General features: G+C 44.3%; 5 long non-coding RNA genes across 6 annotated transcripts; all 5 read left to right on the top strand.

Moving 5' to 3' along the window:
- Positions 1-1,739: 1,739 nt before the first annotated feature.
- Positions 1,740-6,812, top strand: LOC135388541 (uncharacterized). The gene is made up of 3 exons (XR_010421456.1): positions 1,740-1,885; positions 4,829-5,153; positions 5,643-6,812. It is a non-coding gene; the product is annotated as an uncharacterized LOC135388541 (long non-coding RNA).
- A 3,057-nt stretch (positions 6,813-9,869) lies between these two features.
- Positions 9,870-15,309, top strand: LOC135388540 (uncharacterized). Of its 2 annotated transcripts, none has more exons than XR_010421455.1 (3): positions 9,870-11,921; positions 11,997-12,211; positions 12,465-15,309. It is a non-coding gene; the product is annotated as an uncharacterized LOC135388540 (long non-coding RNA). The 2 variants fall into 2 exon arrangements; XR_010421454.1 differs by having other exon boundaries at positions 9,881-11,921; positions 12,550-15,309.
- Positions 15,310-31,454: 16,145 nt separating this feature from the next.
- Positions 31,455-32,114, top strand: LOC135387212 (uncharacterized). Its single transcript, XR_010420943.1, has 3 exons — positions 31,455-31,553; positions 31,613-31,749; positions 31,830-32,114. It is a non-coding gene; the product is annotated as an uncharacterized LOC135387212 (long non-coding RNA).
- A 7,170-nt stretch (positions 32,115-39,284) lies between these two features.
- LOC135387211 (uncharacterized) lies at positions 39,285-46,594 on the top strand. Its single transcript, XR_010420942.1, has 4 exons — positions 39,285-40,202; positions 40,996-41,194; positions 42,358-42,565; positions 45,969-46,594. It is a non-coding gene; the product is annotated as an uncharacterized LOC135387211 (long non-coding RNA).
- Positions 46,595-57,517: 10,923 nt separating this feature from the next.
- On the top strand, positions 57,518-58,088 carry LOC135387210 (uncharacterized). The gene is made up of 3 exons (XR_010420941.1): positions 57,518-57,536; positions 57,594-57,684; positions 57,745-58,088. It is a non-coding gene; the product is annotated as an uncharacterized LOC135387210 (long non-coding RNA).
- The last annotated feature ends 14,001 nt before the right edge of the window (positions 58,089-72,089 follow it).

Here is a 72,089-nt window from a genome sequence, read left to right as displayed (position 1 = left end):
GAGGCTTTCTTCTACATAAAAAGTAGAGAAAATAAGAAAAGAGCAGCGAAAAATTACACGCAGTTTTGCTCGCATAGCTATAAGAGAAAAAATAAATAAAATAACGACGCACACGCTAATAAACTGTGACAAAGACACCCATTTCTGCTATCAGATAATTATTGCATAATGCTAAATACTCATTTGCATTGGCCCTGCGTGAAGAAAGCACAGGACAGGGATACACAATTTATCTTAAGCGTGCAGGGAAAGTCACTTCTACTCGAACAGCTTAATACCATAAAGTCTGAATTTTTGCAAAGAAAATAAAGCTTGAACAGCGCTACGAAGGTGACAGACACATACTAACAAACAAACAAACACTTCTATTCATTTTTATTGATAAAGGCGTAAACCACACTACAAGGACAAAGCACACTGCTTCAGGAGAGCGCATCAAATGCAACGCAACAGGGCCGGCTCTCATAAAATAGCCTACCCAAAACAAAGACTTCACCAGGTTCGCGAGGCAATTCCATTAAAAACACTCTCGATCTATCCTACAGATAGCAATGCAAGCGCTGCTGCCCTTATTTTTTAAACCACTATTCCACGCAATAGTACATAAAATGTATCACCCGTGTCACATGAAAAGGCACACACAAAGAACTTACTTGTCAAGTGGGATCCCTGGTTCAGAAAAGCGTCCGCGCGCACACACAGATGCACACTCACATTTTCACACTCACAAACACAAAGTCTATTCTCACAACCACATAAATCCACATTATTTCTCAGGTCAATAATTATCCTACCATCGTCAAAAGATGGCTCACTCTTGTATGCGATCGCAAAGCGATAGGTCCTCGTTCCGGATGTAATAGGATATTTCCACTCTACCGACGCGAACCAAAAAAGAAAGAAAGAAAGGAATGCACGTTCGCTATACCTCCACGAAGAAAACGCTGCCGTGCTTCTACGCAGCGATCATCATACAGGAGTGAATTGTCTTCTTCGTTTTCCTTTTATTTTCTTGCACCCATATATTTTGCAAAAATACTATAGAGACCCAATAGAGCAGTAGTGCGCTCCCATCGACACACCTTGGGCTGACCTTACACACCCGAAGCCTTCTCTGAATACATTCTGCTGGCGCTGGAATAAAAAGATTTATTGGCAGGGTACAACAATGTCAGCTCTGCTTCCGTTTAAGTGATAAAACAGTGCGCCTGCTCGGGGAAATGGATCACGCGCGTCCAAACCGCGAGGCCCGCGTTGCGCTCGCACGGGGAATCGCGCGCGTCGCGTCCTGAGAACGGGCCCGCGTGCGGCTCGCGTGGGGCGCGCTTCGGGCGCACTGTTTTATCACTTAAACGGAAGCAGAGCTGACATTTTGTACCCTGGCGATAAATCTTGTTATTCCAGCGCCAGCAGAATGTATTCAGAGAAGGATTCGGGTGTGTAAGGTCAGCCCAAGGTGTGTTGATGGGAGCGCACTACTGCTCTGTTGGGTCTCTATAGTATTCTTGCAAAATATATGGGTGCCAGAAAATAAAAGGAAAACGAAGAAGACAATTCACTCCTGTATGATGATCGCTGCGTAGAAGCACGGCAGCGTTTTCTTCGTGGAGGTATAGCGAACGTGCATTCCTTTCTTTCTTTCTTTTTTGGTTCGCGTCGGTCGAGTGGCGATATCCTATTACATCCAGAACGAGGACCTATCGCTTTGCGATCGCATACAAGAGTGAGCCATCTTTTGACGATGGTAGGATAATTATTGACCTGAGGAATAATGTGGATTTATGTGGTTGTGAGAATAGACTTTGTGTTTGTGAATGTGAAAATGTGAGTGTGCATCTGTGTGTGCGCGCGGACGCTTTTCTGAACCAGGGATCCCACTTGACAAGTAAGTTCTTTGTGAGTGCCTTTTCATGTGACACGGGTGATACATTTTATGTACTATTGCGTGGAATAGTGGTTTAAAAAATAAGGGCAGCAGCGCTTGCATTGCTATCTGTAGGATAGATCGAGAGTGTTTTTAATGGAATTGCCTCGCGAACCTGGTGAAGTCTTTGTTTTGGGTAGGCTATTTTATGAGAGCCGGTCCTGTTGCGTTGCATTTGATGCGCTCTCCTGAAGCAGTGTGCTTTGTCCTTGTAGTGTGGTTTACGCCTTTATCAATAGAAATGAATAGAAGTGTTTGTTTGTTTGTTAGTATGTGTCTGTCACCTTCGTAGCGCTGTTCAAGCTTTATTTTCTTTGCAAAAATTCAGACTTTATGGTATTAAGCTGTTCGAGTAGAAGTGACTTTCCCTACTCGCTTAAGATAAGTTGTGTATCCCTGTCCTGTGCTTTCTTCACGCACGGCCAATGCAAATGAGTATTTAGCATTATGCAATAATTATCTGATAGCAGAAATGGGTGTCTTTGTCATAGTTTATTAGCGTGTGCGTCGTTATTTTATTTATTTTTTCTCTTATAGCTATGCGAGCAAAAGTGCGTGTAATTTTTCGCTGCTCTTTTCTTATTTTCTGTACTTTTTATGTAGAAGAAAGCCTCCTGCGTAAAAGCTAAATAGTGTTCTACCAGTGGAAGTGGGGTTGTTTGTTTGATTTTGTTGGGTGTTCGATATCTTGACGAAGTAAGCAGTGCTTAATTTTGCAGGTTTTTGAGCAGAAATGCTGGTATCTGAGCACGGAGTAGAAATTTCTATATTTCTCTGCTCCTTAAGAAAATTTGTACGTCGTTTTCCAAGCAGACCGCGTTTAGTTTACGCAAAATAGAAAAATGAAGTTGTGTATGCTCTATGATGATCCGCCGCAGGCTTAGGCCTTTTCCTCGATGAGCAGTGTTTTGTATGCGATGTCGCATGTCTGGACTTGTTCAGTAGTGTTGCAATTTTTACCCTTCGCTAATATCTTGTTGCTGCCGTCTTGTGTTAGACGTTGAGCTTCGTAGCGATGTGCGGTTACGCTACGATTATTCCTGAGCGCTCCGTGTGTTTAATGCGTTGTCCTCTGTGCGTGCATGTGTGTGCTTTTTTTTCCTGAGTTGTGACGTCATCGTGGCATGTCTGGACTTGTTTAGCAGTGTTGCAGTTCTTCCCGCTGCTAGTATGTTGTTGGTGTCATGTTGTGCTAGCCACGTGGCGATGTGTGGTGACCTGAGGTCTTAAGCCTTTTCCCTGCTCACCTAAGGAAATTTGTGTATCCCTGTCCTGTGCTTTCTTTATGCAAGGGTAATGCGTCTGTGTATGTGGCACTATCAGATACCAGACATGAGTGTCTTTTTCTTGGTTTATTGGCATATGCTTCAGGTTTTTAAGTCAAGCAAAAGTGCGTGTAATTTTTCACTGTTCTTTTCTTATTTTCTCTACTTTTTATGTAGAAGAAAGTCTCCTGCGTAAAAGCTAAATAGTGTTCTACCAGTCGAAGTGGGGTTGTTTGTTTGATTTTGTTGGGTGTTGTTAGGACCTTGGTATGTTGAAGAAGTACGCTGTTATAGGTATTCGCGCAGAAACGCTTGCATCTGAGCGCAGGATAGGAATTCCTGAAGCACGGCACCCTCAGTGTAAATTAATTATTTTGGATGTGAGTCTGCTTCACTGCATGACAAGGCTGAAATTGAAAGAGAGAAAAATTGGAGCGCTTCATTAATAGCGATCCATGTAATAGGGCAATTATAGTTTCCGTAGAAAATAGAATTTTAATGGGCTCCTAAAATTACAGTTTTGTAGAAGCTTTTCTAAACTGCAATGCGATAATCATTAATATAGTATAGGAATGCCATCATGTTCCCATAAATGCGTTCTGTCTAGTCCTCCGTCGAGCGCGAATAGAACTTTGCCCCCCCCCCGGCGTTCGCGCCTTTTTGCTCTCAGGTGTAGCCTCAGACAACGAATGTATGAGCATAGAAAGGGTCATGTATTACATAAACCTGGTGATGATGTGGAATGGTCTCACTTATTATTTTAAAAGAGCAGTGGCAGTTTACTGTAATTCTAATGACCATGATATGAGCCTTTGGGGTGAAAATCATTAATATGCGGGGTGCTTTTTTGTTGAATTTTAATGAGAGAATCAATGTCATTAAGAGTAGGACAAAGGAAATAATCTTGCGATTCAATGAATGATAGGAGTCTTTGCCGCTGTCTTCTTCTTCAGACAGGACGTGATGACGTCACGCAGTCTGTAGCAATGCATTGACCGTTACTGGAAAAAAAGTGTAGCAAAATGGTGTGTATTGCCGTGGACGGATTTATGATGAGCACTGTTTTTGAATAAGAGGAGTGCGTGTGCTTAGAAATAGCTTGATACTGGTTTTCTTCTTTGTTTCTTTTCGCTTTTTCCCCCCTTGCTGTCTGACAAACATGCGCTGACATGCCTGGGCTTGTTCTGACATGCTTTCCTTCTACATTTAGCTTTTTTCTTTTTGTACAACGAATATTCTTGACGATAGTGCTGCCTTGAAAGGGAGTAGAGCTATTCTTAATAATTTTGCAATTCATTTAGTTCAGAGAGTAACCACGAGGAGGACGGGTGTGTGACTTTATTCAGGAGGAACAAAGCGTCATTATTCACTTAGCTGCATGGCTCTCGGTTGGGATGGACATGTCTTGCTGAACCATTATTTTTTCCCTCTACAGTAAGACTTTGGGAATGAAATGCTACAATCTCCTCTTGTCTATGGTGCTCTTCTGCAATAGTTCCCTATGCAATCATTATAGTAGAATAAAGGAAATAATCTTGGGATAGTGATTCAATAAATAACAGGACCCATGTCTAGAGCGTACACGTCCTTGAGCCACGCACCTGCATGATGACGTCATACCGTGAGACCATTGTTTCAGGTTGACCTTGTCTAGAGGAGCATTAGTGGAAAAAAACAGTGCAGCCCTGAGACAATAGGATGACGTCACGACCAATGACAACGGCCTGCAGGGGGCACAAGGATTCACTTCTCTCTTGGACACTGAGGGGTCCGGGCACGCAAATTCTGCTCCTGGTAATTGCGTTGGCCGTCGGTGGAAGAGCGTAGCTTCGGTGGGGTTCTGTCTGACTCTGATGGGGTGCGGATGTGTGGTCTGTCACTGGTGAATGGTGTTCGACGATGCAGGTGGATTTTGTGACGTGCGGATTTACAATGAGGGAATGCTGTGAACGGGAAAAATGATGGTGAGTGTCTTTTTCACTCTGTTCAAGTGTTTGTTTTCCTCTGTTGCCCAGCAGTCGTACGATTTATCCTGACGTGTCCTGACATGACCCGATATGCATGCTTTCCTTTGTTGACACTTTGTATTTTTTCTCTTTTGACAAGGAACATTGTTGTCTTGACGATAGTGCTGCCCTGAGTTCTGCGCTCCTGGTTACCCGTACTCTGTGTTGATTTGTTGAGTGCCTAGTCCTCTTATTTGCCGTTGATGGAGTTAGGTGTTAGGATATTTTGTTCTTTTGCAAGTCTCATTTAGTAAGACTTTGGAATTCCTACGATCAACTTTCATGCATAGTGCTCTTCTGCAATAGTTTCCTATTCAATCGCTATAGAAGAATAAAGGAAATAATCTTGGGATAGTGATTCAATAAATAATAGGTCCCCTGTCTAGAGCGTACGCGTCCTTGAGCCACGCAGGTGCATGATGACATCATCCTGTGGCTTCATTGCAGATTGACCAAAGGAGCATTAGTGGAAAAAAACAGGGTAGCCCTGAGACAATAGGATGACGTCACGACCAATGAGAACGGCCAGCAGGGGGCGCAGGAATGCTCTTCGCTCTTAGCCTCACGACCAATGAGAACGGCCAGCAGGAGGCGCAGGAATGCTCTTCACTCTTAGCCTCTCGGAGGTGGTCGCCCCAGAGGGCGCTAGGAGCGCGTATGCGTAGCGCCGCCCCAGTCAGTTTCTCTCTGGCTGTCGCGGAAAGCAGACGTGCGCTCCCCGCGCTCGCTCAGTTTCTGGCTGGCTGTCACGGAGAGCAGTCGCATCGGTCTGTGCTCCTGCTGTGGTGAGGTGATTTGTTGTGTAACTAATGCTTTCGCCAACTTTGTTCCCGCTTTGTTTGCGATTTTCGTGCCAGTGCACGTCGGGTGCTGGTTGCTGTTGTCCGGGCATCCCCGCCATTTTCTATCTTCTTCTGCCTTGGGAACGGCAGTAGCGCTGGCGTGATTCCTAATAATTTTATTGTGAGATTAGTGGAGAAAGTAACCGCTAGGGGGTGGAGCTGCGTGGCTTTATACAGGACAAAAAAGCATTACGAGTCAGTTTCTGCCTACCTCTCGGATGGAGCAGTCGCATGGTTCTGCGCTCCTGTTCTGGTGGGCTCATTTGTTGTGTAACTAATTCTTTTTGTTGTTAGCTATTGATGGTTTGCATACTCTTGCTTTCCCAGCCTCTGCATTATGAGTGTTTTTCTCCTTGCATGTCCAGAGCTGTCCTAACTTGCCCAGACATGCCATGATGACGTCACAGCTGACGTCACAGGATGTCCGGAACTGGTGGTCATAGCTGCGATGCTTTGCAACCTGCCTCTGTGCTCCGTCGCAGAGCGACGGTCAGCGGCCGTTCCGGACCGCTTTCTTCAAGATGGCGTCGTTGATCTTCAACTAAACTCCTTCGCTCCACTCTATCTCTATCTTTTTATTTTATTTTCTACCTATTTTTTTATTTTTATCAGCTCAAGTAGCCGGCAACTCACACAGTGGTCTGGACACTAGTTAGACGCTCCCCAATTAGTGTGATGACTCATTGAATGATGCTGATTAATGTGGGGGGTCCCAATTAGCTCTAATTGCTAATTAATGGCGTCCAGATGACTGTGTGACTTGCCGGCTTCTTGAGCTGACTATATACTACTACAGTGTGTCTCAGCGAGACATAAGTGTTCCACGGTCACGGCGCCACCCGTGGAGGCCGCAGGGCAAGCCAGCAAATACATATACAAAGGAAAATTGGCCGAAGCTCTGTGGCTGCACGCTGAGCAGATGTTTATATGTCGTGCACTCCCAGCCGAGGACAACTGTTTTGTTCTACTTGGAACTCGTGAGCCCGGCGCAGGGAAGTGACACGATCTTAGGTTGGCGCTAACAGTGTGTCTCAGCGAGACATTACTGTACAACGATGACGGCGCCACCTGTGGAGGCCGCAGTGCAAGTCAGCAAGTACACATACAAAGGAAAATAGCCGAAACATATAATAAGCGAAAATAATAAGCGAAGAATAATAAGCGAAGAATATATCTTTAAAAGTTGACTGTGCACTCCCAGCCGATGACAGCTCTTTCGTTGTAATTGGAACTCGCCAGCCCGGCGCACGGATGTGACACGTTCTTAGGTCTGCGCTAACAGTGTGTGTCAGCGAGATATCAGTGCTCCACGGTGACGGCGCCACCTGTGGAGGCCGCAGTGCAAGCCAGCAAACACATATACAAAGGAAAAATAGCCGAAGCTCTGTGGCTGCACGCCATATGTGCACATATGTTTATAAGTTGATCATGCACTCCCAGCAGAGGACAGCTGTTTCGTTCTACTTGGAACTCGTCAACCCGGCGCAGGGAAGTGACAAGATCTTGGGTCGGCGCTAACAGTGTGTCTTAGCGAGACATCAGTGTTCCACGGTCACGGCGCCACCCGTCGAGGCCGCAGCGCAAGCCAGCAAGTACATATACAAAGGAAAAATAGCCGAAGCTCTGTGTCTGCACGCTGAGCTTATGTTTATAAGTTGATCGTGCACTCCCAGCTGAAGACAACTGTTTCGTTGTACTTGGAACTCGTCATCCCGGCGCAGGGAAGTGACACGATCTTGGGTCGGCGCTAACAGTGTGTCTCAGCGAGACATCGGTGTTGCACGGTGACGGCGCCACATGTGGAGGCCGCAGTGCAAGGGTGCAAGTACGTATACATAGGAAAAATAGCCGAAGCTCTGTGGCTACACGTTCAGCATATGTTTATAAGTTGACCGTGCTCTCCCAGCCGAGGACAGCTGTTTCGTTCTACTTGGAACTTGTCAGCCCGGCGCGGGGAAGTGACACGATCGTCCACAGCCACAGAGCTTCAGTATTTTTCCTTCGTATATGTACTTGCTGGACTGGGACGTTTGGGACTTGTAAACACATGTTCTACGCGAAGCCAAAGAGCTCCGGCAACTTTTTTCCTTGTATATGTATTTCACTGGCTTTGCGCTGGGCTTTCATTGGTGAGTCTGTCACCCTAACCAGTGCCTTCTATATAAAGGGTTCAATGCCTGTCAGCTCGCGCCGCGTGCAGCGGAAGGAGGCCGTAGCGAAAAATGCAAAGTGCTGCCGCGGGAAGCGCAGCCCACGTAGGGGACATTGGTCGCTTCAAGCTTATGCGCGTCGCATTTGCGCTGCTCGAGAGCTGTGAAATTCAGAATTCTGCTGTATATATTAATTTTTCTTTTCTTTATTTGTCCTCGGAACGCCCTTCCACCCTTTCTTTGCGAGGACAGAGCTCAGCCTTGTCCTCCAACAATTTCGTAATTTGTGATCTGCGTAACAATGTTTCGGCTGGTTTATTCGCACAAGGTTAAAACAAAATTTACAACCAAAATCTCTGTAAGAGACATTGCTACTGAACTGTGCTGTGTCTATTGAGAATTAAAACAATCCATGAACACGGGACCTGAAAGAAGTTACTGTAGGTACAGACAGCGTCACCAAATTAAGGCGTGCAACTGTAATAATCTGTCCAGCTTCACGTACTTCCTAGAAAGAGGTTTCTTTCTGAAGCTTTTGTAGGCGTCATTCTTGTCCGTGATGTGGAAAGCATAGTTCACCAGCATAGGCAGAAAAAAAAACTGAACATATCAGGTACACAAGTTCGCCCCTGTGTTCGGCTTTTTTTTTTCTTTTTTTGCGAGCACTACAGCAGGGGACAGTCACGCACTGCTGGCACTCCAAAGTGAAGGAGCGTGTCCAGCGGCTTCCAGTCTGGGTCTTTCTCACATGAAAACAGCCTCAGTAAGCTGCCTTAATACGTACATGTAGAGAAGTTCGTCTGAGGAATACCTACCCGAACAACTCATCCATCCAAATCATCACCGGCTGCCATCAACGGGATCATCGCCATCATCACTCGTCAATCAGATAAGACATTTTCTTCACACTCCCCATCGCACCCGAACTGTTGTGAAATTTGTCGTTGTAGTTACGTTTGAAATAACTGTTCGCACTGTTGATCGTTAGTGTGGTTAGAAACCTTATATTAAACATTAGTTGTTCTATACTGGTACCTGGACTTTGTTTCGATGCGTGTCCCATTGAGTGTATGTCGGTCCACATAGGACAGCCCGTCCCCATATTTTACTCTTATTGTCCGGATCGGTGATTGACGTACCTCGCGCAACGAACCTCTGGCGTTTGCACACCTGGTTTCCGTGACAAAGGTCCAAGGTCGCGGCAGGAAAGGGAAAAAGGTGTCGCTACTTTTCCCAGTCCAGGGACTTTAGCTTTCAGTGGTGAGTCTCTTACCCTGACGGAAGGACATCACGTTCCATGTGACATTCTGACGCCACCCACTCAAACGTTGCCCACACGCGCACTGCTGAAGAGGCCCAAGAACGTCGAAACAGCTGTCCAGAGCTGGTGTGGCGACGTTTGGGACTTGTAAACACAAGTTGTACATGCAGCCAAACAGCTCTGGCTACTCCTCTATATGCATTTCACTGGCTTTGCACTGAGCTTTCAGTGGTGAGTCTCTCACCCTGACGGAAGGACATCACGTTTCAGGTGACCTTCTGACGGCACCCACTCAAACGTTGCCCACACGCGCACAGCTGAAGAGGCCCAAGAAGACCGAAACAGCTGTCCAGTGCTGGTGTGGCGACGTTTGGGACTTGTAAACGTGTGTTCTACATGCAGCAAAAGAGCTTCGGCTACCTTTTCCCGCTGCATATGTACTTCACTGGCTTTCCACTGGTCTTTCAGTTGTGAGTCTCTAACCCTAACGGGACTTTGTTATGCTGTGCAGAAAGAAGAGGAAGCCTGAGAGCACGTCTTACCTGAATGTGGCGCGCTGCGATAGGTTCGTAAAATCGCAGCTGGACTGGATACTGATGTCCATTTCTTCGCTGTTCCGCGGCAATGGGTTCGTTATAAAAGGCGCTCGTCGCATATGCCAATCTCATCCTCTTATTCGGATTCCGACTCACAACCATCAGTTAAGTAATATATTTATTCTACCTTGCTTTCGGATTGCGCTGTCCGCAGAGCGAATGCGCGATTGCAAATCCCGCCGGCAAAGCCAACTACGTCACCGGAAGCCAAGAACGCGGGGGCAGCTCGAGAGGGTCCCTTCGACCGGAAGTTAACAGTTGTTTTAGGAACCGACGTTTTTTGTGTTTTATGGGAAAACCTCAACGAATTTTGGAAAAACTACTAGCGTTATTTACATGGAGGGCATTGTGAGGCAGATGTTAGGTTTAGTTCAGAAACATTGAATCTTCGCGGACACCACCTTTAAATCTCCAGAGGGGGCCACTGCCCCCATTGCCCTGCTCTCGGTACACCCATGTTTTGGGGGCTAAACGAATCGGCACAGCGAAAGTGAAACCGTCCGTCTCTGGCACACATGTACGAGGGGTGTTCGAGTCAAACCGGGACTTTCTGCCTCCTGAGTGTACAAATGGCTCGCGCTATTTCTTTTTCGTCATTTTCACATGCGAGTGTTTTTTTTTTTACACACATTTCCCAGACAACACGCAAAGTCCCTCGGATGTCCTGGCGTTCCCATCACGTCCCAAAAATAAGAATGTCCCGCTGAAACTTTGTGGGGATATCCCACGCATGTTTCAGCAGGACAAGACTCGGAATATCCCATAGGCGTCTGGCCGGGATAATTTTTGTCCTTCTTCATTTGGCTTCCTGAGCAGGTGAAATTTCGGAACTGTGGTTACCAATAATATCGCATAAGTGTGTATCTGATCGTCTGAAATAACGCTGTGCCTGAAGCAGAAAAAAAAAACGACATATATCTGCAGTTAGACACGCTTACTGAAAAATTCCACTGTACGTACAGGGCAGTCCCAAAACGTTGTACTGTACTTTATTATCCTTTGATTATACCATTCAATAAATATATATCCCCCCCCCCTTTGATTATACTGCACAACAACTTGCCCCATCAATGTGAATGACCCCATGACGAGCGCTGCCTGGCAATGCGGCCAGGACCTACGCGCTAAGCGCGATCTAGATCCTGGTTTATTAAATTTTTGACATGCAATATTTTCTGTATCCCTCGCAATGGGACCTGCGACATAAATTTGAAACGGCGCCTAAATCGCTACGTTTTACAATGAAAACGCAACTCCGCGACCCCATTTCTTCGAGGAGATTTGCAAATCAACACGATGTGTGAGGATGTGTGTGCATCTGCGTGGTCACAAAGTGGTGTTCACTTGTGTCGCTGACGCCGCTTCCACCACTAAAAAACAAACGCGCGATGCGCGCACACGCATCCGTCCAGCAATACACTGCCGCGCTCGCTGGCTCCGTCATAAAAGAAGTAGAAAGTCAGCAACCATGGTCGGTACCCCGAGCGGTCAACGCAGGGCACTAAAGGCCGATCCAATCCAATCCGTTATTTGTTTTGTGGCGTTCGTTGCGGTGACCGTTTATGGTGTTCATGCGTGTACGTAAATGCACAAAATTTTCGGCATCAAGGTATTTAACTGTACTTACAATGCCATTAATTTCGTTATCTCCCAGCGCTGATGTTACCGAGGTTTGCTTCTAGGGTAATTTCGTTTAATAGGCAGGCTGATTCGTGCGTAGCCTGTTCTATTGCCTAAAGAAGTGACTAGTCTGTTCAGCTTCTCTATACTTATTTGTTGTCGATAAAAGTGTGAGATGGCTGATGGGTTTCTTCACTTTCACCGTAGAATTTTCTGGTGAAGAACCAAAGCTTTTAACATTTGAGGATACCAGAAAGGCAAGTTGGTGTTCCAACTTCGTGATAATAGACTTGAGCGAGGAGCAAATTTGACTTTGAACATTTCTCTAACAGAAGTTCATTTCTCCGGGCAGCAGCGACTGGTGCGAAAAAAATTGCTCTTCGAGGTCCCATATTTACGTGAAAAGATGAGTGACGTGGCCTGCTAATCAGTTTCACCTGAGAAACTGAGAATTTTACGAGCGCTCATGAAGGACAAAGTAGCAACCTCCTCCAGCTCGCAGTGAGGCAAGGGGACGATGAAGTTCTGCGACCTGTTATGCTGTGATGTAAGTTCTTGTAAGATTCCATAAGTTCTTATGCAGTCCTATTCATTTTTGTGAACTCCCTGATCATGGTTTACTGCGATGTGTCTAAGTTGGACTCGAATAGTGATATGGTAAGTTTTAACTACAGTGCTGGCTACAAGAACAGTACTTAGTCCGTCCCACTTTGCTATAAGGAATGCATGTGCAGCTATAGTGCTGAACAATTTGTTGTCAGTAATAAGCATTTTCCCACACCCTTGCATTCATGCTGCAGTAAGTATTAAAATATGTGTTTGCATATTCTGTATATCTGACTTGTCACCTGTGTTTCTGAAGCCAAGTCACGTTTTTAATTATAGGCACTGTAATGCCAAACCGGCTGCTCAAGGACGTGACCCGCAGTAAAGGAGAGCAGCACATAAAGTCCTGGCTGAGGCACGCCAAAGAACCTCATGACAGGACGTCGACAAAAGATAAGGGCTCGGAGTACTACACAGAACAGCAGCGACAGCTGGGCCAATCCGTGCGAAACTCTTCAGGCCTAGCTTTGAGCCTAGATTTCACGAGAGAAAAAAATGTGCATTCTCTGAGAGTGTGGTAGATACACATTTCTTTCCTCTGTATATTTGGCTCCAGACTGAGGGCTATGCAGGTGTTGCCTTCAAAATGAAAAGTGTTATGCCATTGTCATCTCCATGCAATACACATCGACAATATTAATGGGTTTTCGTTAATGTATAATGTTGGACAAAAAAAAATTCAGCTCATGAAACAGAAGGTGGGATTATCTTAAAGTTTATTCCGTGTAGAGAGCTCGGGAGCAGACCATAATTGTGACAAATAGTTAATAACTTTTTGGTGAGGATAATAAGCTTGATTGTGAATAATAATAATACGTAAAGACAACTCGAATATTGTTCGAGTTGTCTGCGTGTTCATGTGTATTGGAAGGTGACGACAATAGAGCTAGATATAACTTTGCAACGTAGAAGGCCGCACATATAGGGTGTTTCACCTATCGTGATAAATTCTAACCGTAGACGTACACGCCGTATCGGATTGTGGGATTTTTGGCAATTACCCTCTGGCAACTTTTGCAGACACTTTGGCTTTGCTGACGGCTTTGGACAATTTTTAATTGACGGAAATTTATGTTTTCAATCAAATTAAGAAAATTGCCAAGCACACCCCTATTTTTTAACAGAAATATGAAGTGCCCTCCGGATGACCGCAGACCCAACAAAACCTATGCGCAGTATTAACAGAAACGGTCGAAAAAAGTAAAAGTGATGCTTTAGTCCTGCCGACTTGATTGTTGCAAAAAGCCAGCAGATTAGTTGCAGGGAAGAAGTATCCCCGCCTCTTGCTTTACCTTTCTTTTCCCTGGTTTGACCTTGATGCACAAAGAAACGAAAAAAAATCAAGGTGGGAACACTTCTTCCTCTTCCTGCACATTTTGCGCACGGATTTTTGCAACAATAAAGCAGGTGGGGCTATAGCAGCACTTTTGCTAAGACTTTTCAACTATTTCAGTCACTATACTGTGCATAGTTTTCGTTACGTCTGCGGTTATTCGTAGGATCGCTTGGCAATTTTCAAAGTTTTTCATTGAAAAGATCCCTGAATTAAAAATTGTCCAAAGCTTTCCAGAATGGCAGCAAAAGATTCCAGAAGGTAATTGCAGAAAGTGCCACAATCCTCTTGCAGGTACGTTGCCAATACAATCGTTTATTACTTTAGGTGAAGCGCCCTCTATGTATACGTTCATAAAAAAAGCAAAAAAAGAAACACCAGGAATTTTCCTTGCATATGTCACCCTTCGGAGACTGCACTTGTTTCAAGCAAACTCCAAAGAGGCCAAATTACACCTCTGCTTATTTTCCGCAACCTGATTACTAGTCATGATGGTGCGTTTATTTCATTCATGAGCATGTTGTGTAATCCGGAACTGCTCAGAATGTTTGAAATTCCATGCTATATTTTACAGCTGCTATTGCAGCTCTTGTAGTGTTATCTTGAACGCCCAAACTGGGCTCCTTACATTTCATCTTGGCCGAGGCCAACTGTAGACTACAGAAGAATGAAGTGTGAAGTGCCCTATAGATGACGTTATTCATTTTATTCATTTATGTATTTTGTAAAGACTGCACTTGGCTCGCATTGTCATATCGGACTCCTGATACATGTTTCTTGTTCGGGTTGTTTGTTAGCGACCACGCTGTCCAGAAGGGAGTAAATAAGGTTCTCTTTGAAGTGATTGGTATTTTTGTGCATATTATTGTAGCCAAATAATGTTCATCGGCGCAGTTAAAGACTCAAGTATCTGTATCAGGAATTGTGAAAAATGGTTTTGCTCAGATGACAAAGGTGGAAGGCACTTTTGAAGGCTCGTAGTACAACTTACCTCGACTGAAATGACGAATTTCTACATGAATCTGATGTGTACTGCACGGAAGTGGCTTTGTGGTGTTTGCTCATTTTTGCTAGGAGGTGCTTCGAACCAATTATGTGATGACGGCGTTTGCTAGGTGCTACAGCGCATTAATGCGATGACATTATTTACTCATTTATGCTGAATGGTGCTTCAGCCCATTGATGTAGTGACGTTAAATAACAGCACCAAGGTGATGATCCTTTAGTTCCATACGCCATGTGTACATTTACAGAGCCTTTTCTAGATAGAGGGATGCCATTTTCGGTCCAAATAAGCATATCGACTATTTGTTTAGCGTTATGAATATTTCTAACTGCTGGCGCAAGAATCGTTCGGCTTTTCCCTGCATACAAGGCAAAGTGTGGTCTGACCCTGTAAGCCATCCAGCCACCATTAATTCCGAAGCACCCCTTGTGGGCTTAATGACTGAGAACACAGTTTCTGCTCGTCACTGCTATATGCAGACTACAAATTGATTTCACCTCTCAGCAGCTTCAGATGTTGGTGTGATGTAGAGCTTTTCTAGAGCTTTTATGCGTTCATGCATTGAGCACTTATCTGCTTTGTTATCATCCAAGTCAAATGTCATTTTCTTTTTATGCATATTGTGTAGTATTTAACATTGTGTAGCTATACATCACTTGAAGTTCCTTGAAATAAAGAAGCCATGAAAGCTTTGAAACTGCTCTGATCACGTGAAAATTATTTGCTGCAGCTAGTGTTAAAGCATATTGGATACCGTGAAGGCACGGTATGGCATATCCGATGAAAGCCTGACCATATCCCAGACTTGTCCCACGGGATGTCCCCAGGAAAGGTCATAGGACGTCTTTTTGCACACAAGGGGATGTCCCATGGATGTCCGCCGGATATGTTTGAACATCCCATGGATATCCTGTATTCCCAAACAGATATCCATAGGACGTCCTATGGACGTCATTGTGTCGTCTGGGCAAGTTTGTGCAAAACAGAAGACACGTACTGGGCGAGATTTCCGACAACGAGGTAAGCGCGCAGATCGAACAGCGAATTGTCATGAAGTTTCTCGTGAAGGAAGGCGTAAAGTCATCTGAACTTCACAAAAGACTTCAGGTTCAGTATGGCCACGATACACTTAGCCGCAGCAAAGCGTTTGAGTGGTGCTAACGGTTCGGAGACGGCCGTACATCAGTGCAGGACGATCCCGGCCGGGGCGGCTCAGAGCCCAGTGTCAGAGTTGATTGATTGATTTTATTTAAAGTGCAAACAAACAGCCGTGACCTTTAGTGTGGTGCACGAAACACAGTACATACTCTATATACAACAGGGAACTACACATGCATAATGCTGGCTAATTAAAGATTCTGGGATAACTAAATTAAGAGAAAGATATACTATCGAAATGTCGCACGATCAGAACCATAGTCATTATACACTTTCAGTAACCGAGACAAAGGAGAAGCAACGTCTGAATGACTAACGTAGAACAAATTTCGTGCCCTTGTCCTTGTTGTACACAGAAAATTAACGGATGATAACAACATGGGACAGTCGATTTCACCGTTAATTACTTTCTCCAAAAATCGCAAATCAATACATCGTCTTCGACACGACAATAACGGAAGTCCTATATAATCAAGAATGCGTTCATAGTCATAGTATAACCTCCTACCAATATATCTGTCATAAACAGTAGTAACCAACTTACGTTGTACACGTTCAATTTGGTCTGACTGCGTTTTAGTCAAAGGGTTCCAAACAATACTGCAATGTTCGAGTCTGCTCCTGACATGGCTCATATACAGCACTAACAAGCACCGAGGTCCAGTGAAGCCACGAGTAAATCGCGTTATAGCACCCAGAGACCTGACAGCATTGTTCACAATGGTGTTCACATGTGGGCCGAAGGAAAGGGCGCTGTCCACTATGACGCCAAGGTCACGAACAGAGGGCACACGCTCGATATCAATGTTTTCGACAACATAAGAAAAATGCGTGGGCTTTCTCTTTTTGCTTATCGTCAACACCTTCGTCTTGGCAGGGTTAAGTAACAAAAAATTATCTTCACACCAGTTATTTACTGAATCAACATCCCGTTGGAGTAGCTCACAGTCGCTGCTCACAGCTCACGAGTTGCTGAGAACACCCAACTTGTGGAGCGCCTGATCCTCAAGGACCCACGGACAACATGTCTCGAACTGACTCGAAAGACGGACCTTTCTGTGGGAACGTTGAACATTATCATTCATGAACACCTCCAGTTTCGGAAAGGTAGTGCCCTTTGGGTCCCGAGGCAGCTCTTCGTGTTCGACCGGCAGAGAAGACTGGAAATCTCCCAAGAGCTAAGGTACCGTTTCGACACTGAAGGACAGCCGTTCCTTGATCGGATCATCATGTGCGGTGAAACGTGGGTGTACCATAGCACTCCTGAGTCTAAACATGCTTCAAAACAGTGGAAGCATCCGAGCTCGCCAGCTCCCAAGAAGTTCCAAATCACCCCGTCTGCGGGTAAGGTCATGGCCACGGTTTTCTGGGCCAAGCAAGCGTTGTTCATGTTGATTATCTGCCCAGTGGTACCACCACCAATAGTGCATATTACTGCCAGGTTCTCAGGGATGTGCATAAGGCGCTCAAGCAAAGGCAGTCGGGCCTCATCACGAAAGGAGTCCTCCTCCTACAGGACAATGCACGCCCGCATACCGCACATCTCTAGACACGCACCTTACAGGAACTTGACTGGGAGTTGCTGCCACGTCCCCCTTACAGTCCAGACCTCGCCCCCAGCGATTTCCGTCTCTTCGTGACACTTAAAGTGTTCCTTGGGGACAGTGATGGGCAGTACTTGAAGTACCAAGTACTCAAGTAGTAATTTAAGTACATTTCTGTGTACTTGTACTTTACTATAAGTACATTTTAAGTCGTGTACTTTGTACTGTACTTAAAGTACTTTTTCCCGAGTACTTTCCCATCAAGTACTCAAGTACTCAAACTTGGGGTCCAGACAAAAAAAATCACAAAAGAGTATCAAAAATTCACCCTACTAAAAGCGCTAAAATGACAACAAGAAAATGAAAACACAGATAGCAGACAGCGCTATCTGTGTGTTTTCGCCTTCTTTCCGTCATTTTAGCGCTTTTAACGGGATGCACTACCAAGAGTCCCAGTGTGACATTTTACCAAAAAGGATTTTTGTGCTTTTAAGGAGCATATTTGTTGAAGCAAATATTTTGCTGAGAGGCTTGAGGTGTTGAAAAAGTATCAACGCTTCTATGATGATATAAAACGAATGGAATGCAAAGACACGCACACATTATGGCACTGTAACCGGCAGCACAATGACTTGGTCAATTGGTATTTCAGTTCTCCCAATGTAGGGCGAGATGACCCAAGACTTGCCAGTAGGAAGAGTGATAAAAGATCTAATGCAACATAGGAACAAAAGAGAGATGACCCGAAACAGCCGCTTCGGAGGAACCAGAAGCAAAAACAGAACTACGTGCACTCACGCACCTCTTCTTCTTTGCGGCTACTACACAGGGTTCTATGCTTTTTTTTATATTGTTTTCTTCGTTGGCAATTAATAATCATGTGATATCACAATGTGTGATTATTGTGCAGGCATTACATCACAGAACACTCTGAGAAACACACATGCTTTAATTTTTACATTGTACTTTTTTTTAATTGGTCACATGGATTACGTTGCTGCAGATCGTATAAAAATGATGGCTTACATTGTGCTTCATCTTTTTTACATTCTTCATATTCTTTGTTTAAACATGTTGTATTTCAAAAGCAGCATGGAATGGAGTGAAATATATAATCTCCGTTGGCTTGTACTTTTTTCCTCCTTGAAATTTCCTAGCCTGGTCCAGCAGATTAGTACCGGAACACCACACTATGCGGGAGATCTTGGATCAGTCAGGGTATAAAACTTAATCACAGCACAGCTGACGGATTACCTCTCTACATGTAACTGCAAAATTATGCCATCTGATTAAGTTCATATTCACGGGTTAGCACTTAAAGGGACTCTGACCAGAAGTTCGACAAATCTTTCGTTTGCATCTATTACGAAGGTATAATATGCCTCCAAGCCACACGCGAAATATTTTCGCTGTGCGCGGCGGCAAAGTTCGCCAAACGAGGAGCTGAAAACCGGCTTCACTTTTCCTCCTCAACTCGCGCAATGACGCCGAAATCTAGCCACTTTGTAGTGGACATCCTCCAATTTCCGTGTGCGTGACGAAAGCACGAGGTCCATGTTTCATTGGGCGCCCGGACCGGAAGTTCTGTTGTTAGTGAGTTTGTGAGAGCGGCGGCATCCGTCCGGAAAGCGATCTTCAATATGGGCGTCGAAGCAAGAAATGCGGAGACTTCGAGCCCGGAACTTTTTTCTGACCTTTCTGCGATCGAGAAGGAAATTCTGCGTGCTGAACAGCTTGGTAGCCTTGCTTTCGAAACGTCGCCGATGCCGCGAATGCGAGACGAAGTTAGAGCTCTACGAACATCGTTCACAGATGAAGCAAAGAGCATCACTCGCCTGTCTTCGACAGACAGGTAAGCGATCAGCTTTTTAGCGCACACTGTGATCGAACATGTAAACGTTCTCTGCAATTTCGTGTCCTGATATTTAATGCGCACTAGCTGTTTATGGTGCCGGTGCGGCTGGTGTGTCATAATGCCGAAGGAGATCGAATGCTTGTGCTGCAAGGAGCTCGAAACACTGCCGAGTGACTGCAGTATGAGTGCATTACAACCCACGAAGAGTTCCAACTTCTATCCTGAAGGTGGCATATTTTGAACTTCGTGAGCAGCGCGAACCTATGAGCGACTATATTCACAAGTAAGTCACATGTGTCGTCGAACGATGTTAAAATTTGGGAGCTTAAAACTGGTTTGGTCCTGCATTAAAGTCGCTGAAAACTCCAGTACAGGGCGCAGCACATAAAAAGACTATAGAATACGCAACTCTGAACTGGAGAAAAGCAATATAGGCAATTTTGTAATTGTCAGTGTGCTGTGTCCTGAGTCACCTTTTTATGTATTGCCCTGTGCATAGGGTTTTAGCCTAGGTTTTTAGCGATATTGAGTGTTCTTGATTGTCGATTCAGTGAAAAGTAAAAAAATGTTGGTTTCTAAAAGAACACAGCATGTGTAGTAATGTACAGGGTGTGGACAGGTAAACTGCAGTTGCTCTCAGGTACATGCAGAAATGACACTACACACACACTGTACTGTAACCAGTTACCTATTTGCCTAAACTATATTTTATGTACATCTGTGTAGACGATGCAGATACACTGCGTATCGCCAGTTTGCAAGGTGAGTATGGCACAAGCTTCGGAAACACAAAAGCATGGCCATCCCAGCCTGTGCAGTGAAGAGGGTCTGGCAAGCCTTCCCCACAGAAACTGCCACAGGCTTCAAGTACCCAAGATCCTAACTGGAGGTACCTCTTCGCACAGCTCGTCTATCGCATTTAAAATAATTCAGCATCTGTATTTAGGATGATTTATAGCTCTCAGGATGATGCATGGTTCATGAGTTCAATATGTTGTGTTGAAACACAACACTAGTCCTTTTTAATGAGGCTTACGGAACGATAGATGAGCACTCCTTTCGTGACATTGTGTACTGTTGCTACAGTGAACAATTTCTTGAGCAAGACTGATGAACAAACGAAAAACAGAGTCTGTCTTCCAAATATGTATGTTGCTTCCGTATTTGTTAAGTAACTTAAGTTAAGTTAAGTTTTCCGTAACTTCCGTATTTGTTAAGTGACCTATGTTGATGTTCCCCCTCATGTAATGCCCGCAAGGGCCTTTGAGGTATACTCATAAATAAATAAATATCAAAACCAGAAAAAGATGTAACATCTATTGTAACACCTATCCTCTCTTTGTTTGAATGATACATAAACATTCTCTGAAGATATGTAGTCACACTTTGCCTCATTGTGCCTAAAGCCTAGTTCCACCTCTTACATCATCTCCACATCTTCAATCTCCAAAGCAGTACAAGGCTAAAGTAATCAGCTACTACATCAAAAAAAGGAGGGGAGGAAAATAAAAGCTGGCACATCTAAAATTCGAAGAAACCCTGGTGCTTTCACGGGGCTACTCACGGCTCAGTCCTGGATCAGATACCGATGGGAAACAGCTTTTCTGAGCCTCAGTAATAGATTCCCTTGATTGCCCTGACTGTGAGGCACAACTCATTGGTTGGTGGCAAGTGGGCTTGCGTCTGATAGTGCGGTTTGGAATAAAGGGAGCAAGGAACATCACTCTACGGTCTTAAGAAGGATATCAACATTACCTGTCAAGGCACAGCATTCCATATCGCTTTCAGTAAGTACAACACTCCTCATAGCAGTTACCATTCGTGTTGGGAATGCATGCTGAAGTTAGCTCAGGCAGTGCATACAGAACTGTGAGTCAGGTTCATAGAGAGCACTTGGTGAGAGGGACAGCAACAGTGTCCAGTGAAGACTCTCCAGGAATTTTGTGCAGATTTGGGGGTCACACCTTTTAATAGTTTTGATGGAAAGCAGGGTGTGTGAAACACTAACCTCTGGTGGATGAATTCTTGTTATTTATAACCAGGTACCCATGTTCAAGTAATCTAGAAAAGCCTTAGCTGTCTTGCAGGACATTGCTAATGAATCTGAGTGTCTTTTGTGGAAACAGGTTGTAACTGCCTTTCTATCCACCCGTCTTAGTTGCCCTAGCAAAAGCAAATATGTAATGCTGTACACCATATCTGATGCTACTGAGCACACTAATTGCTTTGAGTGTTCTCAGGCTTCTGAAATGGAGCTACCTTGTACATACGCTGTGCCATGTCGGCACGAACATAAATCAGACTGCCTTTATTTTTTTAAATTGGCCCTTCAGTGCTTCATGTGACTGCGAGAATGGCATCCCCTAAACAATAGGCAATGAGAATGATTTCTGCAATGTATTGAGCTTTGTAAAACAACAACCTTATTTAAAAATATATTCCAAAAGCCGGGTGACGACCTCATAATGTAGCGTCCTTTGCTGCAAACATCGCTCAACACAACCATTAAAAACAGAGCGTAAACGTTTTGCCGCCTATCCAGGCATGATCAGTACAACAGAGGCCACGGTTAGGGACCCACGGCCATAGGGAGCCACAGTTTGTACTACAGGCTGAATTATCACGCCTGATTTTTTTATATTTTTTTTATTGCGTGTTAGCGCCGCGAAGCAACTGTGGCTATGAGCGGCGTACAGATGTGGACAGATGGAGAGAGGACAGCAGGAAGGAGTGGGGGACAGGGGGGTTAGTATGCGTCCTGGGCCGACTTCAGGGGGAACTGTGCCGACATTCGTCTGGAAAGTCTTCGGAAAACCCAGGGAAAACCTCAGACAGCACAGCCGGCGGTAGGATTCGAACCCACCACCTCCCAGTCTACAGCACGACCTTGGTTACCACCAACGAGCGGACGCCTTAGCCCACTCGGCCATGCCGCTGGTTTATCACGCCTGATAAAGCAGGACTCTTCTTCAGGCAAGAACTTTCTAGGCTTTCTAGGCTGACTTTCATCGCTAGTTATGTGAAAAGGTTACTGCACCATCAAAATTAAAGATATGTCTCTTAGGCCAGCAATGGTAGACTAATTCGGTCCTGGTTAGTTAAGCTAAGTATTAGTAGCCCTGGCAACGTCCCTTGTGTGCTCTTTTAGTCTTGTCCCACGTCTTTTGTCTATCTCGCCAATGTAGGTTGCATCACATTCTATGCACTCAACTTGATATGCATAGTCAAAATGCCTGATGGGCACAGTGCCCTCCAAATGGCGTATGAAACACGTTGGATGAAAGGAATGCGCACCACCGATTTGACTCCTTTGATGTTGTTTTTGATTGTTCTCTGTTGTAGGGATGATGCCACCTGGATAGGCAACGAAACGTTTACTCTCTTTGTTCTTAATTATTGTGTTAAGCCGGTGTTCTCAGTAAAGGATTTTACATTATGAGCTTTGTTTGAATGATGATTAGTGGCGAGCTTCATACCCTCGGCCACTACTCTAACAACTGCTTGTGCTCTAACAATTGGTAGTGTGGCGAAATGGAATAACGAGCTTTGTAAACAATTTACTTGGCAATATATTTATTTATCTCTCATAGGTTGAAGAACCCAGTGTGGCGAAATGGAATAACGAGCTTTGTAAACAATTTACTTGGCAATATATTTATTTATCTCTCATAGGTTGAAGAACCCAGTGTGGTGTTACATAACAGAGGGGCATGTAATCATACAAGACCTATCACCAAAAGGCCTTGCTTTTGACTAGATTAAAATGTGAAGCGATTGTAACATAACAAATGCTGCATGGTGGCGAAATGATAGGTTCTTCTCACGAGTTGTCGCCACGGTTACGGTTAGTTGAGAAACTGCATCTCCAGGTAGCAGGATCAAATTTTAATTAGGCTACTTTGGCCAACACGCGAGCATAGAGCACAGTGTCAAAAGCCCTTACAAAAATACTACATCTACGTGGACCCAGAAATCAAGACAGTTCAAAATGCTGTGAACGAATTCCACTACGTTAGTTTTGCCTGAATACCCTTTTCTACAACCATGCTAGAATTTAAAAAAAGAAACTGATAGACTCAACATGGTTGACAACATGCTAGTATATGATGTGCTCCATTAGTTTACAGGGAACCCTAAAAGGTGGAGCTGGTTGGTAGATAGAAGGAGCATAGTTGTCACCTTTTCTGAAGACAGGAATTAGCTTGAGACCTATGTCCTCGACTCAGACACATACAAAGCACCTTTCACACAGATTAACGCATCTTCGTTCCTGCTCTTTCACCTTCAAATCTTCATCGCTGTTGAGTGGTCTGCCATTCTTGTAATGCGGATTGGAATTGAAATGCAGGTGCATAAGGGATGCTCTGAAAGAAAAGTGTGTGGTTTGAGTCCTCTTAATGTTTCCGAAAACGAAAACAAACTTCACGGTGACTATTCTTCTGAAATGAGCAATTCCAGGATGACAGCAAAAAATATATCTCGCCATATTATTGTATCCAACTGAGACCTGGCACTTGAAGATGATGATGATGATTCAATATAATGGTGCATAAGCAACTCGGGCTATAGTGCGCCAAAACCATGGTAAAACTGACTAGTTAAAAATCAGATTAATATACTAAAATATTATACTTGGTTGGTTGGTAAATTCAGATATAGACAAAAACATGATATGATAAAAATAAGCAGTTGAAGAAAAGGCAGAAACAATTGTTGGCATTGTGTGACTGATGTCGAGTTTGCCACACCAGGTGTTGTATAATACCGTACGCTAATATGCTGTAGCATATAAAGTACAATGATACACACACTCAATATGTGGTGGATATGTGAAACAAACATACACATACTTACATTTCAAACTTTCTTGAAAAAGGCAGTCCAAGTCTGTCGGATTTGTCAGACTCGATACAAAGCCAGTAAGCACTGCAGTGTGGAACGACTGTTTCATCTTTCGAAAGCAGAGGTGCAGCCACCACGACGCTTCGTCATCTCAATGCTTCAGAGAGGCATAGCCTAGTAAGAAGCCATCAGAAGGATCACATAAGGATAACTGGGTTGAAAAAGCGGAGGGTTCTGTGGGATGCGTAAGAAAGCATACGCGTTACACAACAGCTACGAGAATGATCGGCTGCACTTGCATGGTTTTCAGTGCGTAGACTTGGAACTGAAAAATCAATGTGCTAACCTTGTTGAAACTACTTTTCCGTCAGGACCACACGAGAACACACTTGGTTTCTTTAGATGAAGGTTTAGGTGACGGTATCATGAGGTCCTATGCTCCTTTGAGATGCAGCAGACAGAATTTCGCTGAGGCGAGTGACTGCCGTTGCGGTTCGTTGCTTCGCAGCAGATCAAGAACAGTACACCGCAATGATAGGTGAAATGTTCAGATTATGGCGAACAACTCCAACACCAACCCAATGACCCGAAAAAAGCAGGATGAGCCGGGAGTCACACAAGTTCGCAGTTCGCAAGCTCGTCGTCATACGGCATCCATTACAGCTGACCGGATACGGAAGCATATGGAACGCCGTGCACAGATTGAAAAGAAAATCGTAGAACCTATTGCAGGTGATAAATGTAGGGTATATTTTCTTTTTGAGGCTCTGTATCAAAAACATTAACATATAAATTCCATTTCATGAAGGAAACTGACAGGTATTGCGTGACTACGTGACGCGTTTGAGCCAATTATGGGAGTTGGCAGTGGCCCTCGTGTTGACGTCATCTTGATGGTGGGCCGGGGTGGATATTCTATATAAACGTATGTTTTCTCGTTTTGACGCTAGGCGTGCTGCACACGGATGAAGTCGAATGTTTAATATTCGAGTTTAGAGAAACCGTGGGGTTTTAATGCATGAATTTTCGCATGGAGAGTCCTTGTTGGGCGCTTTATCGACTGCAAGTACGAAAGAGCTCCCACAGTTTCTGGTCAGAGTCTTTTAACCTGGGACTTCATGGCTTTACAGGATTTGTCAAGAATGCTCGCTAAAGTTTTGCCAAAAAAAGCAAGACACAGATATAACAGATAAACAGTGAAATGAAAAGTGATACAAATTAAATTCGCAATGTACTTGATGAGTACTTGAAGTACTTTGCCTAGTACTTTGTATTTTACCTAAAGTACATTTGGAACCGGTTACTTTGTACTGTACTTGAAGTACTAATGACCCCAGGTACTTGGTACTTTACTTGAAGTATAATTTTGAGATACTTTGCCCATCACTGCTTGGGGGCCGCCACTTCAGCTGCGACGACGAGGCCAAGAATGCGGTCCGATCATGGCTGCTACGCGCCTGTAAGGATTTCTATGCTGTTGGCATCCCAGCCCTCGTGAAACGCTGGGACAAGTGCATTAGTGCAGCTGGAGATTACGTTGAAAAAAAACAAAACTAATTTCTCGCCTGTAAGTTCATTTTACTTTTGCTAAAATTGAAAAGTCCCGGTTTGACTTGAACACCCGTCGTATATGCAATCTTTCAAGTGGTTTAGCTTACCTTAGCCTACGGAGTGATCATTCAGATCCCATAAAAGCTCAAGTGGGTTTCATGTCAATTATTATTATACATATTGCTTGTTTTAGTCTTGAACAGAGGCAAGTTTCACAAGACACATATCGTTGTTATATAACATTGTTCTTCAACCAAAGTACTTTATTTTCTCAAAACGCCGTCTCTGTATTTATTACACTCAAGAAAATGTTGTCAATGTGTCTTATTAGGAAATATAACTTTTTAGATGGCACCAGAATTTTATTGGTGTCTAAAACCTTCCAGACATTTTTTGCCTGACAGCATTGACATTTGTGTGATTTTCTCTTGCTATTGATACGACAGACACATTGAAAGTGCCATGGCCGTCTGCGCAGGAGATGTCACCCTCATATGTTTTGTTTTTCCACTCTCACTTTTTCCAGTGTGTTTGTGAAGACACTTTGCAAAGGTCGCTGATCATTCATTGTGTGAGCAATCTGTACGGCTTCACCACTGACAACATTAACTACACTGACCACTGAGTCACATTACTGCAGACCAGCAGCTGAAACTAGTTTGCTATATGGTCGCACACATCATTATTACCACCGAAAAAAAAAGTCACTGCACGATGCCATTTTTATTTTCTTCCTGTAGAATTTCTAAAATGCCGGAAGGAAAAGTTAAAGCATAGTTAAAACTTCGTTCCCTAACAACAACGCGCCGACGGGTCAACTGAAGCCAGCAGGCGGCAGCACTCAGCAAAAGGTTATGGTTGTGCCTACTAAGACAGCGAGAGCGCCGGTAGGGGGCACTGCTAACGGCAGCAGCTACTTGTCTCTTCGCTGAGAAAAATGGCTTCGCGCGATCGCCGGACGTTGTTTCCGAAACGATTGAAGAGGCTCCTAATTTCAGAAACTGCTAAGATGGACGAAGAGATTTGTTTGGATGGCATGTGCCAGTTGTGAGCACCGTAGTCACAGTGGATTCGTAACGGGATAATTGAATTTTATTTGATAGGTTACATACTAGATATAGCATAAAATTAAACGAGCCGTGCGGCCACGCGTCCGCTTCCGTTCGTGTCTCGTGGTTCTCTCCCTCGCGCGTCGGCCGGTGCGCCTCCGTTGTCATCTGATGCCTGTATTTCGATAAGCAGCGATGCCCGGCGATGGATTCTTACTTCGTTAACACATGATATCTGCATTAATTGTAAAAACCGAAATAGAAAAGGAGTCTGAAGATCTTTACCCTGATCGTGTACAGGTCAGCTTTGCCGAAAGTATTCCACGCCTTAATGCTCACCAATTTTGAAGTGACTTTAGGATGTCTTAATTTATCGCTTGAAACATACATACCATTTTACAGTTGTTTCGCCTCTTCTGCAGATACTAATCTATTTATTATACTGTTCGACGTCCTTATGGAAACGGCGATCAGCGGTGTGGTCGAAGTGGACGCCATGCTTAAACTGCTTAAACTACGCAGGTTTGTTGTCTGTCGTCTGCTACGGTACACGAAGCAGCAGTGTGCTCAGCGGTTGCGTCTATTACAGCAGCGCGCTTGTTTGGTGGACAACCTGCTGCGACAGCGCCATTGCTCCCGCTGAGCAGCGCGGGCACGAGGTTGGGAGATGACGCGCGCTTCTGCTGTGCTGCGTGACGTCACACTAGCAGACGACGGAGAAGCTTCACCCGCGTCGTTTGAAAATGGCGTCCACTTCGACCGCCGGGCTGGTTACAGTTTGCATACGAGCACCAAACGGTATCGCAAGATGAAGCGAGAAGGCTACAGACCGGTATGTATAAAACGAACTTTTTCTTACTTTTCGTAGATTCTGTTTGCTTTGCTGGGGTGTCAAGACAGCGCCCGTTTCAGCAGTGCAAGGTGCAACAAAGCAATGTAGTTCAGTACATTACACGATATGTGGGCAGAGAAAGGTAGACAGCAGTATGTTCATGTTAATGTATACTATAAGAGGCTACCAGGATCGTCGGACAGGAAGGGGGTTTGTCAGGAACGAGCAAACTGACTCACGCTACGTTTCGAAACCAAAGTGATGTTCATTATCTTTGTGTTCCTGCTGCGAGCCCCATTGCACGTGAGCTCCCGCAAAAACTAATTTCGTTGCACTTACTCGGATTTACTGGTGCAGAAAACAAAGAAAATGAAGTTTTCTCGACTCAAGACCGTCAAGACTTGGTGGATATAGATAAAATATTTATGGGGTGCGACAGGCCGGCACCATTCATAACACATGAACATAATGTGAAACAATATGATTGTGCTATGTTGTGTGTTCCAGACGCCCATTCAAGGACCCCAGCAAGCACAGCTTCATTGAAGGAAGGTTAATTTATGCTAATAGAAGCAATGTAAACAAGGGGCCCTCATATATTGTGTTACATAATGACCTGTATATTTCACAGAATTCCAGTTGACAACAAAGAACTTTACCTGCTCAGAGAACACAGAGAAAAACAGAGATTGATTGAGCAGATTGAGCAGAACACACTACTGCTTTTGGAGATTTAGAGGCTTCATCATCACCAGTACATAAATGCACCGCCGAGGCAGAAGAAGGAAATATGGGAAGCAATTAGCCGAGAAATGAAGAAACGTGGAGTCTATAAAGGTTAATAGTGTAAATGAGAGTTACTCTATATATTTTGGTCAATCACGTTTGAGACGGACCTGTGTCAATGTTTCTATTTATTCATAGTGTAAGGTGATGCTTACAATGACCGCGGAAGCCGCGCCGTCAAGGCACAGTTTCTCGTCAGTCTCGGCGGCTTCACATATCAAAAGCAGCATCGTAATAACCGCTGACGCGTCACCTGCAGCGTACCCTCCATCTTAGCGTCTAACAAACCAGCAGGTGCTGCCGCGCCTTCTGCCAGCGCTTTTTTAGTAGACGCGACCAGCATCTCCTGACCTGCTGCCGGTGCTGCTCAGTGGGAGCAGCGGCGCTGCTGCAGCAGGTTGTCTACCAAACCAACACGCCGCCCTAGTACACGGAAATTAGCCATGCGCTGCCAGTGCTGCTAGCGAATGGCTAATTTCCGTCTACTAGGTCAGCGTGCTGGTTTGGTAGACAACGTGCTGCCGCAGCGCCACAGCTCTCGCTGAGCAGCACCTGCAGCAGGTCAGGAGATGCTGAGTGCGCTGCTGCTTCGTGTGTGATGTCACCGTAGCCGACGACACACAACAAATGCGCGTAGTTTAAGCAGTTTAAGCATGGCGTCCACTTCGACCACACAGTTGATCGCCGTCTCCATAAGGGCGTCGGACAGTAGAATAAACAGATTAGTATCTGTAGAAGAGACGACACAACTGCAAAATGGTATGTATGTTTCAAGCGATAAATTAACACAAGTTTTAAATGTACAGACTGTCACACATGTACAGACAGCTGTCACATTGCGCAGCGCCTTATAGAGTAAGTATAGGTTTGTTTAGGTGCACGCCCACATGTTTTTCAGACCAAGCTTATTTGCGGGATTTTGTGAAAAAGAATTCGACGGCGGCCATAGGCAATGACTGTACCTACATCGCGTCCTCGCCATGCGCATGTACGTAGCAGTACGTAGTGTGGTTTTCAATTTCGTTGCAATGTGAAGGTGATGTAGAAAACGATGTTCCATCTGTTGCCGGTCAACTGAATACCCCAGTAGCACACACATCGAACGAAGGGGAAGGTCAAGAACAACACCAACTTTATTGCGAGATGATGGATGGGGAGTTTTATCGCCAGGGGCGATACTCTACCCCATTGCTGGTGGTGATGCGGGGAATGAAATAATGAGCTCCTTCACAATAAGGATCGAAGTCCTATGGTATCCAGAAACCACAGAGAGCCCCCGTGACCTCTGATGACCGGGTATCGCTCACTTCACTGTTAACGACGTATTCCCACCTCTTCGATATTGGCAAGCCAGCATTGGGAATCGCAAAAGGAGTGCATCACCGCGCCTCCCCTCCCGTTCGTAAGCGCCCGTACAGAGTTTCTGCTTCCGAGCGCGCGACCATCGAGAAGCAGGTGTCAGACATCCCAAGCAGCACAGAAGCTTGGCCCAATATTGGCTGCACATTAGGAGTACAGGTCCAATATTGGACCCGTATTCCCGAGATTCTGCCAATATTGGCTCACCAGTGGGCATACTGGCCCTGTATTGCCAAGGTTCTACCAATATTGGCTAGTCGTTGGGAATATTGGCCCAATATTCCCAAGATCCCGCCAATATTGGTTCATCAGTGGCCATATTGGCATTTCCCAATATTGGTCATATACAGGGAATATTGGCATTTTTTTAGAAATCTGGGAAATCAGATATAATAATTTCCTCGGTTTAAACCAGGATCAGACAGGTCTGTGCAATTTTAGCAAAGCTAAAAACTTCACCCTGCGCAACCGTGGTCCCAAACTGAGCGTCTGGAACCGCCCCAGGTTCTGATGAACTTCCAAATCCAAACCTGTCTGACAAATCGTCACGCTTGGCGCTTCGCTGTGACAGGCCTGGCAACAATGTGCTCTTTGTGCTGCTTTGATTGCGTGTTAGCGCCGCGAAGCGGCTGTGGCTATGAGCGGCGTACAGATGGAGAGAGGACAGCAGGAAGGAGTGGGGGACAGGGGGATTAGTATGCGTCCTGGGCCGACTTCAGGGGGAACTGTGCCGATATTCGTCTGGAAAGTCTTCGGAAAACCCAGGGAAAACCGCAGACAGCACAGCCGGCGGTAGGATTCGAACCCACCACCTCCCAGTCTTCAGCACGACCTTGGTTACCACCAACGAGCGGACGCCTTAGCCCACTCGGCCATGCCGCTGGTGGTTTTGAAATAGCACGCATCGGCTGGCACGGCGTCCGTCCTCTTCTGTTCCGTGTTTCGCTGGTGTCAGTCGGCAGAACAGTTTGTGATTCTACGCGTGTTGCTGGACACGACTATTATCCCACGAACAGTCTATCAACTAAACTGGAATGCTTCGTGAGTTGGAGCGGTTGGAGAGTGAAGAACGCGTTCGGGCGCCGTCGGATTTCGAGAGCTGACAACAAAGATAGCATTACGATTACGTGCCACACAAGCACGTTCCGCTCTGCAAGCAACGAAAGAAGATGTTCATCATAAAATCGGCAGGCACGGCGTCCACTTGTGTTCCGTGTTTCGATGGCGTCAATCGACAGAACCCAGTAAACCACAAACATCTATCGGACGTACCAGAAAAATCCAGACGTCTACATCCAAAAGCAACATCTCATCGATGTCCATCGTACGTACAGAAAGTACTTTAGAAAAGTTGGATGTCTAAGGAACGTACACTGCACCCTGATTTCAGACGTCTAGTGTGCATCCGTTGTTATGTGCATTGAACGTCTAATATATGTTGTACACATATGGCGTCGAGAAGGTGAATGGGAAAGGTTGTTTCTAGTTTGATCGGCAGTGCGAAAACGAGCGCCCAAACTCTAAGTCCAGTGACGGACACGTGCCGGTTCGAAAAGTTCCCTCAGACAGTAATGCCGGGTACACAGCTGCAACCGTCTGGAAATAGCCGTAACAGTTCTGAAATAACAGGCACAAGGCTCCCGATCGACAAATTTGAGCAGGTATACAAAGCCGTCACATTGGCATCCAACAGCTTTGTGTCTGCTGAATAATATGTGTGCCTCATGACTCATATGCTTGTTGAAGAATCCGTGCACCGGCTAATTACACGTGGTTTCGTTGCAGCGAACTACGTTCCTCCGCGCACCGCCGATGAGGAGTGACATGGCATCGCGTATTCTTCCAAAGTGCATTCTTTGCTTTGTCGGCTCGGCTTCCCGACGTTGTCTGAGCTGCAACCTCTCCGTTGAGGCGGATGACTCCCGCACTTTTCAGTATAGGTCTAATGTTCGGTGAAGTACCAGAAGCGTAGGTCAACCTATTTGTGATGCATCGTACAACGCCTATCATAGTATGTTCTGTTGCAGACGGTGGACGCATTACAAATGGCGGCGGGCGAGATCGGCTACATGGGTGAAGCGACGTTGTACATTACAAGTGAGGCTAATTGTATTGTTTCATTCTAGGTGACCGTGGGACTGTGTCGACCGTCGACTGCAAGAAAGTGAGTTACAAAACGGTCTAGTGTTCCAGCATTCACGTTGGAAGACTGCCAACCTTCTACTTACTTCGGTTTCTTTACAGGTTATTTGCTGTCTCAACGGTCACACATAGCAAAATTGCAACTGCTTCTTACATCGAAGCGTGTCTGGTGGAACTTTTTGCTTGGACTATTGTTCGTCGGCCATTTCGTTTGAGGAATTATCGTGTTCGTCACCAAGGATGACCTTGATTGAGTTTTGCAGTGTCTGGTGCATCGGATGGGTTGTGTGTCCGTGCAATGTGTACATGTGTTGGAATCAGTGAACTGTGTATGGATGCAATTTAAAGGTACGTACACGTCAATAAAATTTAGTGTTTCAAGTTCGATGTCCTTGGAGCAGTTTTTGTTTTACGAAGCCTTTAAGTCATTTTTATGTTTTTATTTTTTGCTTGCGGTTCTCGAGAGTGTGTCGTGTATTAGGTGGTCCGTTTAACCCCTCGAAACGTTCGCTACTTTCGAGTGGCCGTGGCCAGTTGATCTGATGGCACATATCCGTCACTGGGTTCAGAGCGTAACGTCGATTTAAAAAAAAATAACAAAAGAAAAAACGCAGTATTAAACAATATATTTTTAATCGGTCGTCGTTGTAGTTCTCCCTTAACTGACACAATAATGCCTCTCTCCGTGTGACGAATTGATCAATGCTCATTTAATGTTCCCTTCTTCTGTTTCTTCTTTTTTTTTATTCCAAACACCACGCGTAGTTCTTCACGCACGTTCGGTTTCCATCACTGACGGACGAGTAGCCTTTTCCATCTTCTGATATTTTGTGTTCAGTGACAAGTGAGTTAATTGGAGCGACGGCGGTAGCGTGGTAAAGTGCGTACGTTTGGTATTTGCCTTACTCTGTGTTCATTGCATAGTTATGTAAATTGTGACATCTCTGGTGAAGCCTATCAGCATCTCATCCTTATTGAAATGCCGTGCTGCGCGTAGACGCTGTATAATACTAATATTAGCTTTATATAACTTTCAACCACAGCAAAGATAACATGGGTAGCGGAACTACTCACATGCGACTTCAGACAACTGTGTCGCGATTGTAAATTTTAACACGTGTGATGTTATAATACTGAAAGTACCAATGTACAATGGTGTGTACTGAATTACAACAATTTCAGTGAGATTTATATTGGAAGTATTTGTTCTCCAGCGTATTAAAGAAATTGTGACTCAGAACTGTGTTGTGTTGAATTACTATTACCTCGCTTCGACCAAGAGGTTGAAAATTTGTGCTGCTGTTCATGTGAAATGAAAAATATTTCCTGTATGACGCATGGTGTGTACAGTGTACAGTGGTGGTCATATAGAACGTCCGATGGATATCCATGTGTGCTTCGGATGTATGTCCATTAGAGGGGAGAAACATCCAGCTTGGATATCTCTGCAACGTACCAGCAACGTGATTTGGACAAGCATTCGATCATCTATAGTACGTCTTTTCAACGTAATATGGATATATCTGGATATCCATTGGACATACTAAACGTCCCAGCTGAACCATCCTCTGGATGTCCAAAGGATATTTGTGGTTTACTGGGAACAGTTTGTAGAAATCTGTTCGCTGGTTTATTCATGCGTCGATGTGATTCTACGCGTGTTGTACTGTTCCTGGACACGACTATTATCCCACGAACAGTCTATAACTCCGGAACGGGAATGCTTCGTGAGTTGCAGCTGTTGGAGAGTGAGTGTTGGAACGGTCGGGCGGCGTCGGATTTCGAGGGATGACAACAAAGACAGGATTACGTGCCACACAAGCGCTTTCCGCTCTGCAAGCACCGAAAGAAGATACTCATCATCAAATGGTACGCACTCATAAAACTGCCTCGGTACTAAGAAATGAACAGTGTGTGCGTTTTGCTTCAAGTTTAAACTTGATTACAGTGTGTCAACAACGCAGTGAACTTTCTATTCACAGTGCAACCAGGTATCAGATCTTTGAATCAGTTCTTTGTGTCAAATAAATATTTATTTTAGCCAAAAGAAGCTTCAGTTATTTTGAATAACGGGTAACGGCGGTACGCGTGAAATCCGGTAGAAGTCGATGGTAGCCAGAACCGGCCGAAAGGTCAGATGATCACTACTGTATACAACAAGGGGGAAGCCATGCTGGTTGAGAAAAACCTATATGGTCTGTAATGCATTTGCTTCAGAAAGAATACCTTGGTGGTTTTGGGAGGGGCCGCTTTCCATGCCGTAGTCAGGGCTGTTATATCCAGGGTATTGTGCCCATCGCTACAGGCCGAATTCAGTGTGAATGGGAAGCCAGGTAGCACGTCTGCATTCAGGGGATCCAATTCCTGCACTGTTGTGATTGGTAGGTAATCCTAATGCTGTTTACAGTTGTCTTTCTTAAGACTCTAGATATAGCAGTGTAATGTGGAAATACGATAAAGTGCATGCTTTTGTACCTGACTAGAAACTCTCTGACTTAACATTTCTGTCCAGCTGCAATCATGCAGCGAGCCAACGAGGGGCAGCTAGATGCTGAGAAAGCGCTGGGGAAGTTCTTGGCCGGGGCAGCGGACAGAGACGGTGACCGTCAGAAGTGGGGTACAGAGCATCAACAAACAGGCACAGTCTCCCCCCAGAATGATAATCAAGACCCACAGCTGAGAGTTTCATAAGAGATGTAAGAGTAAGTGAAATAAACCCATGTGCATGTTTAACAGAAGTGTGAGTCTGTTGTTCACTGAACAACTAAAAAGTACTCCATGAGAGTATGACCCCACAGCGGGGCAAATTCAGAGAACAAGAACGAGGTTAAAAATGGGGCTACCAATATTGGATTAAGGACTGGTATAACGGCACAAGACTGGCAAAACCGGATAACCAATATTGGACCAACATCGGGTATAGTGGCACAATATCGGCAAAACAGATTCGCCAATATTGGACCAAGATTGGGAATACTGGCATGACACTGGCAAAACTGTCGTGCCAATATTGGACCAATATTGAGCCATGTTGCAGTTGCCATATTGGGCCAATATTGGCAATCTATATTGCCAATATTGGTTCAATATCGGTCCAATCTTGGGGTGCTGCCTGGGATGCTTTCTCGGGGCATTATTCAACCCTCATCTAGCCCTTGGGCGTCGCCTGTTGTCTTAGTTACGAAAAAGGACGGCAGCACACGGTTCTGCGTTGATTACCGTCGTCTGAACAAGATCACACGTCGTGATGTCTACCCCTTTCCCCGGATTCATAATGCCCTGGATGCCCTCCGTGATGCCAATTTCTTTTCTTGTCTGGACTTGCGCTCTGGGTACTGGCAACTTCCTATGGCGGACGATGTTGTAGAAAAAACGGCATTCACTACACAGGATGGATTACATGAATTTAAAGTGACGCCCTTCGTACTCACCAACGCACCTGCCACTTTTGAGTGCCTCATGGATACTGTTCTTTGTGGCCTTCAGTGGCATGTTTGCCTTTGCTATTTGGATGATGTCATCGTGTACTCTAAGACTTTTCCTCAACATTTGGAGCGACTTCATGCAGTTTACGACTGCTTCGCTGCTGCTGGCCTTCAGTTAAATCACAAGAAGTGCCACTTTGGCTACCGGCAGATTAAAGTTTTGGGCCACATCGTTTCAGCTCAAAGCATCTCTCGCGACCCCGAAAAGGTACGCGCAGTGGACTACTTCCCCACTCCAACAAACACCTGAGATTTGCGCAGCTTCATTGGCCACTGTTCGTACTTTCGACGATTAATAAGGGGCTTCGCAGATATTGCTGCGCCCCTAACCATCCTTTTGACGAAAGATGCCAAATACTCTTGGACCCCGTCGTGCGCTGCCGCTTTTCATCGCCTCAAATCCCTCCTCACTTCTGCTCCAGTCCTTCAGCATTTTGACCCTTCCGTACCTACGGAGTTGCATACGGACGACAGCGGGATTGGCATGGGGGCGGTACTGGCTGAGAGCTCCTCTGACACTCCCATGGAATACCCTGTCGCTGTTGCGAGTCGTACCCTTTCGAAGAACGAACGCGACTACACCACCACTGAGAAGGAGTGCCTTGCCGTCATCTGGGCCATCCAGAAATTCCGTCCGTATCTTTACGGCAGGCCGTTCTCTGTTATTACCGATCACCATGCCCTCTGTTGGCTCGGCACCCTCAAAGATCCTGTTGGCTGCCTTGGCCGCTGGATACTACGACTTCAAGAGTTTGTCGTGTCCGTTAAGTACAAGTCGGGCCGGTTGCACTGTGAGCCGACGCACTTTCGCGTTGTCCCCTTCCGCAACATGTGTCTCCACTCCTCGGTCACCTGTCCGCTCCCTCGGATCCTTCCCTCCTCCTTTGCTGTCCTCTGACCTCCTTCGACCTCACCTTCCTTCAGATGGAGCTGCTGAAGGATAGCACATTTTCCCCTATAATACGCCACCCTGATGGTACCTGTCCGGCCACAAACCGGAAAGTTATCCGGTAGAGTAAACATTTCACCTTATCCGACGGTATCTTATATCGGCACAATTACTCTCCCGACGGCGCACGACTTCTTCTGGTCGCGCCTCCCAGCGTTCGCCAACAAATACTACGTTCCCTCCACGATGACGTGACGGCCGGCTGGTCATCTCGGCTTTTTGAAGACACATGACCGTGTCCGCAAGCGCTACTTTTGGCCTCGGATGTATAGTAATGTTCACCGCGACGCCTGCCTCGTATATCAGCGACGGAAGCCTTCCTCTCCGCCCCCCACAGGCCTTTTTCAACCTCTAGCCCCACCCCAGCACCCGTTTGAATGCATCGGGAACCACCTTTTCGGCCCACTACCTTTAACGCCTTCCGGCAATCGATGTGTTATTGTCGCTATATGCCATGCCACACGGTATGTGGAATCCGCCGCCCTTCCCTATTGAAAATGAACATAAAAAAAACCTGATGTTTTCTGATGTGACATCAGAAATCGTGATGATTTTCTGGTGTCACATCAGGATCTCATGTCACAACATCAGGATTCCTTGATGTCCCTGAAACCGAACATCAGAAAGGTGTGATGTTTTTTCATGTCACACCAGAACCTTCTGATGTCTCTTGATGCCACATCAAGTCCCCCTGGACCAGCATCAGAAAGTTCTGATGTGTCCTCATGTCACTTCAGGACTTCTTGATGTAGCATCAAAAAACATCAAAGTGCTCTGGTGTCACATTGTGGTATCAAAGTATTTTGATGCTCTTCACAAGAACATACATCGCGAAAAAATAAGGCATAAAAAGAAAAGAAATATTTGATTTATGTTTGCCACATGTTTAACACAACGCATTATGCCGCAGCGTGAGTTTCTTTGTCCTATGAGGTTTCTTATGAGCCAAATTCTTTTTAAAGATGCTGCAAAATATAAATTCCAAAAATGTTCAGAAAATGTGCTCTGGTTGTTAGCATCTTTGTCGTTTCTTGTCTTTTACAAAAATATATTCAGAAATTTGTTTGGACACAAGGACTTTTCAGTACTGCCATAGTCATAAAACTTTGAGATACAGCCAAACGACATGGATGGGGGAAAGGCGATCACCCCGAAAAAACGTTAGTTTATACATTGTATTTCCCCCTTCCCCACTACGTGCTCCGACAAAGAAACCGCCCCCCACCCCAAATCGAGGGTCTGGATCCGCCCCTGCATGCAGAGGCTGGAAACTCAACGCAACTGAGCATCTAATGCGTAATTATTTTTTAAATATCGCTACAATGTACATGACCTCATCATATCAAAGTGGAAAAGCTAGTGTGATAAGTACATGTAGACTGGATTTGAGGCATTCAATTTGTGCCCTTGATCACTGAGTGTGCTGCACTTGAGATGTAATGAACGCCTTGTATGACCTTGTCTTGTGTGTTAAAATATAGGGAAAACTTCCAGGAGCATTTCATGAGCAACATTTCTGTGAGCATTTCATTATTTGTTTCTATATGCACAACCCTACTTTCACTAAAATACCCAGTTAAGCATTATTTTTAGTCCGTCCAACTCCAACTCCAACAGAAGCTGCTATGAATAACAATGGAAAACAAAGGCACGTTTTTGTGGAACTAATATTTTTCTACAGTGTTGGGTTGTGTGCATACATACTGGTCTCCCTCTATTTCTACGTAAACAACCTGTGACAAAACATCATCATCCATGTACAACTTGAGGTTCTCACAAGGTGGTGGATGTTCGCACATGTGTACATGAGACTCAGTAGTCAGAAAAGCTAGTGTATCTAGCAGTGCCTATCTAGCAAAACAATTGCTAGATACGCTAGCTATCGTATTTAGCATCAACAAACAAGACCGCCCCCGTCCCCGCCCCATCCCGCTCTTGCGAATGTTAATTAGGGCTAAACCACGTGAGCGCCAGCCCACAGATACCGACCTCACTGTATCATCTGAGGAATTAACCACGTGGGCACCAGCCCACTTTCATGACTCCATCTGGTAAGCCATCCCTGCAACATGCCTTTCTTAATATTATAATTAGGTGCACGCCCTACTGTGTTGGAGTAAACCACGTCAGAGTGATACCGACCTCACTGTGTCATCTGAGGAATTAACCACATGGGCACCAGCCCTCATATCGTAAGCCAGCCTCCAGCAAGTCCCTCGCACGCGCAACACGCGCTTCTTATTATAATTAGGTTCCATGCCTACTGTAGATTAGAAGGAACTACATAAAAAGCACAGTTGCAAGATCGTATTTTAATTATGACTGAACTACCCCCCAGTCCCACTACAGCAGCACCCCATCATCTCACGAAGGTTGAACCAGCCCACGAAGCTGTCGTTATACTTCTTAATAAGTTTACCTCCACCCTCTCGCAGATTTTAAACCTGACCAGTTGTGGCTGACCACGTGGGGGGGGGGGGCACCAACCCCTTTGCTTGCCTGTAGGATGCACTCACTGAATGTCATCTTAATTGTGTAGTTCCCATATACCTCTTGTTTTAAACAAACTACGTTAACAATGAATAATTAGCTTAGTTATGAAATCAGAAATGTGCCATAACCGTTCATCCATCTAAGGATCTTAGTAAACAACGAAATAATAATAAGATTACGAAGATTAATTCTTTATGGATAGTTGCACAATTCTTACTCGATCCTGCAAAAGCGTATACGAAGAGGGGAGTCAAGTCCTGTAGATCTCATAAACAAAATACAGAGAAGCGTGGACCTCCACGCGAAAGCTTGTACAAATTAAACTTAAACAAAAATCTTCAGTGTCGGCTTCTGTATTTTGTTTATTGGATCCCTGCAAGGATAAAACGATAGCTCGATTCATACATGGCACAACATTGTTCAAATATTTTTTTTCTTATTACGTTTTAAAGTCGACAAGTAGGACACCTCGCTATCGTCTGCCTAATGGAAATGGTTGATGAGCCAATCGACTCCTTCCGAAGTGCGAGGAGACAGTATATACTTAAACTTCAGAGCGCTAAGAGCGTAACCGAAAAAAAAAAAAAAACAGCTAGAGCTCTGACCTTCGACAACCGATCGAAAAAAGAAAAATGCACCGGCCCCCGCCACAACATCGTTGCGAATTGCAAGGATATGGCATAGCTAGTATTGAGAAGTGATTATGGACAGGGTGCTAAGGGCGTGTAACCGACAAAAGGCTTACCGCTTCGAAATTCGACATCCGACGCATCATGGGGGAACATCATGATATTCATTGTAGAGATTTCATTAAACATGCTTGGACTTGCAGTCGACCAGGCTACCTCTCCCCATTAATCCGTTTTTGTGTACGACACGGATTAACTCTCGAGAAATGATAAGATCACTTTTTCCGTATTCCATTAAGATGTTGTTGTGTTAGCGACGCTTTGCATATTAGACGACGGGATGGCTGAAGGTCACGCTGTTTCCACTCAGACTGTGATATCTCTTCTGCTGATTTGCATGAGCACGCGAGCAAGTCGAATAAACGCTCGAAGATACACGATGTTATTGCAATAGCAAGCATTTGCATATAAGACAACTCGTTGGATAAAGGTCGTACCTTTTTACTCTAGCCGGTGTCGCCTTTGCAACTCGAAGACAGGAAAAATAATTACTATGCGATACATGTTGCGCCGCAGGAAAAAGAAGAAGAAAAAAAGACGCAGTATACTAATGACAGCTACCTCCATGCTGACTGCTTTGATTTCTGAACAGAGCGAGCCAGCCCGGGTAAAGCCGTAATTACCTCTCAAGGATAAACGATAATATCACTTTCCTCATCACGTCTTTGGGGCGAGACGGTCGACGCTGCAGTCTCATAGGCAAACGAAGCGACTTCTATATAAGACGGTTCGTCCGCAACGCTTTCCGGACTGAGCTGGAATGCCAAGTGAATGCCACTTGATTGTTTTCAGGTGGATTCACTTGACATTCCAGCTCAGGTTTTTCCGTGCGGGTGTTTGACTGGAAAAGCAGACTAAGGTGAGTACATGCTTTTTTCTTTTCTCTTGTTATAAGTTCTTCCCCTGTGAGCGTGCAAGGTCACAGCCATTTATGGAATGCATGTACGTGAAAGAAAAAAAGAAAAGAGGTTCATTCCTTCCCACTGCCGACATGCAAATCTTTGTGATTTTAAAGTGCACCTTCTTAGATCGTCGCAGTAGATGAAATGAAAAATAAACGATTGCAAACAGTACAACATTATTTTTTTATTTAGGACATTGCATTGCGTTGTATGTTTTGGAGGACATTGCTAATTTACAAGTCGGCTTCACCTAACTTCTACGTGCGTTGCGGGAAGTCAACGTTAGGAAATGCTCAGTCTTGCTGGATTGCTTGTTTCTTTGCATTTCAATTCAGTGGAACGGTGTTTTTTTTTAATTGTTTGACTTTGGTTCTTCATAAAACATATTTTCCAGTTCATCGTCTTTGTTGTAACTACTCCGACGAGGTTGAAGGGCCATCTCACATTTTGGGCTTGTAAGATCGACTTCTTCTAAGCTTTTTTTAGCTTCTCTCTTTCATTTCATGTTCGGGTAACAACAGAACACTTCACCTGCACATCAATGGCAAACAGGTCAGAAAGAAAGGAATGTGTCTACCTTCATTTGTGAGATGTAGCTAGTCTTCGCCCAACTCCTACGTGCATTGGGGGAAAGCCTACTTTAGGAAATGTTCAGTCTTGCTACTGCATGTTTCTTTGCATTTAAACTTAGTGAAACGGTGTTTTTTTTTTATCGTTTGATTTTGGTTTGACATAAAACGTATTTTCCAGTTCATCTTCCTTCTTTTGCTGTAACTACTCCGAGGAGGTTGAAGGGAAGAGTTTGAGATCTTCCTTGACAACAAGGCAAAAATGTGTGCTATACAATGGAGAAGAGGTGGAAAACTTTTTTTTTTCAAGTTAATCCACTCGGGATTCCAGATGAAGATTTTTTCTTCGTGAGAGTGTTTGACTGGAAAGACAGACTGTGGTAAGTACATGGATTTGCCCTCCTCTTTTGCAATACATATATATATATAATGCTTTTCTATGAACATGCAAGTCATTTATGGAAATGCAAATATGAGGAACGACAAGGTTTCATGCCTCCCGCTTTCAGTGGCGACATGCAGGTCTTTGTGATTTAAGGAATGCTTTCCTAGTCCATCACAGGAAGTGAAAACGTTTGCAAACAGTTACATTTTTTTTTTATTTAGATACAAGGACAGTGAGATCACTGCCCTTTTAGATAGTGAGATTCCATAGCCAGAGTGATGTCGACCAATTGTTCTGCCAAGAGAGTAAATGTTGCTTGGACAGCGGCGAAGTTTTAACTCACGTTCTAAGCACAAACAGCATACATCTGAGCATTCGTTATCGTAATAGGTCCTTGTAAGATTGGCTGTCTCTAAGCATTTTTGCAGCTGGCGTGTTTCATTTCGTGTTAGGGTAACACCAGAACGCTTCGGTTTACGGTTTTCACTCCAAATGCGTACCACAAGCAAGTCAGAAGGGCACGAATGTACATAAACATATCTTTCCAGTTCAGCTTCTTTGCTGCAATTGCCCTGATGAAGCTGAAGGGAAGAGGATGGAAGCTTCGTTAGCTCGGTGATCACCACAACAAGCAAAAACGTGTGCCACACAACGGAGAAGAGAACACACAAACATCTATCCATGTCTGTTCACTCACAATGAAATGAGAGGGCTTAGTACAAATGTACATTTTTATTTCCCTGATACACGAGCGGTGATCATTTTTTTATGCTCCATTGTGCACCAGCCGATGTTTGAAGAGGTCAAGTGTTAGCTTGCTGATGTAGCCTGTTAAGTAGTGCCAACCTTCAGACTCGGCTTGTTCCATGAAACAGACTCTCGGCAGCAAGATGCATAGCGTCAACCTCGTCAGCATATGTCAAAATTTCGTCCACGTGACGTGACCATTCAGCAAGTAAGGCGAAAGGTGATTCCGAGGCAAACGTACAGGCGGTGTGAACTCTGGCATACATTGTTTTTGCAGTTTTTCAAGTAACCCTGTCAGGAGGTTGATCTGGCAACGCTTGAAACAACACCATATCCGTCACAATTTTAAAAGCTTCCACGAGCGAAGTTTTGCCTACTTGTGTTAACCCACATTCCAATATCTCCTTGTAGGAGACGTGTTTGAGACGACACACAGGCTGCATCCGAAATTCGTGTGTGTAACCTCTTCTCCATCTGCCACACACATCTCCACCTAGCACAGGCTGCTCTTCATCTGCGTCTGATGATGACGACCATGCGCCATCAAGCCGAGGATCAACCTCAGGCCATGTTGTGTCATCGGCGGCTGACTTGTCTTGACTGGTCATTACAAACCAAGGTAATTTTCTGCGATCCACTTCTTGTCCAGACTGCCAGTGAACTGAACCAAGTACTGAAGCTTCCCATTTCTAACTCGTCGTTTTATGATCTTCTCTACTTTTGGAACCTCTCTCACTCGTACAATTTCACTCTCATAAAACCCACCAATGATGTCTTCATTTTTAAGATCACGTAATAAGTACGTGTTAGGATACCCTAACTTGATCGCTCTCACCACAAAGAGTTCTGACGTAAATGACCCTAAATAACGTTTTATTAGCTGATGTCTGTATTTTGCAATTCTCACTACGTCTCCAACACTGTAGCGCGGCTTTTTTGGTGGTCCAACCGGGCTGGGGTACAGTCTCTCTCGGAAAATGTGCTCGTTTTCTTTCTTTACGTCCACTGGTCTGGCAGAAAGCGATCTGTGTACGCGATTGTTGTAAGCTTTCACTACTTGAGGTAAAATGTTCACATATCGCTTGTGACCCTGGAATGTGAAGATACGGTACAGTGTGGTCACAATTGTTCGCTGAGATCGCTCACAGATTGAGGCCTTCATAGGTGAATTTGTGTGGATGAGCCGGATCCCCCTTGCTTTCAGAAACTGTTGTACCACCTTGTTTGTAAATTCTGTTCCACGATCTGTGTGCAAAAGCTTGGGTGTCCCAATTCTTTTAAAGGCAAGTTTAAAAGCTCGAATAACCTCGGGAGATCGTTTATTACGAATAGGTACAATGGCAAGAAGCTGAGAGAAAGCATCTATACAAAAGAGCAAATAGCAAAAACCATCGTTCTGGTTCTTTAGACTTTGCAAATCCTTTAGGTCAGCCTGGAATAGTTCGCGAAGTCCAAGTGCAATGGTTTTTCGAAACTTCGTGGGTCGCTTGTATTCCTTATGCAAACTGTACACATCACTTGTCTCCAGAAATTTAGTGACTTTGTCCTTCTTTTCGCCAATGGCTCGAGCAAGTCTCTGCACTCCACCAAAGCTGCCGACATGTTGCGGGTCATAGTAGGCTGCCATTAGTACTTCTTCCTACTGCAAACTCTAAGAGCATCGAGTGATGGATAAGCGTTGATTGTAGCTAAAACGTCTCCTCTCATCCAGGGAGGTTGCCTGTTGTGAAGTTCGTACTTGAAAAGCTCAACAATGGATGAGTGTGGCACCACCTTTCCGTGACAGATAACTCTTCCGTACTCGTCGTAAGCCAGAACCGTTGTCATCAGCTGAAGCATAGCTAATACCTTTTTATGATGTCTTGGAGGGAAGTGTGACAGTATTTTTTCTTCTTCGAAGTAGCCTCTCTCCTCGGAGTTCAGTACGGTGTCCATGTGAGCTGTCGTGCGCGCTTCGCGGCTCGTGTGAGCGGTGGTGACGCACGTCGAGGTGTGGAAGCTTCACTTACGGAATGAGGTGAAGGAGTGGCCAGAGTTTTCTCTGCTGTATGTTTTTGAAGACGAGATGGGTGCACAATAAGTGCTGGTAAGTTTAGCTTTACCAATAGCGGCAAAATCCGATCAAAATAGGGTAGTCTTTGAACATTTCTTGCTTTCGTCACGAGATAGTATACGAGGTCAATTATATTAGTATTGTCTACTCGCTCACCATCGACAATTATCTGAAATGTTTTCCTATCCCATGAGATCGTTGGTTCCAGAAGACGTAATAGGTTTTCTGATCTGATTTTATAGCCACTGCTCATGAAATCAACGACAGTATTACTTTTTTCCTCGGTCTGTGTTTCTTCTTCTCTCGCTGTTGTTGAACCCAGTGTAGGTGTGCTCTCACTCACAGTGGGATGTAGCAAGGAGTGAAGATATTGGATTATCTCTTTTGCTTTGATATCGTCTGGTTCATCTTTCTTCAATATCTGTGGGATGGGGGTTTCCCGGTAAGGCACAAGCTCGTATTTCTGCATCGACTACACTCCGATTGCTTTTGCTATCGCCCTTCCACCTAAAGTCGAGAGGAGACCCAGCAAAGGTGGCAAAAGGAACTGTAGAAAACCACCAGATTGTTGCAATACCTTTCGAACTTTCTTCACTCCTGTAGTGTCTCGTTTTGCCAAAAAGCGGATAGGTGTTGCATAAGGTTGCAACTGATTTCTCACTCTTGGAGCTACCTTAATGTTTCCTTTACAAAGATTCATACAAATCTCTCGAATAGCAGTTAGTTGCTCTCTCGTAGCATGTTCCAGGAGAAAATAACGTTGCTCCGGCAACTTTGCATCAGCAAGCAACTGAAGAAAATGAATATTCTTCTTGACACGTTTCATGTTTTATATACTATTTGTCGCTGGTCGTCTGGAAATATATTAGTCCACACCCTAAATTGGTCTGAACAGTTTTGGGATAGGTCAATTACAAGGTATGAATATGGTTTCTTGCAAGCATCTTTATATATACTTGGCAGTTCACTTTTCTTTCGACCAAACAGTTGTCGTGAAAGTATTTGCATTTGGTCCGCAGTGCGGGCGGAACGACATAAAATTAAGGCACTGCTGTTAAACTGAATGCATCTATACAGAGGATCATTAATAAATAAATATTGTGTTATGAAAATAGCTGAACAGTTGAGGTGGTGACAGCCAGCTACATAAAAATTGCAGATTTCTTTGAGCCTTTGTTTGTCGGCTAAGCAATCATCAAATATAATTAAAGAATTTCTTACAGTATCAAGATTAGTAGGAATATCCTGACTGAAGGTTACCTCTGGAAAATTATCGAAGATTGGTTGTTTGTACAAGTATATGTACAATATATGATCAAATAGTTTGTCGAAGACAGCAGCTCTATGTTTAATTAGACGTGTAACAAGTGTCGTCTTTCCACTCTGGCTTTGACCTGATATGGTCATTGAGACCGGAGTGGTAAACCTATGAGGTCCAATCTCAGCCATCTTTTGCAAACGAATGAAGCATGCTATGAAATCACAACATTACATAAAGGAAGGTTACAGCAAAGACGAGCCTGTACATCACTCTCAGATTGGCTAAACTGAAATACAGACATTCAAGGTTGTAGACATTCAAGGTTGCGCACAGCCGTGTTAGTTATCAGACCAGGAGCATTCTATAATGGAAGGTTACAACAAAAAGAAAAGACAAGTCTGTGCTCTAAGCTTGCCCAAAGTCGAAGTACACACGTTCAAGGTTGTAGACATTCAAGGTTGTGCACGCAGGTATGTTAGTTACCAGACCAATGACGTTAGATAGGACACGCTGAAACATGTCTTCACGTATAACGTTGCAAGGATGTAGACGTTCAAGGCTGTGCACACATGTTAGAGAGCTGCATGCAATCGCTATATAAGAGCGGACATAGAGAGTGGTTCTTCATTCAGAACGTCAGACTGAGGAGGTGTGTTACATATTCCTGTGGAAGATGTAAGAGTTTACAAATCTATTCTTCTCTTTCAGTTCATTCTATACAGCAAGAGGAGAAAGCAAATTGTCATCATAACAGCGAAGCCTCCATAACACAAGTAAGCTATGTCATCCATCATGGAAAAGTTGGATAAACTGAAAAAATGTGGTGACGGTGAAATTCAGAAAATGAGCAACATACCCAAAAACGAAAAGTTCGAAGTGCTGGACATTCAGAAAATTGACACTATGTATGGCGAGGCAGTATACGTGGAGCTCCGCATGGAAAACGACAAGCCAGTGAAAGTGTATCTACCTGGACGCTTCAAAAAATTGTCGGAGGAAGAGCTAGAGGAAATGCGACTGCTTCCAAATCTCAAAATGGAGAAGAAAGAACGGTTTACCAAAGATGGTAAAAAAGTCATTTCGCCAGATATTATCTTCACCAATTCGAAGAGAAAGTGATGAGATATGGTGACGTGTCACTTATGCTCCCAGCACGAACGGCAGTATTATGCAACAGCATTAGGTCTTCAGATTCACTTGGCAAATGTTCACAATCTTCAAGCCCCCTGCATTCCTTTTTGTGAGACTTTGTGCACACTGCGAAACTATACTAATCGGTTCGAGCTACATTTACACGACAGGGACGTTAGCGGACATAATGTTACAACCTTTTTTCACGAGTACAGACAGTACATTGATGATGTCTTACGACACTTTGGTTTCCCACTGCGCTATTTTGTATTGCTTAAAGTGGAACTTGGTCGTCACACGCCAGACGATGAGTTACAGCTCGAAATTAGTTTCGTGCCTTCCAAAGTAGTGACAGTATGGTCACAGGCAGATGTAGAACCTTCTATCACTCAGTGACTGCTGAAATAGCACAAAATTTGGAAAACCTCGAAGTAGAAGGTTCAGGTTTTTTTCTCTTTCGCATTCATGCCTGTATCATGAACATTGGACGTTTGATGCCTCAACTGATTGGATGTGCCCAGTTTGAGTTACCGCAAGAATTGAAGCATAAGTTTCGTTCTCTGTTGTGTGTGGACTTTGGTTTGCATGAAGATGAGCAGAACATGTGTTTTGCCTTCTCTGTAATAGCTGCACTGCATCCTGCAACTGGTTATCGCAGGCGTAGGGCATCTTCATACAGACCATATATTTCTGAGTATGTTTTTCCGAAAACATTCCCGGTAGCTTTCCCAAAAGAGGTTGAAGCATTCGAAAAAAATAATGGTATCAGTATCAATGTGTACGCCTACGAAAGGGAAGACAAATCTCTGTACCCCATCAAGGTTGTCGATGACGAGCGTGAGAAACATGTGGATCTGTTGCTAATCGACTCTCATTTTCTGCTTATCACAAATTTTAATGGATTATTTCAACCTAGCGGACAGTTTCATTGCAAGAGGTGTGTGATGGGCTTCTCACCAGACAGAATCCTCAGTGATCATTTAAAGATGTGTTTGCATCAGCAGGTTGCTAAGACAATTTACCCTAAGAAGGGAGAGACGGTAGCATTTCCCGGGGAACATCTCATGTCGAAAGTCCCTTTCTACTGTGTATATGATTTTGAAAGTGTTTTGTCACCTTGTTTGGAGGAAACGTGTATGAGGATCACTGTCCTTCCTCATTTTGCCTTTTGGTAATACGTGCATCCGACTCACACGTGTTGCAAAAGCATCTTTTCCGTGGTCCTAATTGTGTCACAGTATTTATGGAGCTGCTGCGGAAATTGCATGACGAAATTTTAGGATGGATACATGCTTTTGCACCTCTAGAAATGACCGAAGAGAATGAGCGTCAACATACAGCAGCCACTCATTGTAATATCTGCAAAGAATCCTTTGCTAAAAGACAAAAAGTTCGAGACCATGACCATGTAAGCGGAGAATTTCGACAAACACTATGTCAGACGTGTAACCTGAAACTGAGAGTGCCACCCAAGATTCCAATCATTGCACATAATGCTAACTATGACATGAGTTTTCTCCTGTCTCATTTACATCTGCTTAAGAAGTCAGACATCAACGTGATTGCCACCAGCTGTCAAAAATTTAAAGCAATTGACATCGGCTCTTATCGATTCTTGGACAGTTTGAGTTTTCTGAACGCAAGCCTTGAAACACTGGTGAAAAATCTACGTGATAAAGGTGAATCCAACTTTCAATGCCTTCGCCAGTTTTTTCCAAATGAGGAACACTTTCAGCTGGATGTTCGTAAGGGGGTCTTCTGTTATAACTTTGTCACCAGTTTTGAAGCCTATGATGAGCCTTCGCTACCACCTCGAGATAAGTTCTTTAACATTTTGAATGGAACCGAAGTAAGTGAACAAGACTACAACCACGCGCAGAATGTGTATGAAAAATTTCGGCTCAAGAGTCTTGGAGAGTATTCGGACTTATACCTTTTGACAGACACACTGCTTTTAGCAGATGTGTTTCAGAACTTTCGAAAGTGGACACTCGATGTGCACAAGATTGAACCGTTTCATTTTGTATCCCTTCTAGGATTAAGCATGTCTTGTGCACTAAAAATGAGTCAGGTAGAACTAGAACTAATTAACGACCCCAACGCGTACCTGCTCATCGAGAATGGCTTACGAGGAGGTGTCACACAGTGCTCCCTGAGAAAAGCAACTGCGAATGTGCCAGGAACAGAACAGTTTGATCCCAAAAAAGAAAAAAATTAACTACATTGATGTAAATGGCCTGTATGGAGCAGTCATGAGAGAACCATTGCCTTACGGAGGATTTGAGTGGCTCACTGAGGAGGAAATTGTTAACTTGGATATAGCTCAGATACGAGATGATACCCCTGTGGGTTACTTTCTTGAGGTAGACCTAGTGTATGACCGAGCAACTCATGAACGCCACAGAGATCTTCCCGTTGCCCCTGAAAAAATGTCCGTTCGTTATGAGCTATTGTCAGACTATCAGAAGGCGCTCATGAAGAAGTTCAATCTTCCACAGAAAGCTACCGAAGCAAAACTGTTGCTAACATTATTTGATAAAGAGAGGTACTTTCTCCACTATTGCAATTTGCAACTGTATCTGCAATTGGGGTTGCGTCTCACTAAAGTTCACAGGGTTCTCAAGTTCAATCAAAAGCCCTTTCTGCGATCCTATGTCGACTTCAATCACGAACTTCGGAAGCGAGTTACAAACGCATTTGAGAAACAGCAATCAAAGCTAATGATTAATAGTGTATATGGCAGGACATGTATGCAAGTCAGGAAATTCGTAAATTGTCGCCTCACAGTAACAGATGAGCAAGTGTTGAAGCTTCTACGTAAACCAAACTTGAAACAGTTCCGCCCTCTGAGCTCTCACGTCATCTTGTTCCAATTTAGTCAGTCTGTTCTTCGCATGAAGCAACCGCTGTACCTGGGCTTCACAATATTGGAATTGTCTAAGCTGAAGATGTTTGATTTTTATCATAACCATCTTCTCCGTGTAGCCCCTGATACACGACTGCTATACATGGACACTGATTCTTACATTGTGATGCTGAGTGACGATAAAGTACTCCACGAACTAGCTGACGAGCATCTAGACAACTCTGGATATGACCCTGATCACCCACTCTATTCGACAAAAAACAGGATGGTACTAGGAAAGTTTAAAAATGAGCTTCCTCGTGATCACATTCTTGGCTTCTGTTGTCTGAAGCCAAAGCTGTACGCCCTCGATCTGTGCAGCAAAAAGCAGTACAATCGCGCTAAGGGTGTTAAACAATGTGAAGCACAAAAACTCCACTTCTCTATGTACACGAATGCTCTCGAGCAGGGCACAATGCATAAAGTTAAACAAAACCTCATTGTGCACAAGGACAATTCATATTCAAGCAAATTCATATATCCTTTAGAGTAGATCGATCGTTGAAAGTCAAAGTCATCTGTGTACTGTTGTCCACCAACATCAAGCACAGCTCTCTTAAGCTTGAAATTTTCAAGTTTAAATGGATTCCTTTGTCTGTTACCCTGGTAGGCTTCACTTCTAACCATCAATACTGTCAGCTTTGAGGGAACTCGTTCACTGTAAAGGTCATCGAAAATCACTTGAGATTGATTTGGAGCAATTGTCCTGTACTTAATCTCTAATCCTCGAAGGAGGTATGATGCTGGAGTTGTCTGAAGTCTTCGCTCGATGCCGACGAGTACACTTGGAGAAACCTGCACACGTCGCAGGTACAACACAATTCGTGAAAACTCTATAGTGTGTTTTTCAGTCTCGCTGGCAGGTGCAAGAAGTCGAAAATCATCTGTGTTCTGACGAAGGACAACTCTTATGTCGACTCCATTGAGAAGAAACTTTTCCTGTTGACATATATCACTGAAGATAGGGGAATAAAGATCGCAGAGTGTCGAACCTTTGGTCCGTTTGTAGCGTGCGAAAATTCCTTTTGCCTCAACAGGAGCGGCAAAATTTTCAGATTCTCCCACTGGATCTGGCTCGTAGAGCATTGCAGAGAGGGTGTGAGTTTGAGTAACATTATTAGCATTTGTTATTATGTCCAAGTATGAACGATATGCATAATTTTCGAAGTTAGAAACCTGTGACGAATTAAGGTAGACGTGGACATGATGAAAGAGCGAGGATGCAAATGCTTGCACAGGTATCACACTATCTGGTGTCACTGTACTGCCAACTGTACTTGATGCTGTATCTCCATTTTTCCGTACAATTTTGCATTGAATGTGTAGAAAACTAGACTGCAAGTCAAAGAATCCACCTCCGAGACCTGGAACATTATATTCGATTACACCACTTGCTGTAGGGGCAGAAACTGGAAAAAACTCCACATATTCTGACTTCTCCAAGGAAAAGTTTGTTGGAGGAAGAGAAAACAGTTCCAATTGGTTCGTGGTGCAGAGGCAGGAATTCTTATGTACTATTGCGATGCTAGACATTTTCTGTAGTAAAAAAATCGACCTTTCTTCGCTTCTTCAGGGATTTTACTGACCGACCCACCCTCTTACGTTTGCTTTTATTGTTGACAGATTGTTTTCTTTTCCTTCCTTTTCCTCTGAGCCTCTGAAGCAACTCGTCACGTGTTGAATGGATTGTACGACCAACTCCTTTCCTTAGAGCTTCTCTAAACGTTGATCCCTGCTTAACTTCTTCTGCTATGTGTCGTCCAGTGTCGAGGAGCTTTTGACTCACGTAGGGAGCTACCTTCTTCGTTAGTATAGGTATAAACTGCTGCACTAAATCAGAGAAATAACCAGATCCGACTTGATAAAGAGGAGCTGAATAATGTGGCAGTGGTTGATCACGTTTGCCCATACCATAATGTGCTATGCAACAGGGTGCCTGTGTTATATACATTTTCGAAAATGCAGTGTCACTCCAACACGTCCTGAGCCGGCAATGAATGGAATGAAATCACCTATCTCGTTTGCCAGTTCGATTTGAATGGTGGTCAGTTCTTTTGCTATCACATATTTATAGTAAAGATTAGTGAAAGAATATGAAATCCCTTCATTCCGACTCTGCACTCTGAAAGGGAGTAAATGGAGAAGAGGTGCCGTGGTATCATATCCTCGATGATGTCACTGTAAATAAAGATATAATTTTGTGCTGGAAAAAGACAGACATCCCGCTGGGCTACAGCAAAACTTGAGAAGGTTGTCCTTTTTCCGAATCCAAGCATCAGAGCCAAATATGGATGAAATGTGACATAACCCTTGCTACGACCTTCCAGCTGACAAACTCCATTGTATGGATTATAAAACAAAACACGTGCACTTTCTGGTAGCCCTAGCTTTGTTCGGTATGCATGATTTATTGCATCAACTAGGTCCTTTCCCGACTCGTAATACCCTTCTGGAATTTCATATTTTGTTGTACGTGAGCGGTACATGATTAAAGTAATTTTTTCTTCTGTATCCTCTTGATACTTCAATACTTTTACTGGTTGACCTTCATCCACTTCCGAACATCCAATAATCTTTTCAGGAAAACCAAGCTTGGCAGAGAGAGCTAGGCTCAACTCAAGTCCGGTATTGAGTGGCAGTTGTAGCTCATAATGTCCAGTGACACGTAGAATCCTTGCTTGGCTTTTTAAATGTTTCGTTAGGAATTGTCGAATTGGTAAGATAATGTTTTCTCCTGTGCGAAACTTAATTTGCTCTGTTGTGAGTGTAGGAGCAAAGAGACTAGTTTCAGATATAGCGTTAACAGTGTCCGTGACGTTCTTAATTGCAAACGGGACATTCACCTCTGTCAGGGCAACTTCCCACTTCCCATCTAAGTGCACGGGATGACCAAGTTTAACTCTGAACTTACTCATCGTGTTATTAGGAAATACATCGGTGGAAGCATTTGAGAGTAAATTGATGTAGAACTGGTCTGCCATTTTTTATTGTTCTGACTAATCTCCGTTTGCATGCACCGTTTTTATAAGACTGAGGCGCGTGCCCAGTCTTAGTTATTTACATAGTAGGTGTGCATGCAACCTAATTATAATAAGAAGCGCGTGTTGCGCGTGCGAGGGACTTGCTGGAGGCTGGCTTACGATATGGGGGCTGGTGCCCACGTGGTTAATTCCTCAGATGACAGTGAGGTCGGTATCACTCTGACGTGGTTTACTCCAACACAGTAGGGCGTGCACCTAATTATAATATTAAGAAAGGCATGTTGCAGGGATGGCTTACCAGATGGAGTCGTGAAAGTGGGCTGGTGCCCACGTGGTTAATTCCTCAGATGATACAGTGAGGTCAGTATCTGTGGGCTGGCGCTCACGTGGTTTAGCCCTAATTAACATTCGCAAGAGCGGGATGGGGCGGGAACGGTGGCGGTCTTGTTTGTTTATGCTAAATACGCTAGCTAGCGTATCTAGCAATTGTTTTGCTAGATAGGCACTGCTAGATACACTAGGTTTTCTGACTACTAGACTCGTACCCTAGACTGCCTCCTAACATCAGAAGTTTTTGGCACAAAAGAGCAATCCTTTCACGGTCATCAACAAAGCTAAACATCTCTTTGGTTTCACAGAATACTCCGTCCTTCATTCTAACATATGAAGAACAGGTACGTACCACCCTCGTGTAGTCAGAGCTGTGCACAACTGTCCCACCAATGCGTGCTCTGAAAACTTTAGAAACAGTTGGCATAACAGCATACCTCTCTGTCAAGGCAAATTGGAGCTCATTTGCCAATCGAGCAACACTCTTTCCAGTGCCTAAGCTCTGTGTCAATAGGCCGGGCTCACTGAAATGTGTGATACGGTCCAGAACAACTTTTAAACCCAACGGAATCTGAATATGGTGACTCAGTTGATGAAACACTGCGCTCATTAGACAGCGCTCAGCGATTTGCATCGGCACACCTTTAGCTGCTGTAACAAGCTCTAGCATTCTGCCATTACCACTTTCGAATGTTAACATGGATATTCCCAAGAGTGGGCCTAGCATTTCTACGCTTTTAGAAAGATGCAGAAGTACATGAGTGTTAATCGTACATATAGAGCTACCATAGAGTGAAGATGATTCACAAACAAATTTCAGGAGCAGACGACCAGCTGTGGTATGTCACTACCAGTCACAGATACCTGCAGCAGGAGACGCACTCCTTCAGTAAGAAGGGACGCATGGCAGCATAAAATACAATAACCAATTCCTGTACTCAGATGCCTTCCAGAATGCTCGCTCGCTGACAGGCCGCACCAGCTTTGTGAACGATATGGGTGGGGCAATATTTGACAGCCTTTGATCTACTTTGGACACATGATTCCCAATATAATAAGGCGACCCAGATCGTGAGAACCATAGTTACACTCTGTTAGTGTCTTGACAACCCCAAGCAAGCAACAATACATATAGTCTGGTGGAACACCCCAAACTAGGTCCAGTGTCTTCAGTTTCACCAGTGGACTTCCCAGTTAACCACGAACGTCTAAGGGACATCTAGAGGATGGCACACCGTGGATATTTTGGATATCTAGTAGACATCCGGCTGTGTCCAGCTAACATGGAATGGATGTACTATGGATCGTCGGAAGCTCATCCATAACTGTATAGATAGATATCTTCTGGATGTAACAGCTGGACATTTGCACATCCAGTGGAGGTGCTTGTGAGACATTGTGACGTCTGATGTACGTCCTGTCGATGTTCCTACCGGATTAACATACGACAATATATATAGACCAGATTGCAAATCTACTTTTTCAGCTATTTTGTGTGCATGAACAGCGCAAATGCCGTAGCCGCGACCGTACCCCACTCGACACGGCTTAGGCATTTCTCAGTAGCCTCTGTTGGCGTACTGGATGGAACATATACTAAAATACGAGTAGTTCGGGATGTTTGTTAAGTGTAGTGGGGCCGAAAACGTTTGTAACGGTGACGAGGATGTGTTTCTGCAATTAACTCGTACGTCTGCAATGAGTCAAACTGCCCGCTAACATTTCTGATATTCCTTGCTAACAAATATTGTGTTTGTAATTCAGGCTATTGTCTATGATGAGGTTACCTACTGAGTGGAGCTGTCAAACCGACAGGTTTTCTCTGTTGGTGGAAGAGTGCTACGTAGATACTTTGCAGAGAGCAGGACGCGAACAAATGGAAAAACTTGCTTTTACTTGTTCTCCAATTTCTCACGTTCTCGCAAGATAGATTCGCTTCCTTCTAGCGCTATACGTAAAAATTACTATTGAATTGATAGTCGAAACAACGTTTCGTAAACGTCCCAGTAAACCACCGATGTCCCATGGACGTCCTGAAAAGATCCCGAAGTCCTGATCCGCGAAAAATGTCCCAATGATGTAAATAAGACGTCATTCGAAACGTCCTAGCGTTGTCTAGCCAGGATGTATTTTAATGATATCGCTGGGACTTCGAAATGGCGTCCCGATCGGATGTTGATTTAGAAGTAGAATACAAACATACTTTCTATGCTCATTATATTTTTGTATCCTTATGATAACGTTCAACAGCGTGCAGCAAGAAACTAAAACAGTGACACTAATTTTTATCCGTGTTACCGAAGTGGCAACACACAAAAATTATTCATCTGGATTTACAAGGAAACTCCCGACATGGTCCAAGCTTTGCAGATGTACCACAGTATCTAGCTTCTGTTTCCTTTTACTGTAGTGCTAATAAAGGTAGTTGGGAAGGCCGAGAAGACCTCGATATCTCTTGCAATATCTCCATGTAGAACGGAACACACACAACTACATCTCCAGATGTGCTTCCCTGCCGGAACGAGAAGACATAACATCATTGAATTGTCGCCACAATTCCAACGAGATCCAAAGACAAATCAGACAGTCAATTCGTTCATTATGTAGCCGTCAAGTACAAGTTCCTCACTGACAGAATCAGGGTTTTTAAAGAGAAGCTATACCTTCGCGACATCATGTTCCACTATGTTGTGTGGCGAAGACCGTACCCACGGAATAAAGAAGCAATTCAATGAATTGGCTTAATGGATATAAATGCTAAACGCTGATTTCCACTTGATTTAATGTAATCCAACATGTTTTGTACACACTGCACCAGTTCAAAGAATGCGAAACCAATTGAAGGAATTGGCCTAGACTATCAATAAAACAACAACTTTATTTCTAAGGTTAATAATGAGGAGTTTCGTCGCTAGTGTGGATACCCGAGCCCACTGGCATAAAATGCGATGAAATGTGCCCCTTCACCATAAGGATCGAAGTCCTGACGTGTCTAAAAAGACCAAAAAAGCTCTCATAACAGATTGTTGATGGGCTGGATTTCACCAGGGGCCAAGCAATTTTCATAGAGATAGAAAGGGTGAAATTCCAACTGACTAAGGATCTGAGAGAGCGCGGTTCGGGAAGGTTGGTAGCATGGACAAATAAGAAGAATGTGCCCAGGTCCCTACGGCACCGTAGTGACATCATCGGTCAGAATAGATCAGATATGTATAGAGATTCCAACTGAGCACTGCACATGCCACTTGAGGTGGCGGTTGATACCGCGGCGTCTTTTAGCCATCCAGTGATGGTTTAACCCCATCAGAGTGACATCGCGGTGTTTCGCGATGGGTTCCCGTGTCTAATATCTTGGCCTGCAGCGGCGATATCGGGATGCTGTTTCTTGTGACGAATTTCCCTTCCATCCCCCTACACGTGCACCTTGCGGCTTGTGAGAAATCCTGGCGGTTGTCCAGATATTTGAAAATTCTAGGCAACCGTCGGTGCTTCTGACACCTTCAAAGTCTTGTAAATCCCTCCCGGACTGTTGGATCGAGACCAAAATTCAGGTCCGAACGGGCCTGGATAAGCTGTGTGATCGCGCAAATCACACAGGAACTGATCTGTAGTGGTTTCGAACTCGTAGGCGGAGACGCGTTAGTAAAATTCGTTTTTCCGAACTTCAGTGCCCTTGTTAGAAAGAAGTTCGCCTCAGACAGGGTTCATACTTGGAGAATCCACTGTTCCCGACGCGGAGCACGTGATAAAATTCACCGCGTCTCTCTAAATTTAGCAGTTCTCGAGTTAGAGGATTCAGCGTTCACACTCCTCCCAATACATGGGACCAGCGGCTTCCCCGCCCCCCCCCCCAAAAAAAAGCCTTCCCGTTGCTGCCACATGGTCATGTTTGCCTTCGTTATGAAGGTCTCAATGTGCTCTTTCCAACAGCGTTTGTCCCGCAGGCGCGCGATGTTCCGTTCTCCCGATATCAGCTTAAGGGCATGACGAGCTGCGAGGCTGGCTAGAGCCACCCTGAAACGCTTCCCACTTTTCGGTGTCGTAAGTCGATTACCCGCTGTCCGATTTAGTCGAAATTTTGTGTGCGCGTGCTCTGTTCCCTGCTCTACAACTTTCCAATTGAGACCAGCCGTCGATTTCCAGTGGTTAAGACGTCATTCTCGAAATTCCTGACACCGACCACCGTTCACCGATTTTTGTCCCTGTCTTCAGGCTTGAAGCCCACGGCGGATCCGACTTCCTTTTAATGGGCACACGCACTCGACATGGGAAACGCGTAGAAACTTGCCGCATCTTTCTATCCCTCTCGGTTCTCGAGTTAGAACACCGTGGCAATGGCGGTTCTCTGATACATGGGCCTGGGGCATTTTTTTCGATATCGGGTTCTTGCTGGCGTAGGAAGGTGATTGAGATGTGTTTTTGAAGAGGAAAACGTCCTCTTTCCGATAGCGTTGGTCCCGTCTTCGCGCGACTTTCCGTTCCCTTGCTACATTCCGAGGAGCGCCTGGCGCTGGGGCATGGCCTGGCGGGCAGGTGGCCTTCCTGCCGTTTCTGCGCTGCGGGCGGCGTCCATTTCGCTTGCAAGCTTCGTTGCGTTCGCACGCCTTTTTCTGGCTCCCGTTGTCTCGCGTTCCGTCGTTGCTGTGGTGCCCTGGACTGCTGTGAATGTGTTTTTATGCCCTACTAGTGTTGCCTGTGGGTGCTTTTATGTGTGCACCCTGGAAGATAGGTCCAGAAGCCTTGCGATTTCTTATATTAAAGGTTAGTTCTATGTTTGTACGATTCGTGCAACTTTTGTTTGGTATCATTCCTAGCGTGTGGGTTCAATTACTTTATGCTAGCAGTGTGATTATTACCCTTTTGATTCATATTTCCCTATGCTTTATCTTTCAGCCAAGTGTACTCGTGACCCTACCAGCACTTTTCAAGGTGAAGATGCAACATCGTCAGTGGCCCCGTTACTAATGTCTAATCTATGAATTTCAGATACTTTCGACGTATTCATTGCGGTGAACAACGCGGTTGGGACAGCACACTCACGACGTGGGAAGGTCACAGAAATGTTGAAAGACATCAGGTAAGTTACGCTAAAGTGCGTTTCAGAGCTCTTCAGTGACTTGTGTTTACTGGGAAACAGATTGGGCATACGCTTCAGCCGTGCAACTTCGTCATGTGCTCCACGGCTTTACGGCTGTGCCACTGTATGTAAAAAATGCTGAGTGATTTTAATAAAGAATTTGCAGGGAAGTACAATGTGTCGCACCTTGTTGACTCTTTTACAGATGTGTGGAAACGTCGTAGCGTATGAATGTGAATTATGGATCTCCATGTGGCGTCGCCCGCGTCATTTTCAAGATTTTACCCGTTTTGAAGGTACGTAGTGAATGTGCGAGGCATTCACGTTCCTACTACGTGGTTATCCATGCGTTTCCCGTCTTCGCAGGCAATAGGGCTGTTGATAGAGAGAATGCTAGGCTACTGCAGACCGCAACCATAGGCGCTGTGTCTAAAGGTATGCGTATACGTCGATGCGTACTTCACAGTGACATTTTGCTGTAGCAGTGTTTTTGAAATTACATTTCTTGCAGGTTAAGCTCACATGACGCGGCAGGGAAGGGAGTCCGTGGCGAAAAGTGAAAATAGCTGAAGTTGGATAGCGTTAATTTTTGCGCACGAAAGGCAAGCTGGACACATCGCAAATCTCCAGTTGTACGAAACACAGTGCAGCATGGTCGTCGGTTATGCCAGTGCTTCAACATATGTTTCAGCGTCGCACTTCGGACATTGCGGGCATATACCTTTAAGTTTTTCCCCTTGTGGACCGATGCTGTGTGTGTTCATGGACATCATGTTTTCAAAGACATGTAAGTTCTCAATAATAATGAAAAAAAAATGCTGGTCATGTTACGCTGTGATATAATACCTGGTGACGTAATACGATGCTATGACGCTCAGTTTCATACGAAATAAAGTGTTTGATCTAATGTTCTAATGTTGCTTGTTTGCGCCACTGATACGCACCGCTGTGCGGTGTTGATGTAATGTTCAGAGAACGCCAGTAAGCCTGGCTAAGGCACGGGAAAAAGGTCCACTAGAGGTCCGTAAAAGGTCGTCATTGACGTACTGTGGACTTCCTTGGGACGTGCGCGGATGTTATTTTGGCAGTTCTGAGTACGTCCCAAGTATGTCAAAATTATGTTTCAGGATGTCCTCAGGATGTCTTCATCGTCCTGAGGGTAACATCATGTAGACGTCCTTGGGACATCGGTGGTTTACTGGGGTACGTGTACACTATCGTATGTTAATCCGGTAGGAACATCGACTGGACGTATATTAGACGTCTTAATGCCTCACGAGCACGTCCACCGGATGTGACAAATGTCCAGCTGTTACATCCAGAGGATATCCATTTATACAGTTATGGATGAGCTTCCGACGATCCATAGTACATCCATTCCACGTTAGCTGGGCATATCCGGATGTCTACTAGACATCCCAAATGTCTTAGATGTTTGGATCTTTCTGGTATGTCTAATAGACGTTTGTGGTTTACTGGGTTGGTCCTTTGAAGCCATCAGTAGTTCTGTTCCTGCGCCTAGCCAACAGCATCGCCTTCAGAACCAAATCATGTGTCCTGGCAACAAGGCGCTCTCCAGATTTTGGTAGGTACCTCATGGTTCCTGAAACAAAGAAGCCAAATACTTTTAATCTGATGAATGCATGATACATAAATCAACAAGGGCCAGCATCTACGGGGCCGGTAAGGCAAGTCAGTATGAACCGGCGCCAACACACACTTTTCAGGAGTCACGGATACGAGGAAGGTTGGGCACAAATTTCCCTCTTGTTCCCTCCAGAAGGGAAAAGTAGACACCGGTATATTACAATACAAATTATGTGTATTGTAGGTTACATACCATTGTCCTTACACATGTATTCAAATTGTCTCTGAAAAGCTACACATAACCTAGTGTATGCAAGTCCCCTGTAATTATCTAATCTTAATCTGACGACACTAAAGGTGTTTGTAATAGTAGGCGTACAAGCATTTCATGTACTTTCTCGAAAGTCTGAACAATTTAATATATCTGCAAAGACATCAGCACATATTTAAAGCCAATTATTTCCGAATTCCGATACCCAGCACGGATTTCACCAAGGCAAGTCAACTGACACTTTTGTTCGAACAATGACACCTGTAGTTAATAACAGATCTCAGTTGTCTCTCGACGTAAACCCCCAATTACTATATATGTATTTAATCACAGAGGCCAGTTTGATACTGTTTATTTTGATGCATCAAGAGCTTGAATGGATCATAGCGTTTTGCACTCTGTGGTGACATGACATATATCCTGCTCTTGTGGACTTTGTGGAATCGTGTCTCGTACCTGTTTTGCTTGTCATTCTGTTGCTCTATTACCTTGTGTCTAATTTTATGCTGTGTATTGTGTATGCTTTTTCTGTGTAATAATGTGCCTACTCAAAGATGAGCCATTGTTGGGCACTAAATAAAACCATTATTATTATTGTTACAGTAATTATTACTACATAGCACTCAGTATGATGGAATTTACTTACTGTCTTCCATATCTCCACTTTTAAAGCACCACAGACATGCGTTGTAGCCATTAAACTGATTCATGTTCAGAAGTGCTGCTCTTGCTGGACTATCGACAAGGCATGTGATGGCATGGGCAAATGACCGAATTACTTGCCCTTGAAATGTCCACGTTAGCTCTCCAATGCTATTCAGCTCATCTGTAAATGTACCCATGAATAACGTTGTTGGAGGGTGTTCTTTTGCGAACCGTATGCCAGCTGTAAACATTTTTTTTCCATCCGATGCTTGGTGGGAGTTCATTGATCATCACCTGTATGGGCCAGATTGACGATTTAGCACTCTCAAAAGCTGGGGACCCATCGCTGTTAAATGTGAGTGTGATGTCACACCAACGCATTTGGAATTTTGATCGCAGTTCTTTGTATAGTTTTCCATCTGTAATATCATGATACGTGTCCATATTTTCAAGGCTGTTGCGCAGTTCTTGAAGGCGAATGTACAGTTTCTCAGAGATGTCCTGTAAGATGTCTTGAAGCTGCTTCCCTACTCTCCAAATGATGAAGAATTCCCCAGATGAAGCGAGGCTCTGCACACTGTATTCTTTTGCACATGTATTGCATACGAATGAGTCAGTTCTGCGTGATTTTGTCAGCTCTCCAATTCTAGAGTAGCAAGTTTTGCAGTAGTAGATAAATTTTAGGATTTGCTCTTCCTTTTTCTGCCATAGTTGTCGAAAAACATGCTTCGAGTTTGGGAGGGAGCCTTGACCGAGAAGTGTATTTAGAAGTTTCAAAAGGCCGTCAACCTGGGTCCATGTAAGGCCATTAGAAACAACATATGCAAGCACAAGCAATATCGCCTGTGCCTTTGTTATGTTTTGGGCTGGGAGTGTGTCACTGCCATATGACTCAATGACTGTCATGATATCAAAATCTGTGTTCTCAGGGGAGGCGCTTTCTGTTGTCGTTGTGCTTTGGGGAACATTGCTGTCTTCATGTGAGGAACCTTCGGAATCAAAAGACATTTCATTCTCGGAAAAGTTCTCTGGCACTGGGTCCACAGCGTAGTCTGGATCTTCATCCCTGATGATGTCATCTGCTGAGCTACTGGCAGCCTGTAGTTCGGGATGATTTTCATTGCCACTGTAGCGGTCACCGCTATGCAGCAGGCTGCTGCTGTCCGAACCGCTTTCACTTTCAGTCTTAGTACTACAGGCGACCACGTCTGTACTCCGTTGGTGTCCCTATGAAAGATTTGAACTTTTTAGCCTACATGATGATATATATTCATTGATGCACGTTACACTGTTAAATTTCAGCTGCTTTAAAGGTAGAGAAGGACCCTGATTAACGGGACTGTAATATGCATCTTGTACACATGGAGCGTAATACAAAACGAAAAAAGTAAATTCATACTCGCTCAAGGGACGCACATCAATGTTCATTTCTTCTCGACACACAGGCCCGAAAAAGGTGCGCGACCAAGTTTTAGCAAAGCGTTGATAACGTGTTGCATCGAGCCGTATGAACCTGACAGTGGATAAGATTCTGAGTCACACGCGACAGCGATTGGCTCAGATAGGCACGATAACCTTACCAACGGCTTGGTAAAACTGTGAACCCTTGATTGCACCCAGCACAACCCAAGCAGCACAATGTACTGAAAGTCGAGTGCAATAGGGGCGGGCGGTATGTGTCTTATCGATGTACCATAGTTTCGCGAGTCTGTTCAAGGCCTTCCACCTACCCGTCCACCCCTATTGCACCTGACTTTCAGTACATTTTGCTGCTTGGGAAGGGTCTGAGCCTACCAAACAAATTTCAAAACAAAGTACAAACATCTCTTTACCTCAACGACGCGCTTCTTTCTGTTGCATACTGTCTGCCGCGGTTCAGTTGTGGACGCTGCTCCCGGTTCCAAGTATTGATAGTACCTACTGCGTCGTTTCCTTGCTGAGGTTGAAGAGTCCACAGCAACTAGTCGTACGTGAGGTACATCATCCGGATTGTTATCCGATTGTTCGTTCTCAGGTTGATTTTCATTGTCCCCTATATCCATAGCTGTCAGCCAAGCTTGCATGCGAACATGAAAGCAGATTGCAACAGCGCTTCGTCGTCTGCTACATCAGGATGTCACGTGACATTAACCCCTTACGTGGGTGCTGAAAATACTCTCAAACACCATGTTCAAATGATGTTTAAAAACGACGAACAGAGCCACAGAGCATACTTTGGAAAACATGTTTCGTTTTTATAAAATTACCTGACGCTGCGCAGGTTACTGCCGCTTGCGCAATTGATGCATCCGAATACAAACTAGACGCGGGACGCAAGCAGCTTACAGTTTGGTTTTTCGTGCGTTTAACAGCATCTGTACTGCTTTGCTAGTTTTTGAAAGTTTCGAAATTTTGGCATACTTTTTCGAATTACTTTGAAAGGCAGCAGTCATGTTTCACGTATGCGTAAAGTTTGTGACCGATTGCGAAGAAGTCTGTACGATATCCAGCTGCATCAAAAACTTCGATCCAAAGTCCGCAAAAGATTTCAAGCGTGGAGTTGTCTACGAATGTTACTGGCCTGGAGATGAAACCACAGAAGGTGGATACTACGGCGCAAGAATACTTCATATGGCAGGTAAGCGCCACCGGGTTGGTTTTTGAAACCGAGAACACTGTGTACATCGCGACGCGTAATGCATAATGAGGTACTTAGACCTGTGCCAGTGCTTCACGGTCATGCTTTGTAAAACATATCAGAGCAAGCTTGTACGCCGCACGCAGGTCTGCTAATTAAGTTACAAACGCATCGTGTGTATAGAACAGAACTGTAAGCAACTGGAAACATACATGAGTTCTAGCAACGTAAAAGTCGTTGATTTCGCGTAGAAAATATTTTCGCGCTTTGACGAAGACCTTTAGTGGAGAATACAAAATCGTCCAGCGCGAAAAATATATAAAAACACACTTTTAGAGTATATTTGTTGTAGGAAAAGTTACTTCGATTAATACTAAGTTGGAGCTGCCCGGCCGTGAGAAGGTGGTGGTGGTGGTGAAAGGGCTTGCCGTTGTCAGAACAAACTGAGCTAGGCGCAAATCTGGCCAATGAAATTTGAAGTCATCCCTTTAAAAACTTTTCAGACCAGTTCACTACTCACTAAAGTCAGTGTGCCCATTTGTAACGCTAAGCAAAAGTAAATAACGGCCCTGCTTCACCAACGCCAAGTTCAGTAGTCCCTTTGATATATTCAGCTAACTGAGATGAAGTCCCTAAACATTAATTTAACGCGTAATATCACAGTGCTGGCCATGACAACAATTCACCTGCTTTAGGATACCCCTGTGTTGATGAAGAGTCCTTCATGACTTCCAACCACAACTTGAAAAACAAATTTCTTAATACTCTTAAACAGAATGCGTTCAGCATTTCCAGCAGCGTACCCAAAAGAAGCCCACTTTGGACTTGACGGACTCAATGCTTATCAACACGCGACATGGCTGTGGATACTCATCAACCTACTCAACTATACAACAACAACAACTTTATTTTCGGCCTTGGAGAGTGGGGAGTTTCATCGCAACAGGCGATACTCTACCCCTACTCAACTATGTACATGGTGTACCTGTTCCATCCTAGAACCGAACATCTGGAATGAAACACAATTTTTGCAATATTGAAAAAAAAAAACATTTTGGAAGTTAACTACAGGGGTAACTGTGCTTAGAATACAAGTTACAGGAGAAAGTAATTGAAGTACAATTTTATATACTTAATCATCTGAAAAGTGCTGAGATGCAGTAATTAATTAAAATAAGTTACTAAGTACCTGTCACTTAGTCCTTTTACAGCCCTGGATACAGCTCTGTGATGCTCACATATATCCTTCCATGAAAACGTCAAAGTATTGCTTCTTTATTTTTTTTCTCTAGACACAAGAGAAGAGATCCTGGAATGGATGAGCTCTGGGAAGCGCAAGACGCTGCCAACATGCTCCACTCCCCACGGAAAGCCAAAGAGTAAGGTATGTATTGTAATCAAATCTAAGTGTAAAAACCAAAAGTAGTATGGAAGTCAGTTTTCAGGGCAGTGCAATGTAGACATTATATAATTGGGTCTTTCGACGCCAAATGATCCAAAGGTCCTGCCCGACCCCCTCAGTCTTTTTCCATAATATATCCTAGATGTTCTGTCCAACCAATAGGCATTTGCCAAAGTTTACCTATAAATATTGGTCTACTCTCTAGTTATGATGCCTCAAAAATTATGCAAAAATCGAAGGCTCCAAAGACATTTCAAGGCAAGATCTCAGAGCCTCAAGATAATAGAATACATTTCTCATGGCTACACAGTAGCAGAAAGCTGCGACATCATCTGTGTTGTTTTGGTACGTTTTACATCACTTGCCTTAGAACCTGTTTTACCAGATGGGTTATACTAGTGTAATGCAAACCTGTATGTTATCTGGAAAATTGTATAGCGGTACAAAAACGGATATGGTTCATATGAGTTCGCTGCCACTTCACTGTGCTACAGCACCTATACAACAAGTGGTTAGCTATGATTTTATGCTTTTTTTAACAATGCAGTTCAGGTAATGAATACCAGTTCACGTGGAGAGCATGTATGAAAACAAAGTTCAGTAAGATACTGCTGTTTCTGGTACACGCGTCCCATTGCATAGGCAAGACAGTCTTATTTTGTTGCCCTGGAGGCCTGCAATTTCGCCTTGAACTGCCTTGGGAATTGGACACAAGGAGATCAGCGAGATCCTGAACAGCAGTATTATCCTTTCAAATGGTAGGCCAAAGCCACTGATGTTCTCCTTCGCGTATGCGCAGCACGCCACCACTGTTGGCAGTCAAAGATTTAAGAAAAAATATTCTCTCGTGTTTATGGAAAAGTACCCTTCTACTCTTTTTATATATCTTACTTGAGATCTCGCTGTATCATTTGCAATGTTTATCCCATTTCTCCAACTACCACTTCATTGACGAAAACAGCCCTGAAAACGATTAACTTTGACGAAACTTGCATGTTTAGAATGTAATGTAGCATAATGTGCTGCACTGAGAAGCTTCGAAACATACCAACACGTTGTACGGAGTGTGGCGAGTAAGCACAACTATTTTCAGTCTTATTTCTTAAAATCAAAGTGCCTTAAAAATTCTCAAACTCGCAACAAATAGTCCCTAATAGGCGCCCACGTCCTGGTCTAAAAATAAATGGCGTTTTGCCTAACGCCATGACATCGTTGTGTCAATCTTTGTCACAAACTGCTGTTCAAGAAGCCTGTCCTCGCGGCTTCGTCCTTTATGTGTTATGGTTTTAGACTTTTGTGTAAGTTCAGACTCCTCGTAACTCGAAGAAGGCAGATCAATATTTTTGTTGTAAATCAAAATGGCTATTGGTAGGACGGAGTATCTATGGCATTTTCTCGAGAAACTGAGGATGATCGAGCAGGGCCCTTGGTAATTTGGTGTGGAATTACCCATTTTCTGCTGGTGGTTTTTGAGACACTATACAATGTTCTATTCCCTTTCCTCATCTCAACAGCAGAACATCTCTAAAGCACAACTTCTTGATGTTCATATGGTCTAAATATCTAACAATGAGGTTTTACTTGTTTCCTATATGACTTATATCATCTCAGGCTAATAATATTGAAATATGTTGCTAGAAGCCTGACAGCACAGCCAGAAAACGGAGACGTGCGGTTCAGACTGCAGAAGAAACAGCGCTTACACATGAAATAGAGGAACAGACGTCAGCTGTTCAAAGAGAAGTCAAGGCTCTGCAGAAGAAATACGACCGTGTTGTGAAGGAGAAAGATACGCTCAAAAAGCTGAACCGAGAATTGCAGACTGCTCTCTGTTCGAAGATTTTCCAAAAAGGTCAGTACAACGAGCTATCAAGGAAAATGCAAATGTATTGTAATAAGGACTGCAATTTATTTGCTGCACATTTTTCAGAAAAAGAAGAAATTTCGATTTGCATTTCAAGCGATGCTTCTGCTAGCAGCACCGTAGAATCAACTTCAGCACCCGTAGCTTGTGTCCAAACAGATCAAGTTCCCGTATCTCAGGTTACTACACAAGAACCTTCTGTGGTGCAACATTTTTCAGGTCTGCTTTCCTGGTCTCAACTAATCGTCTTCTGGACTCTTTCTAAGCTGATCATGGCTTAGTAATAACAGGAAAGAAAGGAAATGGTAGAAGGAGCATAGCAGACTAATGCTCAGACAAACACAGGCTGATTTATGCTGCTTATTCTGCCTTCGTGTTTTCGTGTTTTCAGAAAAAGAAGAAATTTCGATTTGCATTCCAAGCGATGCTTCTGCTAGCAGCATCGTATAATCAACTTCAGCACCCGTAGCTTGTGTCCAAACAGATCAAGTTCCCGTATCTCATGTTACTACACAAGAGCCTTCTGTGGTGCAACATTTTTCAGGTCTGCTTTCCTGGTATCAACTAATCATCTTCTGGACTCTTTCTAAGCTGATCATGGCTTAGTAATAACAAGAAACACAGCAAAATGGTAGAAGGAGCATAGCAGACTAACGCTGAGACAAACACAGGCTGACTTATGCTGCTTATTCTGCCTTCGTGTTTTCGTTAGCAATCGTGCACTATGTTTCAGTATTTACTCCTGCATTGGTACTCCCTTCCTAATATAACATGTAGAGTGCAGCTCCACGTGATCAACCAGTTTGTTTTTGCCTCTTTTGCCTTATGGCATAGCCAGGTCATCCTGTAAAAGCTAGAAAAGTTTAATAAGAGACAAGGATAGGCAGGACCAAGAAAGTACATAGAATGATGTGCTTCCCAAATGTCACTTTTTTGTAATGCATGAAAATTCTGGATGCATATATTCCTGTGCAAGAGGAGTAGAAGACTGGACCTGTAGTTTTATTCACATATGAAGTATGCAAGACATTGTCTGCTAAATTGCAAGCACATCGTCTGCAAAATTAAGTGCACGTCGCGTCATGCTGTGCTGCTAGATATTTGCATGGAAGAAGACTTTGTTGGTTTAAACCACAATGCAATAAATGAGTGCATGTTTCAAATTTATGCACCTTGAATGTCAGTGAGTCCCAACAAGGTATGCTGAAGACAAAGATTGATAATATAGAAAGTGGATGTGTCCTATACAGAAAACGACCTAGAAGATGTAGTTTGACCAGTACTTATAAATACTATTCAATGAAGCTTTTAAAAACATCCCATTAGTAGAGCACTGCGTGGACTACATTTTTAGGCCCAGCCTTGGCACAAGCCCGGCCTTCCCTTGATTTAGCCCGACCGCTCCCAGGCCCTGCCCAATCTTGAGAAATGTATAAGGTACGCGATCCAGTTCAGTGTATCAGGCTGTAAAATTTGACCACGGCTAAATGACACAGGAGTAACATAGTATCAAGACCGACCTAGGCTCGGCAAATAACGGACCAGGGTGGGCTCGGGTATACCTGAGCCTCTGCAGTGCTCTACACGTTAGCCACTGCCCATCACTCTCGATTGACTATATCTACTACCCCTTCTTATCACTAAAGGTGCATGCAGGCCATGGTGTGTGGCTGCAAAGGGCTGCATGGGATGTGGCAGTCAACGAGACAAAAGACACCATGTTTGTCAAGAAGTTGGCCTTGGGGATGTGGGGCAGCGAGGCCCTCAAGCATAGAAGCGTCCATGGTCAGCTGCCCAATCGAGCAAAAGCAATGGGAAAAACAACTTCCCAGCTACCCATGACTCCGCAGAAGCTAGCAGCCATACACGGTTTGTCACCCAGCAGCTCAATACAAGTTCATAGAAACATTTGTGTACCTAGAACAGAAATGTCGCATAATGCATAATCTAATTTCATGATTGTGATAATTTCCAAAATTGTCCAAGCTCATATTTCGGAGGTGTATAACATGACTGATTTCGGTGTGCCAACCAAACATACAGCTGGCCTGATGAAAGCTGAACGTAGTCAACTGGCACACAAAACCAATACTCAGTAGTTCAATATGACAGGATGCTACAGTAAGGTGCACAAACTCAATTATATACAGTTAATTTATTATTCCTATTGCCACTGCCAATACATCATAATTTAATGGAAACAATGCTCACGAAAGTTACCACTTATACAGTATCTGTAATTGAAATCCATGAAAGGAATGTTATGCAACTATTCCCATTCCCTTTGGTGTCAGATTCGTTTGGGTACTACAAGTCCCGTGGTGGCCATCCTGGACTCACACAAGAGGAGAAGAGAGAAAGAGAGACGTTTGTCACAAAGTGCCTAAACGAAAAGGCTAGTCAGCTCCGACGAAAATTGTGAAATTATTATCAGCAGTCAGTATGTTCAATTAAAAAAAGCTTGAGATTATGAGTTTCCATGTTGTGGAAAGTCATTTAGTAGGTGCACAACCGCTTGAAGCTGTATGTATATTCAGTGTTCTTATTTCATCCCACTGATAATAAGAACAGGTGTAGTTATTTATTTAAAAGTGTATATCAACGAAAAAATCCTACTAGAGAATCCTCCTGAATTCGTGCTTACAAATTAAAAATAAAACAATTGCTGTCATCATATACATTCTTCAAAAGTAAGTAGCTCCAAGTTCAAAATTTCATCTGCATAATTGCGGTTGCAGTTTAGATCCTCAACTAGGGTGCTTCACAGAGCGTGAAAAAAAATCTATTTGTCTGAAGGGTGAACGCTGTTTATCTTGGAGGCTATTTTGCCATTCAGGGTGCTTAAATTAGTGCAAAATTGAATTTTCCCAATTGATCTTCGAATTTTGCGAAGCCAACCTCGCCTTTTTTCTTTTTTGACAGAAACAGGTAGCCAACTTTGGATTTACGCCACTCCATTGTACAACGCATTCCCGACTGCTTTGGTATAGCTAAAAAAATCTGTATCTGTCATTTCGAGGAGTGAAAATTGTCAGCAGTGCCCAGTTAATTCTAATTTCACAGCTTCTTACCAGTCAAGGCTAGCATTGCACATAGCATTGCGGAAATCCTTCCGCAATGAATGTGCCTCCCGCATGAGCGAGGACATGTCCTCGGAGGGCGTAACTTCTCTCCTTCAGGACGCCCTGCAGCGGTGCAGCTCACGTGTGAAAGTGATCCCTGGCCACCATGGAACGAGTTCCCGAGTTGAGAAGCTCCGGGCGTATAGGCGACGCGCAGAGCGCAAAGCCCGTAGATCTGGCATCCTCGAGGATATTCAAGAGGCCCGTCGTGCCGCAAAGCTTGTCTCCAAGGCCTTAGCGGCGCTGGATCGGCAGCGATGGAGGAAATTTTGTGCAACGCTTACGCCGTTTGTCAGTCCTGTAAAAGTGTGGCGTGTGCTGCGGTCCCTCAAGGATGCACCTCCCTCGCGTAACCCATTGGGCGCCCTTGCTTTGGCGCAGCACAAAAGCGAAAAAGACGTTGCTCTCTCCTTTTGCCACCTTATAACAGCTGGGTCACAAGCAATGTCGACTACGGCGTTCCGGTGCTACGCATCTTCTATAACTGCGCAAGTTGCAGATGCCGCTCCAGTCAGTGATCCCGCCATGGATATGAACTTCTCGCTGGCTGAACTTATGAACGCCCTTCATCTCTCTCGAGCCCGGTCTTCTCCTGGTCCGGACGACATATCATATCTGGCCCTCCGTAACTTGGATGAGCAGTCACGGGGGTGTCTTTTGTCAGCTTTGAATGCATCCTGGAGGGAAGGTAAATTGCCCGAAGCCTGGAAACGCGCACGAGTCGTCCCCTTGCTGAAACCAGGCAAGATCCCTTCACAATTGTCCTCATTTAGGCCGGTAAGCCTAACCAGTTGTGTCGGGAAGCTGTTGGAGCGCATGATACTTCACAGACTTCAATGGTTGCTCGAAAAGAGATTCTTTTTTCCCAAAGAAATGTCGGGTTTCCGTCAGTACCGCTCAGCACTGGATTCCATCATGGACTTAGTGTCCGCAGCACAGGAAGCAATGGTCCGCAAAAGGATAATGGTGGCTGTATTCCTCGATGTGAAACGGGCGTATGATACCGTCAGTCGCATTTTCATCCTATACATGCTTACTTGTGCTTCTTTGCCATTAAGGGCCATGCGTTGGATCACGGATTTCCTTCGCGATAGGTCCCTGTTTATCCGCACAGCTGAGGGAGATACTGCGCCTGTTCCATCAGACTACGGGGTGCCACAGGGAAGTGTGCTTAGCCCGCTTCTCTTCAACGTAGTTATGGCCGGTCTTAAGGGCTGCATAGGGAGGAAAGTATATTTCTCTCTTTATGCTGATGACATCTGCATCTGGACTACCGGAAAATCTCGCCCCGCCATTCACCGGCGACTGCAGTCAACCCTTAACCCAGTAAACCACAAACGTCTATTAGACATACCAGAAAGATCCAAACATCTAAGACATTTGGGATGTCTAGTAGACATCCGGATATGTCCAGCTAACGTGGAATGGATGTACTATGGATCGTCGGAAGCTCATCCATAACTGTATAGATAGATATCTTCTGGATGTAACAGCTGGACATTTGTCACATCCGGTGGACGTGCTCGTGAGGCATTAAGACGTCTAATATACATCCAGTCGATGTTCCTACCGGATTAACATACGATAATGTACACGTACGTTTACGAAACGTTGTTTCGACTATCAATTCAATAGTAATTTTTACGTATAGCGCTAGAAGGAAGCGAATCTATCTTGCGAGAACGTGATAAATTGGAGAACAAGTAAAAGCAAGTTTTTCCATTTGTTCGCGTCCTGCTCTCTGCAAAGTATCTACGTAGCACTCTTCCACCAACAGAGAAAACCTGTCGGTTTGACAGCTCCACTCAGTAGGTAACCTCATCATAGACAATAGCCTGAATTACAAACACAATATTTGTTAGCAAGGAATATCAGAAATGTTAGCGGGCAGTTTGACTCATTGCAGACGTACGAGTTAATTGCAGAAACACATCCTCGTCACCGTTACAAACGTTTTCGGCCCCACTACACTTAACAAACATCCCGAACTACTCGTATTTTAGTATATGTTCCATCCAGTACGCCAACAGAGGCTACTGAGAAATGCCTAAGCCGTGTCGAGTGGTGTACGGTCGCGGCTACGGCATTTGCGCTGTTCATGCACACAAAATAGCTGAAAAAGTAGATTTGCAATCTGGTCTATATATATTGTCGTATGTTAATCCGGTAGGAACATCGACAGGACGTACATCAGACGTCACAATGTCTCACAAGCACCTCCACTGGATGTGCAAATGTCCAGCTGTTACATCCAGAAGATATCTATCTATACAGTTATGGATGAGCTTCCGACGATCCATAGTACATCCATTCCATGTTAGCTGGACACAGCCGGATGTCTACTAGATATCCAAAATATCCACGGTGTGCCATCCTCTAGATGTCCCTTAGACGTTCGTGGTTTACTGGGAACTCCATACACCAATACCTGTTGACGGCAGGCTTAGATATCTCGTGGGAGAAGACAGACGTCATCGCCTTCACGCGAAGGAACATGCTTCCATATCGTCTTTCTGTGGCTGGACAGCAGCTCCAGTACTCCACCTCATGTAAGTTCTTGGGTGTAACGCTGGACTCCCGACTCTCGTGGAGAAGACATATAGCGGGCCTAGAGGCGAAACTCTCCAAAGGGATCGCCCTAATGCGACACATTGCTAGTAGTAAGTACTGACCACGCTTATCCGGAAACGCTACAAGGCTTTTGGACGCCATTAATTTGCAATTAGAGCTAATTGGGACCCCCCACATTAATCAGCATCATCCAATGAGTCATCACACTAATTGTGGAGCGTCTAACTAGTGTCCAGACCACCCTGTGCGTTTCCGGATAAACGTGGTCATAAAAAATAAAAAAATAGATAGAGAGAGAGTGGAGAGAAGAAGTTTAGTTGAAGATC

This window comes from Ornithodoros turicata, chromosome 3 (genome assembly GCF_037126465.1).
Source record: "Ornithodoros turicata isolate Travis chromosome 3, ASM3712646v1, whole genome shotgun sequence".
In the NCBI taxonomy this organism is placed as follows: domain Eukaryota; kingdom Metazoa; phylum Arthropoda; class Arachnida; order Ixodida; family Argasidae; genus Ornithodoros; species Ornithodoros turicata.
Note: the sequence above shows the minus strand (reverse complement) of the source record. Positions and strands in the feature narration are given on the sequence as shown.